Source organism: Xenopus laevis, chromosome 7S, assembly GCF_017654675.1.
Source record: "Xenopus laevis strain J_2021 chromosome 7S, Xenopus_laevis_v10.1, whole genome shotgun sequence".
In the NCBI taxonomy this organism is placed as follows: Eukaryota; Metazoa; Chordata; class Amphibia; order Anura; family Pipidae; genus Xenopus; species Xenopus laevis.
The window spans coordinates 13,917,766-13,989,854 of record NC_054384.1 but is presented as its reverse complement, the minus strand read 5'-3'; positions in this window follow the sequence as shown (position 1 = coordinate 13,989,854).

Here is a 72,089-nt window from a genome sequence, read left to right as displayed (position 1 = left end):
AAGTCCCCAGACCACCCAGCACAGGCCATGCTTAAAACCAACCGCAAACCACTGTTCAGTCTTGTATTTGCTTTACAGAGTGGAAATGTGTGAATTTGAGTCACGTTGAAGGGTCAGTGACAGCTGATTGCTGGGAGCTCGCTGTTGCCTTTGTTAAAGTTAACATTAATACAAAAGTCTTCTAGATTTATCCAAGGTCTCATTGCTCATCCCCAAAGATCCTACAGTTAATTGATGGATTAAACACTGCTTTAGAAAATTGAGCAGCCAATTTAAAATTTCAGTTCCCAAGTTTTTTTTTTATAATGAATTGCATCCTAATGCAGACTGGTTGCGTCACCTAAGGAACACTATGTACAAAATGGATTTGCTTGACAGGCTAGGAAAGTGGAAGGCACGTTTGAGTGTGTTGTTTATATTGTCTGCCCTTTTACCTCTCTCTATCATTTTTCTGATTCTCTAAGCTATCAGTGGCATCAGACCATACCCACACCCTAAACCCAACATTCTCTCAATGCAATATAATTATAGATGCAACAAAACTCACCAATGAGAATTTAACTGACCAGAAATGTCATTATAAATGAATTTACCAATATAAATGTTCATTCCCAGCAAAAAACACTGGAACCGTGGATAAAAGGCATGCTTGTTCAGTACTGGGAAACACGGAGCCAGATGGGCTTCTCATTGGAGGATTTTTTTTTGCATTTTAAAGGGATACTGACATTGGGAAAAAACATTTTTTCAAAATGAATCAGTTAATAGTGCTGCTCCAGCAGAATTCTGCACTGAAATCCATTTCTCAAAAGAGCTAACAGATTTTTTTATATTCAATTTTGAAATCTGACATGGGGCTAGACATATTGTCAATTTCCTAGCTGCCCCAAGTCATGTGACTTGTGCTCTGATAAACTTCAATCACTCTTTACTGCTGTACTGCAAGTTGGAGTGATATCACCCCCCTCCCTTTCCCCCCCCCCTCCAAAATTTGTTGTTAGTTCTTAATGGTCTAACAACTAAAGAACAGTGAGGTTGTGGAATGCACTGCCGGGTGATGTTGTGATGGCTGATTCAGTTAAGGCTTTTATGAGTGGCTTGGATGATTTTTTGGATAGACATAATATCAAAGGCTATTGTGATACTAAATTCTATAGTTAGTATAGATATGGGTATATATAATTTATGTGGAAGTAGGGAGGAGTGTGTGTATGGATGCTGGGTTTTGATTTGGAGGGGTTAAACTTTGTCTTTTTTCAACCCAATTTAACTATGTAACTATGTAACTATAAGACTCTCAAGGTCTACACAAGTCTCACAAGTCCAAAATTAAATTATTCACAGTTCAGAGAAAATTCGCGGCAAAAATTCGCTGGCGTCAAAAAATGTTTTTTCGAAAAAACGGACGCCGGCGCCAAAAACGGGCGCCGGCGTCGAAAAAACGGGTGCCGGCGTCGAAAACGGGCGCCGCCGTCAAAAACTAGACGCCGGCGCCGTTTCGCAAATTTTTCGCCGTTTCGCGAAATTCGCAAATTTTTTGGCGAAGCGAAACGGCGCAAATTCGCCCATCACTATTACACAGTATTACCCCCCCAATTGCTTTCCTGTGTATGTGTTGCATGTATTGTGTATGTTCAGCAATGACGTGGGTAATAATTTGGCAAACATTTTTATCTTCTGTGCGAAATGTAAGTTGTCAGATGTGTTTTTTATTTCCCTTCAGCCTGTACAAAAATGTTTCAATATATCAAGTCCACTATTATTATTTTTGCACATTTTTATGCCTAAGTAAAAACAGCTATTTTGACATTAATAAATCATGGCAGAAGTTTGTTGAGCGGTGATCCTGTGGTTGTTAATATTTGCATTAACATTGAAGGATAATCATCTATACAAAACTTAACTGGAAAAACATATTAAAACAAACAATGAAACACATTTTTTTTGTGAAGATCTAGAGTGAGAAAAATAAATGCAGACAAAGATTGGTGGCATAGGTCTGGAAGTAATTAGGGTCAAGTGAAGACAACTGAATTTCTTAATAGCCTGTTAGATGTCTACAGACTGTTTCTGAAGGTTTCCCCCCATATTTTCTCTATGAACATTTGCTTTTTGGAGCTTAGCAACACATATTTGTTTTCAGTGAACTTTTAAATAAAATAGACATATGTTGGCAAAGAGTGTAGAAGAGAGGGATGGAACTCATTAGCAGACAGCCTATGAAATAATGGCTTAAGTAGGCTCACTGCAGGATTTTAATGTCCCAAGACAACACTCAATTGTTAAATTCAGCTGGAGCGTCCTGGATGCTACTTAAGTAAAGCCAGAAATTCCCGAATTTTATTTTATTTATTTCATTTTATTTTACAATGTTGAACAGGAAATACCAGTAATCTAGCAGAGCTGATGCAAAAAAAAAAAGTATGAAGTAAGGAATAGTCTAAATTTTATAGCAATTTTGCTATTAAATGTACAACAAATGTATTTCACCTACACGTGATAAAGAGGCAATGTGGGATTTTAATTGGAGATTTGGCTTCCCCTCATTTGATTTTAAACTAGGTAGAATTTCAAACAATAACACTGAAACACCTGGCTAACTCGTTAGATGATACGTATAGTTGTACATTGTGAATTTAATAAGTGCCCACAAGGGTATTTAAAAAGGTACCATTGTTCAGGAAAAAAAGCACATGGATTGCTAGGGAATAAAAGTAGCTCACATCATTGTAATGTAAAATAAAAAAATAATCTGTTCATTTTACACAACCTTTAAACGAGCAATGTTGCATGGTTTAAGTGTTAAGGTACAATGAAATCTTTACTGTAGTAACGGGTTTAAGCATTTAGTATTTTAGTAATAATTTAGTGTTTTAATATTAATTACCAAATGATAGAACTGTAAAATTAAAAAAAAAAAAAAAAATTTATCTTACACTTGGGGGAAGCTGGGGGTTTTCTGTAGACACATTATAAATCAGGTAGGGTACATATAAACTGCTTATAATTAATATCAGGTTTACACATTCTTGATTGTATTACATTGACACAGTATCAAAAAAAAAAGTTTTTGCCTTTTGTAAATCACAAATTTTCCTCCTTCATATTTTACACCTTAATTTTAAAATAACATTTATATTAGATCGGCAAATACATTTTTAGAATTTACTAGCTAGAATTTTAATGAAATCATTTCTTGATTATATTACATTGACACAGTACCATTAAAATTATATTTTACACATTCAATTTAAGATAATATTTTTATATCCGCAAGTACATTTTTAGAATTTATTAGAATTGCTAGAATTTTAATGCAGGGATTTAAATTGTGGGTTTGTATTTGAGTATGGGGGCTCTACAAATATTACTAGGGAACTCTAAACGAATGCTTTCTCCATTGCTGTCTTTTTCAACTTACAAAACTTGCCTGGAATTCTAGCAGCCATGATGTGATTGAAATACTGTATAGCTCCAGAGGATTTCATTCAAAATTTAGTGTTAAATTTTCAATGACAATGTCTATTTAGAATTAAATTATTAAGCCTTCTATCAAAATCCTTTTTATGTATATCAGTTCATACTGTATACAATTAATCTGCTCTCTGGTGGAAAAAACACTTGAGGTGGATGAAAAGTGTCAAATTATAATAATTATAAGCAGCTGTTCAGTTGCAATCACCTCTGGCCTACATGGAAAATGCTGTGCGTTACCTCTTCTCTGTGTAGCCCACCTCATTAGACTTGACCTTCCCAGCTGGGGATTTTATTTGTTTCTTTTTTTCCTCAATAATAGTTTGGTTTACTGCAAGCTACAACACCTTATGAATGCTTGGTCTTTCTTGGAGGAATACGAAATAGTGCAACATTGATTTTATAGACTTTTAATGGATTATGGCCAGTGTTGGACTGGCCTACCGGGATGCCAGGAAAACTCCCGGTGGGCCCAAGTGTCAGTGGGCCCTCATGCTGCTAAACATTTGGCCTATTTCATGGTCATTCCCTATTTCTATGAGAGGCTAAATAGATGGAATAATAGATTATAGTATGTAAAGAAAAAAAACTAGGAGAATAGAGGTTGAGTGAGGAGAATAAGAATAATAATACTGAGAGTGGGCCCCTGGTCTAAAGTTTTTTGGGTGGGCCCCTGGTCTAAGGTTTTTGGGTGGGCCCCTGGTGTCCCAGTCTGACACTGATTATGGCCGTGGCATGTGCTAGTTTCTAGCTTTGTCAAACATAGCCATATAAAAGTTCAAAAATGTTATCTTGCTTGAGTTTTAAACACTTTAAAAAAAAGCAAACATGCAAATATTCTGTTGAAGCCTGTATATTTATTAAAATATATTTTTATAAAATGTATTTTATATGGCATATATAAAATATATATTAAAAATTAAGTTGTTTTTCTCTTTATGAAATTAATTTGTAATTTTGTATGGTTACAATTAAGGTAAAATGCTTATCAAGTTTAGTCTTGGTACCTCGATTTACTAAAATATTACCCAGCTGTTTATTTAATTATATCATTCCAAACTGGTGGAAAAAACTGTCCCATTAAATCTGACATAAGTTAAATGAGGGGCTTGTGATTTTCTCTTTATTTTTCCTCATCTGATGCGCTACAACTCACATGACACTTCCTTGTCTTTAAAGAAGGAGGAAAACTGCAAATTATTGATTTGCTTCTGAATGGTAGATCAAGCTAAAAGCCCCAATGAATTGTCACTCATTATTGAAATTACTGAACACTAATTAAACTGGCAGCTGAAGTCCCAGAAGACTATGCTCATCTGAAGCTGTAATACTGTGCAGACAATTGGACAGTAAAATATTTGAAACTTACACTATACCGTTTGCATAAAAGTAGACAAAACTAGTGTTATTGTTTTTGATAGTTATGGACGAATCTGACCTATTCCACTTTTCCGAAAATTCACAAAATGGCTAAGAATCTGACAAATGTATTGAAGTCTATGGTCGAAATTTTTTTTTGACGTGAGACAATTTTTTTCACCAATTGGAGTCTATGAGGGTCTTTCTTGCGACAAACCTTGGCAAAAATTTCAAAGATCTACAAAGAATAAGCAGTGCATACATATACAGTATTAATAGTTATTACTACTACAACTAACTTCATATGAATTATTATGAGTGTAGTTAGTTGTAGTAGTAGTAATAAATAGTAAAATGAGTGACAAAGAAAATATGCATTTCTTTGCTAAATCTTCTTTAACAACACCGTTTCATATTCTGATTAGTCTACAAATTCTTGCAGGAACCCAATTCTGAAAGGCATATGTCATACAATTATGAAACCTGTTATCCAGAATGCTCAGGACCTGGAAAAGGAAATCACTTTTAAAAAATTGGATTATTTGATTATAACGGAGTGTATGGGAGACAGCCTTCTTCAACTTTTTACATGGGGCAATTTTGTCCCAAAAAATAAAAATGAAGAAGAGTTGGCTTCTGAATATGTGAGTTCAGAGCCAACTCACCAGAATGCAAAAAACAGAATAGAGATATTCCCTTAAGGTTTGGGATTGCCTCTCTTGTCGAAAATTTACTATTCATCCATTTCTTTCACCAATGGTATGCCTTAAAGGAGAAGTAAACCCAACCCCCTACCATAAGCCCTTCCCTAATCTTGCAGGCATTACCGTACTCCCCTTGCCCTCCCCAAGATGTGCTTTAGTGTTAAAAACAACCCTTTTAAAAATTCTGTCCCTTAAATACAGAGAAGCACAGAGGAGCTCCTGGTTACCACCTTCTAGATCTTCATGTAGTTTTCTGGTCTCTTCACCATCACGAAGCCTGCTGGTGCATATGCAGTTGGGCCAAGTCAGGAATCGGCTTCAACTGAGCATGCACACATTAGCATTGAGACCAAAAGACTATACGAAGATCCAGAAGAGGGCAACTGGGAGCAAATTGTGGACAGTGTCATTCTGTGGACACTAAAGCAAATAAAGTTCTGTCTTGCATAAAAAGGACATAAACTAAAAGGATGAAAACACAATGTTGCCTCTTTATAGGTCTCTGGTAATGCCTTATCTGGAGTATGCAGTGCAGTTTTGGGCTCCAGTCATTAAGAGGGATATAAATGAGCTGGAGAGAGTGCAGAGATGTGCAACTAAACTGGTTAGAGGGATGGAAGACTTAAATTATGAGGGTAGACTGTCAAGGTTGTGGTTGTTTTCTCTGGAAAAATGATACTCGAAAGGGAATATGATTACACAAAAATATTAGAGGACATTATAGACAAATAGCAGGGTACCTTTTTACCCATAAAGAGGATCACGGCACCAGAGGCCTCCCCTTCAGACAGGAGGAAAAGAACTTTCATTTGAAGCAACGTAGAGGTTTCTTCACAGTCAGGACAGTGAGGTTGTGGAATGCACTGCCGGGTGATGTTGTGATGGCCGATTCTGTTAATGCCTTTAAGAGTGGCTTGGATGTTTTCTTGGACAAGCGTAATATCAAAGGCTATTGTGATACAGCAATCTATAGTTAGTATATGAGTATATTTAGTTTATGTGAGTGAATGGAGGGGTCAATGTATGTATGTATGGGTCCTGGGTTTCATTTGGAGGGGTTGAACTTGATGGACTTTGGTCTTTTTTCAACATGATCTAACTATGTAACTATGACAGGGAAACTTCTGCTTAGTAATGCTCACTTGAGTATTTCTGAGCAGATGTCCATTCATCATGACTGCTTGCACTTAGGGTGACAATGTGTCACAATATGGCATGCTATGACTGACGTCTATGTTGTCACTTATTCTGCCAATATAAAATACAGGTGGAGTATATCACACCACACTCATTGAGTTGGGGGCTGGGGTTAAGGTAATACTTTTTTTTGTATAAATGCATATTATGTTACAAGTACCATATGGTAAAGTCACAACACTTTCGTAGCGTAAATGGGGGTAAGTCAGCACTGTAATACCAAAATGACATTATGGGCTTTGTGGTGGATGGCCACTAATGAGATGTCAGTGAAATGTGCTTGAGGTCACTTCTGTGGTGCCAATTAAATATGGCTATGTGTTTGATGACAATATAATTACTACTGCGTTTTTAAATAGAAAGCATTGCTGTCACTATTAGAATGACATTAATGTGTTGCTGTTACTGCTCAAGTGCTACTATGATGGTCTGTTGAGCCAATAAAAAAGGCTAGAAACGATAGGTCTTAAGGTGGCCATACACGGATAGATCCGCTCGTTTGGCGATGTCGCCAAACGAGCGGATCTCCCTCCGATATGCCCACCTTGAGGTGGGCAATATCGGGCTGATCCGATCGTGGGCCCTAGGGCCCAACGATCGGATCCTTCACGTTCGCAAACGGGCGGTCGGATCGCGGGACCGCATCAACGAACAGATGCGGCCGCGATCCGACGGGATTTTTAACCCCATCCGATCGAGATCTGGCCGACTTTCGGCCAGATCTCGATCGGGGAAGCCCGTCGGGGGCCCCCATACACAGGCCAATAAGCTGCCGACTCGGTCTGTCGGCAGCTTTTATCGGCCCGTGTATGGCCACCTTTAGGAAATACTAGGTTCTTCCAACAGCTCCATATTTGAATGCTGATTGATAATGCCTTGTACAATTGCTGTTTCCATTTTCAACTTTATTTAATGTAAGCATTTAATGCACATCACTTCAACCTTTTGGGTAATCCTTAACATAGCACAACAGTTGTCCTATTATTTTTTTCTCTGCCATTACATAATAAAGATTAAAGGAAAACTATACCCCCAAAATGAACACTTAAGCAACAGATAGTTCATATCATATTAAGTGGCATATTAAAGAATCTTACCAAACTGGAATATATATTTAAGTAAATCTTGCCCTTTTACATCTCTTGCCTTGAGCCACGATTTCATGATGGTCTGTGTGCTGCCTCAGAGATCACCTGACCAGGAATACTACAACTCTAACTGTAACAGGAAGAAGTGTGGAAGCAAAAGACAAAACTCTGTCTGTTAATTGGCTCATGTGACCTAACATGTATGGTTTGTTGGTATGTTTGTGAGTAAAGTGAATCCTACGATCCCAGGGGGCGGCCCTTATTTTTTAAAATGGCAATTTTCTATTTATGATTACCCAATGGCACATACTACTAGAAAAGTATATTATTATGAAAATGGTTTATTTACATGAAGCAGGGTTTTACATATGAGCTGTTTTATGCAATATCTTTTTATAGAGACCTACATTGTTTGGGGGGGTATAGTTTTCCTTTAATGCATTTTTAAATTTACAGAATAGATGTTAGTTCATTAGTGCAAAAATAGCAAAAAATATAATTTTGAAGTATTTTTCTTTTTCACCTTGTCTTTTTCCTTGCACAGATGTGCCCCATACAGATGTGTCTTGCATTATTAAGACTACTGTTGAGCATCAAAGAGTCCCTTAGCTGTTGCAATAATGCAAGACTTCATCCTGGCTACTAACCATAGGTTTCTGACAAGCTTTCCTTTCATTAATAGGGGAGCAAAAGAATTATTATTTTATATGGTATTATGTTAATGCTTATAATATGGAATATACAGTATTTGCGCTTATAAGAAAAAAATCACGTAATTAAATATGTACATTGAATAAACAAAATATTTAATTATTTCTTTATTTATTACCTTAACTGACTTACAAGGCAAGTTAAGTACATGGTTTGAATCCCATACAGAGGGGAAACCTTATAGACTATTAACATTGAAGTGTTGTGAGCACCATGGAATAAAGTTTGGGATTCACCCGTTTGTAGCAGACAAGGTATTGGCTTTCCATTTATTTTAAACCTTATAGACTATCCCATTGCAAATGGTAAAGACAGACACATTATATGGAGGGGTCTAATCTCCTAGAAATCATTCTTTGTATGCCTATGATAGAAAAACACATGCCAGATGGACAAAGGTATATTTTATCAAGCAACCTACTTTCCTGCATGAAATGGTGAATATTTTTTACAATTCGGGGCTGATTATTTGTTGCCCATTTTATAATCCAATAAAAGTGTGTGCTTCTCTTAATATATACAGTAAACATGTATTAATACTAACTCCGGATTTTAATGGAAGTGACACAGAACTTAACTATAAATTATCCACCACAGGTCATAGGGTCAGATTAATCACATATCGTTCTTTTTGTATTATCAATAACAAAAACGAAGGGGTTTATAACAGAAGGAACCCAACTTTTGTTATTCTAGGATGGGGGTCCCAAGTCTTTTATACATGTGAGCCAAATTCAAATGTTGAGGAGCAAAATAAGCATGAAAAAAAGTTGCAGATGGTGACAAATAAGGGCTATGATTGGCTATTTGGTATGTGGAATGGTAGCCTACAGGAGGCTCTGTTTGGCAGCACATCTGTTTTTTGCAATCAAAACTTGCCTCCAAGCCAGGAATTAAAAAAAATAAGCTGCTTTAAACACATTTAGAGCAACATTCAAGGGGTTGGGGAGCAACACGTTGAGCCACTGGTTCGGGACCACTATTTTAGGGTTTCTAATTCTGAGCCCTGCTTTTCTGGCTAAGGACTAGGATCAAGAATTACTAATCACCATAGAAAATGCATTACTTTCAAAGTGTAGGTGGGAGTGGGGCTATGTGCTACTTTGGTTACTTGTGCCCTGTCCTGATGCAATGGCGTTGGATCCTTATGCACCATTTAAAATATTTTCTCCACTATTAACTTACATAGGGGAGGAATGTAATTAAAATTGCAAGCATTATTCAAAATGGCATTTTTGTGAATTTTTAGCAGTGCTCACAATGAAAAAACATTAGCTGGCGAATATTACATTACACATTATCACTAAGCAAAATTTAGCGTTAACACCTGCTCTGGAGCTTCTTTATATATTTTGTGCTTTCTACACTTTTCTGTTTGCAACAGTGTTTCAAATGGTGTGTACAGATACAGTAATGGACCATTGCATTGGGGACAGTAGCATGGCCTTTCTTTATCAGATCACTAGCCATCTACCATGTACAAGGCTATTATATTCACCAGTTTTTCAATATGGATCTTTCTTTTGAAAGCTTCATCCAACTAGAACACCCTGATTGACAGCTAAAAAACTAAAGTTTGGGTGGCAGTATCATGACCTTAAAGTGACCTTCAAAAACGTTGCCATTTACACTGCGTATCTCGTCGGGCTATATAAATAAATTATGATTTACAATGTACACGTTGAGACTCACTCTTTTTCATTTAGCACTGAGCAATCTTCTTTAGATCAGCATGGCATGGGGTTATTGCTAAACCCTCCAACTTAATTAATCTACAGTCCACCTAGAGGAATAAAAGTTGCCCTCAGGGGCGATCCTGCCAAATTTGCTGTCCAAGGCGGCCTTTGTTTTTGCCGCCCCCTCCTCCCCACGGCACTCACCTTCAGCGCCGGACAGGGGTCCGGGGGGTCCATGTCGCTAGTGCAGAGAGCACAAAAGCTTTCTTATTCACAAAGTCTGAGCACAATCCTGTAAGGTTGGTGACTTAAATGCTGTTAGGGGTAAATTTTCACAATAAGATAATGCATTGCCATATAGAGGTTTGTAGTTAAACAAGAACTGTCATAAAGCTCACATATAGTATCTAATGTGTTGTAATAAAGGGTTAATATAGCAGAAAAAAAAACCTTTTAGTAAGAAAGAATTAGCCATACCTTGCCCTTACTAATGTATTCCATCAAACAGTTAGGCGAATCTGTAAAGGAATAAGGAAACAGATTAGATACAAAATAGATACAAGTTGTTATAAGTAACAAGTCAGGCTAAACTCCTCATTTAACCCTCTAGGGGACTGAGTTTGCAACAGCCAGCTCCAATAACTTTCACGCTGGGTTAATTTTAACCTCAAGTCATATTCAGCACTTATTACTTTTTCCAAAACCTGCCATCTTAGCTGGGAAGTTCTGTGGCCCTCATCAAAAAAAATGCTTGTATAAAAGGGTTTCCTGTTTCTTCCCTTTATTCTCGGTTTCCTTATTTGTTTCTTTTTGGGATGGTTTGTAATTTCTGATGGCTGATTTGAGTTCTTTTTGTCGTATTCTCACCGGTCTGCTTGTTTGGCCAACATAAGCCAGGCCGCAAGGGCACTTAAGACAGTAAATTACACCATTTGAATTGCAGGTATGAAAGCACTTTATAAAATATTTTGTACCTTTCTGTGGATGAGTCACATAATCGCCTTTGATAATGCCTGTACAGTGACCACAATTAAGGCAAGGAAAAGTGCCTACCCTGTTGGTATTTTTATTACTCATATTTGATATATTTCTCTTTTTAACCAAGTCTCCAACATTCCTTCACCGTTTGTATGAAAAAATCAGGGGTAGGGTAAACAGATTACCAAACTTGGTGTCAGATTTGAAAACTTTTCAATGTTTAAGAATTGTTTCAGAACTCAGCTGTGTACCTACATCTAAAAGAAAAAGGACACACGTTTGAAGACTGCCAAATCCAGATTATAGACCGGGAGAGTGACTGGTTCAAGACTGTGTTAAAGAAGCCATATATGTAAAAACTGAAAAACCAAGTTTGAATAGAGATGGGGGAGGTGCCACATATATTTTCTGCCACATACAATGCTGTTTTGGCACCTCTCCCTGCAAGGTTTGATAACACAGCAAAGCTCCAATCTTGCTAATACAATCAACACCTAACTTAATGACATCATTGTGGATTATGATAAACAGATTATGCTGATTGGAGCAACATTCCAAAGGATATATAGCGAAGCAAGATCCAATGTACCAATTATTCTGAATTGAGAAAGCCAGTTGGATGACTGGTGAAACGTCTTCAAGAAAAACACAGCAAGTCCAGTTGATTTGACTAATTTCTATAGATATACCATGACCTGGATGAATGAGAATCTTCACAAACATATTTATTTTCTTACCTTATGGTGAAAGCTAAGTAAGCCTTTTATTTTGAAATCTCCTAAAAGACTCCAACCAGCCTCCAGAATAACATACCTTTCTCAGTGAATTCAGTCTTTTTTTGTTTCTAAATCTCAAGCAGCTCAACTGCAGCTCCTTCAGCCACTTCCTAGGCTAGCATGAAGCTCTACCCCTTTCCTTTTCTGACCCTGTTCTTCTCTCTTTCTGACTGTGAAGATGGTCAAAGACGTGTCGACTGTGCATGATTGTTGTCTCTAATCAAAATCAACCAGTCATGAGCTGTAGGCTCCTCTTACAGATTGTAAACTTTATTTAAACTACACATATGCCAGTGCTTGCTAAGTGGACACGAGTATTGTAAATGCTACTGTGACTACAGATGAACAGTTGTTTTGGCATCCCCACTGCTATAAATAAAGTACATCAGTTCAGCCATACTTACACATGATATAATAATATTCAGCTGTACACAAATCCCAATTACTGTGCTAATTTTTATACAAGGATAACTATTTACTTTATATAATGATATTGGTTAAATATATTTTCTATAGATTTAAATGTAAGGTCATAGCCTTGATAGTTAATTGTAATAAAATAAATTTGTGTTCTCTTCGCCTCCTGTACTTTCTGACACCTCTGATCACCCCACTTTGCTCTGAATTTTCTTCCTATAATCTAATTCTTCCTCATTTATTCTTTCTTCAAAAAAAAAATCTTCAACACTACACCTGCTATGAAAAATACAGCAAGGAAACATCTTGCAGGTGTGAGGCTTATAAAATTTATATTGAATTAGAAATAAATTATGGAGGTGTTGTCAGCACCTACCACTTTATTAGTAGGACGTTTATCTCTTCTGGGAGCTCATTAAGATTTGTTTTAATGGGCACCACATTTATTGGGTGCTGTTAAATTAAGAATGTCTTAATGGGTACATACCATGTTTAAGAAAAGATGTAATACATTTCAGCCATTTCTCTTGACAAAAAGAGAAGCAAATGGGTTATGTGCTGCAGAGTTCTTATTTTGCCTTTTTTCTAAGACTGGCTTGTAATAAACAGCAAATTTTGATAACTACAATGGAGCAGGGCTCAGATAATAGATCTGGTCCATGGTTATGCCTTTCTCCATAGGAAAATAGACTTATTTTACATTATATTTACTTTTTATAATAAATTATATAAAATATATGTACTATTGAGATTATACCGTATATACTCGAGTATAAGCTGAGTTTTTCAGCCCCCAAAATATTCTGAAAAACTCTACCTCGGCTTATACTCGGGTCAAGCGCAAAAACGGTCACCGGCATCTAAGAATAGTCGCCGGCATCCAAGAATAGTCTCCAAGAATATTCGCCGGCATCCAAGAATGGTCGCCGGCATCCAAAAACGAGACGCCAGCACCTCCAATGGGAGCAGAAACCCTAAATTTTTTGATTGAAACTTACCAGAAGCTGCTGCATTTCTCACCCTAGGCTTATACTCGAGTCAATAAGCTTTCCCAGTTTTTGGAGGTAAAATTAGGTACCTCGGCTTATACTCGGGACGGCTTATACTTGAGTATATACGGTACTTGTATTTTATTTTTAAGTTGATGTTTTTATGTAATTCAAAAGTTAAACATTGGTGTTGTTATTGGCTTTCAGTTTGGAATGAGTTCCCTTATTCCTAAATTGGGATATTGAGGTGAGTGAAATGTTAAAATATTTGCAAATAAAGAACTACACCAATGAATCTGGTAACTTTATTCTTTCATTTTACCATTCCTTGAAAAAAACAAATATTGCTTTAAAATGTTATTGCTTTTATCATTACCAACAACATATGAAAATATAAAAAACAAAAGTCAGCTGTTATAGGTACCCTTATAAATAAATGGGTAATGGCAAAGAGACATATCTGTTACCAAGATACCCTGGCACAAGAATAGGTTAGCTATATTATTAGGCAACCGTAAGTCCCAAAATCATGTTCTCCGCATAAAACCTCAACCATATTTTTTCTAACTAGTTGAGAAATTAGTTGAGAAATTGTGATGACTCATGTAAAAGTCTTAAAAACTCATGAATCAAAGTCCTTGAATACTGAAGATATACTTTTCATTGACTTCTACTGCGTTTTAGGTTTCATAATTTAATTTTTACCTTTTGAGGATTTTTAGATAAATCTTGACAAATTAGGGCAAAAATTAACAATCATTGAAATAGTCACAATCGTTGTTGTTTGCCAACATTTTTCACATAACAAAGCAAAAACCTGTTTGTGAACTTTAATAAATCTACCCAATACAGTATCTTATATGGATTCATATACTCATTACTGACCCCTACTACTTTAGCCTGGCTGTACAGTAGGTACCAGTAGTTTGGGGGGGGGGGTTCTAACTCTTTTTCTTATACTTTTGTAGCAGATATTTAAGATGGAAACTTTGTAACCATAATTTGTAAATTATAAATAATACAATTACATAAAATGAAACCATTGAGTTAGGAATTAATCATTCTTCTATGTGCATGGCTGAGTTTAGGATAACTAAGGATGCACACAAATGCTGGGGAGGGGGAACAGGTTTGAAAAAAGGCTCCAATGGCCATTAGGCCATTTAGCAGAGCTAAAATTTATTAATCTTGTTCCTTTTTCTCTTTTTTTTGTTTTGGTTTTTTTCTCTCTCTTTTTTATTCTTTGCTGATGGTGTAAAATGATATAATATTTTTTATTTTATTATTGCTTTGGCTGCTATGAAAAAGTGATGAAATAAAGAATAAAAAAAAAAGAAGAGCTAAAATTGTAACTTTTTGGGATCTAGCAACAAGCAGGCTTTCAGACCTCAACTATAATTTAAATTGATTAATGTACACCGAAGACATCCTGCATAACTTTTTAATTTTAAAATCTTAAGTTACAGTGTCATCCCAGCTCCTTATTAACTGTTGAGTTTGGAAGCCGCCTGCCCACATAACAATGATGATGAATGGAGAAGTAGCATAAGAAGTGGAAAGATACTGAGATGGCATTTTTAAGCAAACCAATCCTTTCCCATAATGTAGGTCAGAAATGTGATCCTCATTTAGTGAACTATTTAAGGGTTTTTAAACGGTTCTCAGCATATAACCTGTATTAAAAATGAACGACCTTCCACATATATGAAAAATGTTCATGAAATATCAGAATAATGGTCTGTATTGGCTTTAATTTATATTAAGAAGCTGTCCTACTTTAGAAAGAAAATAGACACTTCCTTCACTAACTTATATGCTGTATCCAAAGGAAGAAATAAATTCCAGGCTTTATCATAGGGTTCTATTATCACACAGTCCTTACTAAAGGCACAGTTTAATTCTATAGGACACCTTCATTGTTTAACCTTTGAACCATTTCTAATTAATTTGCATCAAACTCTTGTAAAAACCCAATTTAGAAATAAAGCAAAAAAAAAAATAATAATAATAAAAAAAAACAGCCAAGGATAAGCTGGCTGTTTTTCTTAGTGCAGTATACATTTTCTTGTTTTGTTTCATTATATTGGGCTTTGATAACATACAGAAACCACAGCATGCCTCAAGAAAATGTAGAATCTAACTTTCATCTTAAATTTGACAAAATGCTGATGTCCTAAATGCCCTCAAAAATCAAAAAAATCTGAATCAAGGTCTATTGAGAGTAGGCAGATTGTATGAAATGCAAAAGACACATTCTTAAAAGTCTTTCTTCTAGCAAAATGGAACAACCAATGTAGCCTTTTACCCCCACCAAGGAGTCTTCCCTTTGCCTCACTTTGGCAAAAGTCCACTTTTATTAGAGTTTGTTGACTTTCAGGCTTTTTTTTTTTTTTTTGTAAATCAACAAACACAGCACCGGGCTGCATGTGCCTTATTTTATCAAATGGTACACAGCTTGGTAATGGCCTCCCAAGATAATTTGAACTAATCTATGGTGATGACCAGAGGGACAGCAATGATTGTCATGTTAGTAAAAAAAATCAAAACAATCATGTTACGTCAGTTCCACCATTAAAAGACTTGCTTTTCTGCAAATTTTTACACTCAGTAATTAATACTCTGGGGCTTGCAGTTTTCAAGCTGGTACTCCAGGCACAGAGATGCCACTCACCTGATAATTATTTCAGGAAACCATGCACGAATGAATGTGATTGACAAATGCAGCATTGCTGTAATTGCCTCAAGCAGAGTCAGAGAGAAAAAGGGAGAAAGAAAAAGGAAAAGTTAACTAGTTATGTGCTTTCGTAGTGAGTCAAGAGTAAAGAGGTAAGGGGAGAACCTATGTTAGATATATATTATATATACAGTGACTCTCTGCATTGTTATCAGGCTTGTTCTCTGCGGATGTGCCTGTTTGTTTCCATAGCTATAATTGTCTGGGTGTCAGTATTACAGAGATACACTTACATTTAAGAGTTTGCTCCCAATCCCATGAGATTAACTGTTGTACTTGAATCTAAAGCAGCGAGGAAGTCTACCTGTCTGGTTACTAAACCTGAAACAGACAGTGATTGTTATCTTAAGCAGTACAATGCCGTCAACAGACATATATTAGAGAACACTATATGCAAATGCTGCTGTATTGTACAGGTGTCTGATCCGCCTGTGATGTTTCCTAATAAATTCTAACCAAGGGAAATACTGTATATCACAACAACTGCTAGTTGGCATCACCCGAAGCTATCTTTTATGAAGACAAAAAGCAAAATCTGTATGGATTTCTAAAAAAATGCCAAAAAAAATTGTTCAACCAAAAATATGATATATATATATATATATATACACTATTGCAATATCATATCGTAATCTTGTAGGGATATTGTTTCCAGGCCATATTTGGAAAACAGAATAAACAGATGATTCATTTATATTTTTTAAAATATGTTATCTTTATACATGTGCATTTGTACCTGTTGAATTTTCGACCCCTTTATCTTGACCCCTTTATCTAGAAAGATAGGTAAAGGAAATACTGAGAATAGGAAGAAGGAGGAGTAATTTAATTGTCTAACTCCTTCTGTGCCTTAGAATATCAGACAGATGGGAGGATAAAACAAGAAGCTCAATAATTAATTTTCATGTTCCCCGACTAGAGGGACCACTTTTAATCCCTGCTCCTAGGATTATAAAGAAAGTCTGAAATCAGAAGTTTCACTCATTAGCAATGAATTCTGCAAAAAAACTAAAATTTTCAATAAATGTCAAAGAAATGTAAAAATTACTAAAAACATATGTAAACTATATATGGGGATTCATGCAGTTTATTAGAAACCTATAAACCTTTTTCTTTAGACCCCCAAAAGATTAAAGGTCAAGCTATTTCTGCTCACTTATACATAAAAACAGCCTAAAAGATTTTTTCTTAGAAACTACTGACATCAGCTCATTAGCCTGAGCTCTCTAATTTGTGCTTGAAATGTGTAATCGGCAAAAGGTGTTTAATATGCAAATTATATTTAAATTATCCAACACTTGATCTACATTCTGCTAAGTGTGCATGTATATTATAATAATTTAAATTATGCACAGACTTAAAAAATCAACAATATTAGACTGTTGTATAGATAAGGATATTTGTTGCAAAGTAAAACACATTATAGATAAAATTAATTATGTGATGTGCCATCCCACCTTTTGTAAATATTGTAATTCTCCTTTCATTCTACTTTCTCCTTTCTATAAAAATAGAATAATTTATACAATAAGCAATTTTGAGGATAATATAGAGGGGAAAAACATGAATATCAGAATTCCATGATTAATACTGTTGCTAAGCATTATTATTTAGGCAGAGGGCACAATCTCAGCAAAACACAAACTCAAGGTAATTTTCATAAATCCCTATTGTGATCTAATTTCCTATTAGGTAGAACAAAGCAGGTCTGCATTGCAATTAATCAGTCTTTTGCTCTATGGAGCAATATTGCCGTTTATTGTATATTCATTTTATTGGGATGTTACAATTTTTCTATTTTAACTCTCTGTTAAATATATTGCCTTTTGCATTCAAATCTACAAAAGCCAGCAAAGCTAAACAATTCAGTATTTGTCCCTTCAGAACAGTTCTTTCAACTTTCATTTTCATTAAGCTGTCAATTGAGAGAATAAAGCAACACTCCTTTTTTTCCTATGATGCATTGGAGTTATTTCATTTCTACTCAATGAAATGTATGAAAGACAATCTGTTAGTAGAGTTCACTGCTAACTTTATGCCAACTGTATGAGGCGGATATAGCAACGTTCAAATTAAAATTTGCGCTAGTTTTGTGCTAAAACTTGTGACTTTGAATTAGAGTTTACAAAACTTGAATTTTAGAGCTAAAAGCTGCTGAGTTCATATATAAGTCAATGTAAGTTGTCCTCGTCAAAGTATACGAGATTTATTTGAATTTGAGTTTTTAGAAATTGTTTAGAAATTTTTTTGAGAGTTAGTAGAACCATTGAAAATGATGAGTAGAATAAACATTTTCATTGCACATTGAGTAAAAATGTCTAAAAATTCACATTACTTAACTCATTTTTAATGAGGCTTTTTAATAAACTGGGAAACAAATACATAATTTTTTTATGGTCAAAACTTTCAAATTTTTTTAAAATAAATATGAATTCGATTTTCTAGATTTATCATACTCTGGCTGTTTAAGAACTCAAGTTCAACTATTCACCACCTAAAACCTGCTGAATTGCTGTTTAAATAAATGAGAGAGGCCCAGGGATCAATTTTGAGTTGTTTGCAGCTTTCCTGACATTTAATTTTTTTCAGAGAAAAACTCGAATCGAGTTTTTAAAATCCGAATCGGATTTGATTTGAGTTTTTGGGTTGATGTCATTCATTCGAGTTTTAAAAATTCGATTTTTTTAATAAATTTCAATTGGTCGAATATTGAATTCATGGGAGTTTAGGGGAGTTTTTAAAAATTCACATGAATTCGAAATTCTACCTAAATGTGCCTCTCACTGTAACACAATAAAAAGTTATGTTAGTACTTCTTTTACACTAAGGGGCAGATTTATCAAAGGTCCAATTTCAAAGTAATGGGAGTTTTTTGAACTCCCATAACTTTGAAATTCGAATTAAAAAAGACCAATTGAATTTTTTTTTGGTCAAATAGGAAGTCCCCCGTAGGCTAAAACACCAATTCAACAGGTTTTAGATGGCGAATGGTCATGGTTGAATTTTTAAAGAGACAGTACATGATAAATTTTGATATTTACATTTTTTCAAATTCAAATCTAATTTGGACTATTCCCTAGTTGAAATACACAAAAATTATCTCAAATTTCAAATGTTTTTATGAGATTTTCACTTTGACCTTTGATAAATCTGCCCCTAAATTGACTAGTAATATATGGACAGCTTTCTTAAAACATGATCATATGACTCATTAAGGTCACCTTTAAAGGAGGGGCATTTTTAGTGTTTAGCACCAACTTATTACATTGGCCTTTTATTGACAATGTCCTCTGTTTTTTCTATTAACAGCAGAAGAAACAAAATCTATATCTGTAATTATATTTTCAATACAAGGACAATCGACAAATTTAAATTTCCTTCTCCCCTCCTAGAATCTTCAGAGTAATGATGGATGGAGAGATAATAGTGAAGCGACCTCCCATTATAATTAGATAGTCCCAAACCTACTTGCTGTCTGTCTCAAGCATTATAAGTTGGAGTTAATTAACGAGAAGTGAATAAGTAGTATGTACAGTTTGGCTTAAAAGTCCAGTCCTCCTCCCACTTAGGGTTGAACCACCAATATAGGGTTCAAAAGCTAAAGTTAAAAGTAAAAAGCAATAAAAAGTTTTCTGGCTATATTTACTGTATATATAGGAACTTGCAAGCCTTATTATTTGGGCTTATGCTAAGCGTTCTCTCCTTTTAATACAGAATTGTAAACGTGGCTTTTATTGAAATGCAAAATAGTTCAGTAATAATTTATTCTGATTAAGGAAGAATTAAAAACTGTTGAATCAAACTAGAAAAACTAGAAAACATCCACCATTATGCTCTATGCTATTTTAGTGATAAAATACAAATTGTAAAAAATGGGGAATTTCTATTTAAGTGCACAGGGTTAGAGCCAAATGTAATCCTAGTACAACCTGTCAGGAAGCTGAGTTATCCAATTAAATTCTATATTTAACCTACTTTCAACAAATCAATTTAGCTAGTATGTATAAGATGCCTGCTATGGCTACTGTATGTCATATGATTAGAGAGGCCATTAAATTTACATGAAGACAAATGTATTCTATTGTTGTTTAGTTTAAATCTACAGCTATACCTCGAAAATAGCAGAAATATATATAGTTCCTCATTTTAATAAAATGTAAAAAGGCTAACATGAAAGTAGATCTTCAGTAGTCTTAGGATAAAAGGCATGATTTTTTTAATTTCCTCAGTTTTTCTTTTGCTACTAGATTCCTCTTTAAAGTAGGATATAACTCTTCCATAAAAGTGTTGCTCTGCCCAAATGTTACTGGACTAAACCTTCTAGCATTCTCCGGTATATTATCAAGGTGGGAGCTGTAGTCCTGTAAGCTTTATTCTACACCAAAAACAGAGTAAAACTTGGTTAAAAGTAAATGGGGCATTTATTGAATTAAACTTGTTGCGTACTAATGCTGAAAATAAAGGTGTTGTTTAATATTGCATGAACCTGTTGTGATCCATTGAAATCAAAGGAATAAAATTAGGCAGAAATTTTTGTTTGGCATAAAATATATGTAACAGCTTGAATTTGCATGAAAATGGCTCCAACGTTTGCATGTATTGACACCATTTCTTAAAGGAGAAAGAAAGCTACGGAGGGATTTTATTGCCAATAGATTAGCTGAATAGTGCAAGCTAGAATGCTATATTTATTCTGTAGAATGTTTTACCATACCTGAGTAAAAAGCTCTAGAAACTCTCTGTTTGTTTAGGATAGGAGCTGCAGTATTAACATGGTGTGACATCACTTCCTGGCTGAGCCTCTCCCTGCTCTGGGCTCAGATTACAGTAGAGAAGGGGGAGGGGAAGAGGAGCAAACTGAGCATGCTCTTGCCCAGGGCAATGAGGTTTAAGCTGAAGGCAGGAAGTCTGATACAGAAGCCCATGTGTACACAATAGAAGGAAAGAAATGCAGTGTTTTTTTGACAGGGGACTCAGAGCAGCACTACTTTGGAGGTTTACTGGTATATTTAGATGGACCTTTCTGATAAGGCTTTCTTAGTTTTAACCTTTCCTTCTCCTTTAAGGGTAATTGTGTCAAAACACACTCCTTGCACTTCAATGACTACAGACACATGGGAACCTAGGAACTACCATTATCCTGAATGTGGCTATAATTCTAGGGTTTCCACTGAGGACTGCAACTACAGCTCTTTCCCAAAAATGCACCAGTGCAAATGCACATGTTTTAATGCATTAGACACAGCTACAATAGGTGCATATTCATGGTCGGTCACTATTTTGGTATACTGTAGTTGTTGGACAAATACTGCATGTTGGGGAAAAACATAGCAAATTACATAAAAAATTGCACTTTGCACCACACAGCTTTGTTGGTAAATGAATGCTCATGTCTTTCGATCGATATTGGTCAGTGCAGAGGATCTCTTTTTCTGTCTCCCCCCCTAAATTTAAACATGTTTAGTCATGAACAAAATGTTCCCTTTTATTTAATACATGGGGGCACATTTCCTAAGGGTCGAAGTGAATTCGAAGTGAATTTTCGAATTCAAAAACTTCGAAATTCGAAGTAATTTTTGGGTATTTCGACCATTGAATAGGCCAAAATTTGATTTGAATTGAAAAAACTTTGAATATTCGAACATTCGAAAATCAAAGTAGTGTCTCTTTAAAAAACTTTGACTTCGACACTTTGCCACCTTAAACCTTTCCGAATTGCTATGTTAGCCTACGGGGACCTCCTAGAACCTATAGCCAGTATTTGGCTAAGTTTTTAGAAGTCAAAGTTTAAAAATCGTTTGATCGATCGATAAAGTTGTTCGTTTCGAACGATTTCTATGGTCGATGGAACGATTTTAATTCGATCGAAAACAGTGACTATCGAATTTCTACAATTTGATGGTCGAATTTTGAAATTTTACCAATTCGAAATTCGACCCTTATTCTACTTATACTACACTTTCAGTAGAACCTTTATTCCTTAGTTTTTCAGCCTTTTCTTATACCCACATTTCTCTTAGAATCTTCCTCTACTTGATTCAACATTCTTCAATATCCAGTTCATCGATCCATACAAAATGGAAGACTATGAAATGTTAATATGGTGACTCAATAAGGTAAGGGTAAAAGTATGGGAAATAAGTACAGTATACACTTGACCATTATTTCTGCCAATCTGTGTGTGCTGCTTCCTGTGGGACAATATACTGAAAATAGTATTTTGTGTAGAATGTGTAAGGAAAAATAAAAAAAAATGTATAAACAGACAAATGACCCAAATAGAGGAATCTAAAATTCACATACAAGCCATTACCACTGCCTAATGAATATAACACATTACAGTACTTCATGTACTTCTCACAATGTTTTGTTATATTACCAACCTATAAAGAAGAGATTTCCAACCCACGCCCTCCTGTTCCACTGGAAATTATAATAATGCCAATATTTCTCAGCCATCAACTGTCTGATTTCCTAGATTATGGCATGCTGCATATAAACTGTTGGATTAAAATGTAATTTCCTATTAGTAGCACCTCATGTACTGGATCTGAGGAAGACTTTGTTCATATACAAATAAATTAAATGTCTTCATCTATAATTAAGACCCAAACTAACAGTAAGGTATGATTCTATAATTAGCTTCAAGAAACATTTTATTTGCGAGGCTATGTTGCCAAGCACTTTATAGGCTCACATACGTGAAAGTAAAAAAGTATACTTAAAACAATTTCTAAACTATATTGGTTTGAATGAAGTGATGTTATCTGGCAAGGATCTTGCATGGTGATGGGACATCTTCACAATGAGGAGAGGTGCAGGGCAGGAGCTATGAGTTAGGGAAGGGCAACCATGTTATGGGACAGAGAAAGAGTTAGTCAGTAGTGATGGACGAATTTGGGACATTTCATATTGACGAAAAACGTGCGAATTTCCCGCAAAATTTGCGAAACGGCTAAAAATTTGCGTCTTTTTTTTTTTATACCGTCGTGGGAATTCGCCGCAAATTCGCGCCTGGCGAATAAAGTCGCCCATCACTATTAGTCAGGCCAGATTAATATTCTGCTGATCGTATTTGTCAGTGATAGCTATATTTATACATAGAAGGATGTAGTGGAAGCAACTGAAGCAGAAGAAGTGAGCAGCACATCTACAGATTTGTAATTTAATGGTCATACATCTGTGACAAAAACAATCATTCTGAAAATATATGCACTTAATTAATGATACAACATGGGGCCAAGGAATGTGCGTTGATCACTACCCCTTTTTCATGAGTGAGTAAGAAAAATGTGAGTCTTCAGAGAAGGGAAACAGACTATTTAAAATTCAAGATAGCAAAATTATACTGCATCCCATTGCTTTTGATTGGCTGCTGTACTACAATGCCATAAAGTAGTCAATTTCTCAGAAAGTCTTCAGAGATGAGGAGCAGCAGAGTTTTCTTGTATCGTACATTTTTGAGCTACACTGAACTGAAATATACAATAGAAAGTTGCATTATGATAATACTCTTCTTTAAAGAAATATTGCATGAAAACATGTTTTTTTTTAAAAAAAAAAAATGCATCCGTAATGGTGCTGCTCTAGTAGAATTTTGCACTGAAATCTGTTTTTGAAAAGAGCAAACAGTTTTTTTTATATTTAATTTTAAAATCTGGCATGGGGCTAGACATAGGGGCAGATTTATCAAGGGTCGAATGGAAAATTCAAAATTTTGAATTCAAATATTCAAGTTTTTTTATGGCCAAAACTGTCAAATTCGACTAGGGAACTGTGAAAATTTGATTCGAGTTTATTTTAAAATTCGAATTGATTCGAATGTATCATACACTGGCCCTTTCAGAACTCAAATTTTACTATTCGCTACATTAAACCTGCCGAATTACTGTTTTAACCTATGGAGGACATCCTGGGATCAATTAAGAGTTGTTTGCAGCCTTCTTGACGTTCAAGTTTTTTTCCAGAAAAAAAACTTAAATCGAATTTGATTCAAGTTTGCAGGTCGATCCTATTCACCCGAGTGCCAAAAATTAGATTTTTTAAATAAATTGCAGTTGGTTGAATTCCAAGTTTGTGGGACTTTGTAGAAGTTTAAAATAACTCCCATGAACTCGAAATTCAACCCTTGATAAATCTGCCCCATATAGTCAGTAGTTTAAGTTCAGGTTATATATTTCTTAACATAATTTTCCATCTAATAAAAAACTTGGATTTTAGATACATTTTTAGAATGAAATGGAAAAAGAACAAAATAGGCTCTGTTATGTTAGACGGGCATGAGGTCACATGGTGAGTTTGTCTTAGTAAATCATTAGACATCAGTAAAGGATAAATTTAATTTTAGGTTTTAGCTCTGTAATATTGTAGCAGCAAATTTTATATAATCTACATACTGATAGCTTTGGGTTTCCATCAGTCTTTTTATGCTGCTCTTCAACAGAACTGCATATTTGAATTATCATATACTGATTAGATCATACACCATGTCTCCTAATCTTATCCTTGAATGGGCTCACATACATGCATAAGAAAAAGAGATGTAATAGCAAAGATCCCATTGGCAACAATGGGCAAATTTAGTCAGCCATAAATACTCAATATAATGAATTTACATATTTTTCCCACAAGATTATCATGGAAATAGGATATTTTCTAGGGAAAATATAATTGATACCTTTCTGTAGAAATGCTGTAAATCAAATCAACTGGACTTGCTTTGTTTTTTCCTTGAAGACGTATCACCAGTCATCCAACTGGCTTTCTCAATTCAGAATCACTTGTAAATAAGATCTTTTTTCGAGGATATATCCTCTGGAATGTTGCTCCAATCAGCATAAACTGTTTATCATAATCTGCAAGGATATCATGAAGTTAGGTGTTCATTGTATTAGCAGGATTGTTAAACCTTCCAGGGAGAATAGATGTCACCCCCCCGCCGCTATTCAAAATAGTTTTTTCAGTTTTTACATATATGGCTTCTTTAACACTTTTTTTGTACCAGTCACTCTCCCGGTCTAGAATCTGAGGTTGAAGCGCATGTGGTTTCTATAGTCTGCCAGTTTTCTTGCTGTTTTCTCATATTCCTGTACAAGTTTAAGGGGCAGATTTACCAAATAGCAAAGTGGCTAACGCTAGTATCAATTCGCTAGCGTTACTGCCCACAGGGACATCACCAATTCGCGGGTGCCAATTCGCTAGCAAAATAGACAGATGAGAGTGGTCATTCGCACTCTATCGCCAGGCAACAATGGACGTTACTCCGCAAATTCACTAAAGTGTGAATTTTACTGAACGTTACCTCTTTCGCCAGAGTTGGCAAGTGCATTAAAATCCTGTAGCTAGATCTTCCTCAATCTTCTGTCACTTACATTATATTCTGTGAACTGAAAATGCATCAAAGTCCAAAAAATGCTGGGGACTTTTCCTTTTTTCAGTCTGAAGGACCTAACTTAAACTTATTTTGGGTAACCGGTTTTTCCCATACATTTGCATGCATATGGAACATTAATTTTACAGTGGGCACATGTGTAGGGCATTAGAATAACTCTATTGTCTTTATTTAGGTTCCCTGGACATGTGTTTTAAAAAGTGTCATTTGTAATAAAGTATAGGCACCAACATTTAACAGAATGACGTCCATACAACTTTAAATTATCCACCATCTATGCGCTTATGACGAAACTCCGCATTTTAGTGACTTATCGTAGTCTGAATGAATTTTCGGCTGTCGAAGTGTTGCGCTGGGTGTGAAGTGGACGCTGGCGAATTTTCGCAGGTTATTAAATCTGCCCCTAAGGGGTTTCTCCCCAAAATGAGTTGCAATATGTTTGTGAAGATTCTCATTCATCCAGGTCATGGTATATCTGTAGAAATAAATCAAATCAACTGAACTTGCTGCTTGCTAGAAAGATTACCTTGAACTCAATGGGGTATATTTATTAAAGAGATCGCCACAGTCCTCTAGAGTGAAATTCCACCACTCTCCATTCTATGGGATTTTTAAAAGAGTATTTATCAATGGGTGAAAGTTCATCCTTTGATTAATACGGCTTTCAGTATTCGAGTCAGGGGGTGCATTGATGGAACCAAAGAAATCACAGGTATAAGGGGCCGATTCACCAAGGGTCGAATATCGAGGGTTAATTAACCCTCGATATTCGACTGGAAATTAAAATCCTTCGACTTCGAATATCGAAGTCGTAGGATTTTAGCGCAAACGAAGGATTTTAATCCAACGATCGAAGGATTATCCTTCGACCAAAAAAACTTCCCCATAGGCTAACATTGAGTTCGGTAGCTTTTAGGTGGCGAACTAGGGGATCGAAGTTTTTTCTTAAAGAGACAGTACTTCGACTATCGAATAGTCGAATAGTTAAACGATTTTTAGTTCGAATCCTTCAATTCGAAGTTGAAGGTCGAAGTAGCCCATTCGATGGTCGAAGTAGCCCCAAAAACACTTCGAAATTCGAAGTTTTTTTACTTCGATCTTTCACTCGAGCTTGGTGAATTGGCCCCTAATTGTTTCTTTATGGTTTTCTTTCATGCTCAATTACATGTTCATTTTTGCACCTTGTGCTACTTACCTACTAAAAGTAAATAGGCTCCAATTCTCAGATCCACGTTAATAATGCTTCTGTTTATCAATCCCCTAACTATGCCACGCAACTCTAATTCTGAGCTTTTCTAAATCTGTCAACCAATTTATCTACATTGAATAGTGATGGACGAATTCACGAAACGGCGCCGGCGTCTCGTTTTTGATGCAGGCGTCCGTTTTCGACGCCAGCGGTCCGTCTTTCCCGAATTTTTTTTTGACGGAACAACAATTTGTTTCAAATTGTTGTTCCTCAGATCAACTGATTTATTTCTCATTCATTTGCACCTATTTCTTCTATAGTGGAAGTGTCCGTCAAGAGAAAAAAAAAGGCATTTGAAAGCGATATTATCTTAAGGAAGAAAAAAAAAATACAAAATAAATAAATGAGGTTTTTAATTATGGATGTGATGGCACAGGGGTTAAGGCAGTGCGTATGAAATTAAATTAGCACCAGGCTTTCTTAAGAAATGCATCTCAAGTTCATACATGAATTTTTAATTTTAGATGACACCTTTTACTGGAAATGGCAGAGCAGCAGATCATTTGTGTAATTGCAGCAGCTATCGTTGTGGAAGGATAGACCACTTCAAAAGCAGATACCACATGAAATAGATTGGTAAGTGTGAGATGCGTGCGATGTTCACCTGACTAACGAGCGGCTTGTGTATTAACAGTGCATATAGAAATACATTGAACTTGCAGAAGGAGACACATTTTACTGGTTTGTGGCTAGCTTCACAGTGTGTGTGCTTGTATGCAGTGTTAATGAATAGCACAAAATACTCTTTAAGAAAGGGACACAATATATTATACCCATACTTGGTTTTATAATTCTTAAATAACAAGTAATAAAAGCGTCAAGTTAGGTCAGGCCCATATTTTTAATGAAGACATCAATCAATGAATTTATTTAATTCATGTCTGAAGTATAATATAAAGAGAAACACTGGATGACTAATAGGTAAATATACTGTGCGTGGATGTAGACAAGCAAGAACAATATAACTCACATATTTATCCTTGTATTGTGTGAAGGTTCTCAATACAGGTACAGGTATGGGATCTATTATCGAGAAACCTGTTATCCAGAAAGCTCAGATTTAGAGGAAGGCCATACTCCATAGACTCTATTTTAATCAAATTATTCAAATTGTATTATTATTAGTTCTCTGCAACAATAGAGCAGTACTTTGTGCTTGATGTTTAGATATAATAAAACCTTACTGGAGGCAAAACAATCCTTGAGTTGTATTATATTTTAAATGATTTGTTAGAAGACTTAAGGTATGGAAATTCAAATTATGGGACCTCCCCCCCCCGTATCCTTCACTTATTTGACAGGTACAGTAACTGGGCCATATTTTAATTGGGGAAGAATCTTCCCAATGCTCAACATCTCATTCTTTTTCAAGTTCATTTAGGTTTCAGAAATATGTCACAATGGGGGTGAAAGGAAAATAATTCAAAATCCACATAAAATTTGAGAGGTATGATAGGTTTATATGATAGGTTTATAGCATACCTCTCAAATTTATGTGGATTTTGAATTTTGTTCCTTTCACCCCCATTGTGACATATTTCTCAAATTTTAGCTAAATTAAAAATAAAATTGTTAAAATAGAATGCAGAGGCAAGAAACATCTGAGTATAAGTACAGTATCTGGCCTGTAAAAGATATGATCAAAGTATAGTTGCACTCTCAAGTGATGGAGGTGCTGAGCTTGAAGGGAACCTTGAAGCAAGCACCTGGTAAGGAGTTGGACTGGTGGTTAGTGATGGGCGAATAAATTTGGCAGGCACAAATTCATGGCAAATTTACGCGTTTCTCCGTCAGCTAATAAATTTGCGAAACTACAGGGAAAAACTGCCGGTGCCAAAAAATGTTGGACGTGGGTTGGAAAAGTCGCTTGCGTCAAAACCATTGCACATCAACATTATTCAGATGTCCATTGACTTTAAAGCCAACGTCAAAATTGATGCGATTGTCAGAGTTGACGCAGGCGTCAAAATTCACGAAGGCATCAAATTTTGCATTTCGTTAATTTTTCCCCGTTTTGCGGATTTTTCTGGAAATTCACAATATTTCCTGCAAAAAATGAAATGGGACAAATTCACCCATCACTACTGATGGTAGCTCCAGGGTTCCATTCAAGCCCAGCACCTAAAGAATCGGGCACATGTGCCACTTGCATGCTGAATACCGGAAATGATGGGTTCCGCACAATTTTGTCTGATTTGTTACAAAATCCATGTGCACTTGGGCTAATTTTAGTGAATCAGATGCAACTGCACCAGGTACAGTGCAACTGTGTCTAGTGATTCATCATCTTGCAACTGCAATGATGTTGGAATGCTGTGAAGAAACTGCATAGTGGGAAAACACAACAAAAACGTATGGCAATTGTACTCGAAATTGCACTTTGCTAACTGCACTTGCACACTTGTGTACTAACCTTTCAGGATGTATATCATAACAGTTTTTATATAGTTTATACTTTGACACACAAACAGGTGGCACATATTATACATCTCCCAGCTGCCATTTCTGTATTAAAAAACTTTGGTACTGAAATGAGCTTAACATTTTCTATTAGAAAAAAAAACTCTATCCCAACCATAGGCTCTACTCATTAATCTTGTGTGACAGGTTGAAAAACATTAGCATAAGAAAACTTTCACATATGGGTCATAGGGGGTCTCATGAATAACATGGTAAAATCTGCTAGAAAAACAAAGAGGGAATGTGCAGAGTTTAACATCTGTGTATTATTAGCCATTATATAATATTGGGGTAACTCAACTAACTTTTAAACCAAATCTTACTTTTCCACTTCTAACATGACAAGTGTAGCATAGAGCATCTTAAGGATTTTAACTTGTATTTTTCAATCTGTTTTAAGGGCTATTCAACTAAGACTTTTACTTTCTATATGGAGGGAGATATTTTACTGCATATAATTACAGGTTCAAGGTAAATTACTTTTAGGGGGCATAAATCTTCCATAGCTATATTGTTACACCTGCAACTAGGTAGGAGTGAACTTAGTTACAATTTTCTGGCGAATTTTACATCTTACACAGCATAATAAACAAGCCACAACGTGTTTAGCAAAACTTTCCCCCATCTCTAAAAGCTCCATGACCCACCTAATGCAAAACGGTCCTCCAATAAGAATCTTGAAAGCACTAAACATATTTCTTCTAGAATGGAACACCTAATTAGCTCTATATCTGGCCCGTTGATGCTTAGTTACAGCATAATAACTCCAAGCCAAAATGTATATATACAGGGATAATAATCTCCCTATCTTTGATGTTTAACCTTCTTATAGTGTTGTCACCTTTTCATTTTCATTGGCTGGGGATGGGGTCGGTGACATTGAGGGGTGGGCATGTGACACCAGGTTTGTTGACATCAGGGGACAGGGCCATGACAAGGGGATATCTGATTGGCTGATCACTATGTCACTCAAGGTAAGTTCTGTCTTTATTTCCTCAATAGACTGTTATGACAGCCCGACTATCCAGTTCAAAACCAGACATGCGTCAATCCTAGTTCCTGATGATTGTAGGTAGGATTTACATAAGAGAATCCTTTTTTATCTGTAATTAATGGGCATACTTATTAATAATCTAATTTGTTATTTGCGTGAGGGTTTTTCTCTCTTGGATAAACTTGATTTTCAAATGTTTGCGTATTTATGGCAAAACCTGAATGTCAAAAACTCGAATGAAAAACAACGGGCAAAAAAACTTTAATGGTGAAGTTCATGTCTAGAATCAATCAAATTCATGTCCCGAAAACTCAAATTGATTGCGTTTTTGGATTAAAACCCTCAAATCAACCACAAAAACTTGAGCTTTGCCTAGGATAATTACCCTTTGACTTCTACATGACCTCCAGCTTTTAGAAATTTTACATTTGAATTTTCGAGTTTTTTGTTTATTAACTCACAGACATTCGAGTTTTCGAAAATATAACTCGAATGTGTGAGTTTGGGTGCAAAAAAAATTAAAATCGTGGAAAAAAATCACATTCGAATTTTGATAAATCTACCCCTAAGAGGTAAACAATCTGACCCATTTGGTTTGCCAACAATAAACAAAACGGCAAAAAAAAATTTACAAAAGCATCAAAGTCAATGTGCGTTTTGGTGCAACAATTTTTCAAACCGCACAACATTTTTTTTTTACTATACTAAGATATTTCGCTCAAGGCAGGTGATGTAAAGAGGTACAAATGCCACCATTTTTGTTTGCTTCCAACAACTCTTTTACAGCAAGTCCTCATGTAGAGGAGATGTACTGTATGTACTGTAAATGAGTATAAGTGAAGCTGTGGTGAAAATTCACCCTTTAAATTATCGATGCTAATGAAAAATACCTAATGCTAGATGGACAGGGTTCCCTACTTTTCCCCACTTGGCTATAATTAATGTAAAGCGAAGTAAATGCGGGTTGTGATTAATTATGCATCTATTGATACTGTTTTCAGGGGTGTTTCGGATAATCATCAAATAAAGAATTAATATGCTCTTTGTGGGATTTTCTGCAGAAGGTGCTAAATCATTTGAGTAGTTGGAGGCAACAAACCACGACAACTGAAAGAAGAAATATGAAAACTGTTGGTCAAACATTCATTCATTTGGGGCTTGTTAGATATGGCCATGAAAATACAGCATGTTTTATTATTCCACTCTAGTTCACCTTTAACAAAAAGGATATTTTTTTTGGGGGGGGTATTGCCTTGCATAAGCAACTGATTCAGTATAAATAAATGATTGTAAAGTAGGCGTCGCAGGTTAAGAAAACAAATGATGCCGTTTAGCCAGGAAAACACTATTTACATATATGATGTCAAATGTTTTTCTTGCTATTAACAAATTTCTCTCCTTTCATCTACGCTGTAAGATCCAATAATCTTGGGTATAATTTGTCCGTATTGCAAATCTTGGTAGTGTGCCTAAAATTGTCTTTGCAAAACAGAGTTCTGTATTTATAAGCTGTTATTAACATTTTTTCAAGCAAATGCGATTTTTTTTTCCAATTCCTTATGTGAAAATCACAGCTAATTAGTTTTGATTAACTAAAGCATATCCTTTGAAAATGAAAGACAAGTTCCCTTTGCCCTCTAATGAATTGGCTGTTATTTACATTGTTAATATTAATATCCTGCAGCCTCTTAACTATGATCCAATGTCAGGAGAGATACCATGATGCAAACAAATCTTATTATTTGGTTAGAATCTTTGCGAGTCCATCTGGTAACATGGGGGGGGGGGGTTATTGCATTAGGAATGAGGCAGGATTAACAGAATTATATAGACTGGGTCTCTGGTAATTCAAACTCATAAAAGTATTCAAGAATTTGTCATAAACGCTCTGCGTAGATGTTATTGTATTAGCCACGAAGTTACAGTAGGTGCTTGTAGTGCAAAAGAAAAATATTACATTGAAGACTAATGTGAAGTACAGCATGCAATACGCTATGTTTGTTAGCCAAAATGCAGAATTATTTCCCAGAATTCCAAAGCAAGTCTGATGCACCACTGCTTGCAGACAATGTAACAATTGACCATTTGCTGCAAAGCTTTCATCAGGATTGTTAAATTGTGGAAATTAGATATTTCAGCAATGTATGCAATCCAGAAACAGAATTAGAATGTGATTCCTTTGGTGCATAGATACAACATGCAAAAGGAGCCCTGGAAATTGCTCTGCCTTAAAGTGGACCTGTCACCCACACACAAAAAGCCTTCCCCTTCTCTATGCCTTAGGCACTTTAAAAATTTCCCATATTACACTCCCAAGGATTGGGAAATGTTATATGTTTGTTAGAGACAAAAATGTTTGCACAGACCATTACAAACATGAGTGATCAATAGTGATGGGCAAATCTGTCCCGTTTCACTTTGCCAAGAAATTCGTGATAAAACAAAAAAAATTAGCAAATTGCAAAAAATTCGAGAAACACATTGAAGTCAATAGACGTCAAAATTTAGACATGCACAACTCTTTTGCCCAAATGCATTAAAGTCAATGGGCATACAAATAATTTTGACGCGTGACAATTTTGACTAACAACTTTTTTTGTCAAAGCGAATTTTCCCCGGTCTAATTTTCACTGCAGTTTTGCAAAACATTCGCCAGCGAAATCCGTAAATTAGCCACAAATACATGCCTAGCAAATAAATGACCCATCACTAGTGATGAAGACTCTCATTGTTTGCATACTTCAGACCTCAGCGACTTCCTCCAATGCGTGTACTGAAGTGTCGCAAATTGCAAAGTATTCAAGGAAACTCCAGAGCAGGTGTTAACACTAACCTTTGCTTAGCAATAATGAGCAATGTAGTATTTCTCAGTGAATGATTTTACATTGCAAGCAGCGCTAAACATTTGCAAAAAATGTAGCAAGTGCGCATAGAACCAATGTGCAGCCACAGCCTGCTCCAATAAGCACCGTTGCATGAGAGGTCAAAATAAATGGCACACGGACACAAGGGGGCCCCGAAATTTACATCTTTCAGGAGTTGTTGCATCTAACACATGCAGACACAAGTAATTCCTTTCAAAAACACTCTCCTATTTCTACATGGTAGCCAAAATGTTTCAATCCCATCTAATCTAATGATGGGTGAGCAACAGGACCTATTAACACTGGGGAACAATGGAGATACTTCCACCCTGGACAATTGTTCCTATGGTGGTTTCCATCAGTAGGCTCTCAAGACTTGAATCTAGCGAATCAAATGCTACAAAAGTAATGCAACCCACATTCTGAGAATGCTTGATGCAATTTGCACCAGTTGAATCAAAATGCAAGCACACTTGCGCGTCAATTTTGACGCCCACGACAATTTTTATGTGCGCATAAATTTTTTTGTGCCAAAATTGTTTTTTTTATGAGACAGATTTTTTGCCGGCAAATATTCAGCTCAGTTTCGCGAATTTATTTGCTGGTGGTGGAATGTGGAAATTCGCTGCAAATTTGTGCCTGGTTAATTGATTCAGCCATCACCGGAGACGGTCTTCCCATCATTTGGAGCTATCTGGACAATGGGTTTCCAGATAATGCATCCCAAACTTCAATTACCTGTAATTTCCTATGAACTATGATGATTATATTCACTCTTGTCCCTATGCATATTAAATAGAATAATCATGGGCAAACTCTAAAAAATCTTCAATCTGATCCCCCACCCCCAATTTTTGGCTGAATGTAAGAATATCTGGAGAGAAAATGAACCCAAATATATTTCACATAGGTCATATTTAGATAAACTATTATATTTTATCCAGTTTTATTGTGAGGCAGTAAAGACAGAGATAAAAAAGTAAAATCATCAGAAGCCTGACAGATTTAGAGGAAGAGCTAACCTTTTGCTCACCACTGTGCAGTAATGGAGAAGCTATTTCACTGCCTTTAATGCACATCACTAAAAGTGCTAAAAACTATACACTCAACAAGGGCATATTGTAACTCAATATACTGCTAAGAATATACTAAGAATCGCAGGCTGTAAAAGTGTTAAATTTCATTATTTATATTATTGATGAAATCCTCATTTTAAGATCTTTAATATAATCTCTATACAGTGCTTCCTTCTTATAAGTCAAAGTGTATGGATAGAAAAGAAAGTGAAACAATGTGCCAATTATTGTCAGTTATTAAAATTTACAATTTTCAAGGACAAATAATTGGCTCTTTTGTGTGGAGTTATCAGAAGGGCTTCAATTCACCTGCTCCCCCACTTGTCATAAGGGCTCATTTACAACAAACACAAGTACAATGTGCAAAGTGCAAAATGGATGCAGTTTGCTATGTTGTTTTTACCCAGAATGCAGCATTTACCCCACAATTCCAGAGTAATTGTGGTCTTGAAGGGAAGTTGCAGCTACAGCAATTGCATTTAAAGGCATTAACATGCAGGGGTTATTTATCAGAAAGTGCTCACAATTTTCTGAAAACTACTCTGACCAAATTAGCACTATTTATCAATTGTTCCAAAAATATCTTGATCGGGAAAATACTTGATAAATCCGTGAAAAAAATCTGAATTGTATGATTTTTTGGGATCCGAAAACTGCGACTTTTTCAGATTTGACGCCCTAAAATCACCTCAATCTCCGGATTATTGAACGAAATCCAGTGCAGATCAGGATATCGATGGAACATCTGCCATTGACTTCTACATGAACTCGGCAGGTCTGAGTTGGAGTTCTTTTTTATTCTGACTTTTAACAACATTGGGGTTTAATACAGCGCGAAAAGTTTTTTTTCCCTACAAAAAAATTATGTTTTTCCAACCTGAAAACAGTCAAACTTTAGATGCATCGGATGCAATTGCTGTTACAGAATTGCTAGTTGCTTGCCATATATTTGACTTTGAGCAATGGGATGCTGCAATGTTTGTAGAGGTATTATGGGTCATTTATAGTGATGGTCGAATTTATTCACCAGGCGCAAATTTGCGGCGAATTAATTTGCGAAACGACCGCGAAAATTTGCCAGAAATAATTTTCCAGCGTCAAAAAAAAAATTTGCCGGCGTCGAAAAAACGGGCGCCGGTGTCAAAAACGAGACACCAGCGCCGTTTCGCAAATTTTTTGCCGTTTCGCGGATTTTGCGGGAAATTCACAAATTTTCCGGCAAAGCAAAACGGCGCAAATTTGCCCATCGCTAGTCATTTATTTGTGGATTTGCAGTGTGTGCAAAGTAAAATTACACATAAAATCCCCATGTTTTTTATCCATAGTTTACTTTTTTTCACCATAGTTGCAGAGCCATTGTGGGCTCCAGGGGGCACAATTGCAATGCAATGAATCCCGATTACGTCACTGCTGACGTTCATCATCAAAATAACGTACACTTAACACTTTTGTTTCAAGACTGCTGTAGGAAACCTGGTGCTACCACAGTCTTCAGAAGAGGTCATAGGGCCAGGGTTTCCCAGACCTCTGACATACATGCTCAAAATTCAGAACAGGAGGTGTTACAAAGGCAGTGGAGCACAGCACTTTTTGTTCGAACTTTGCACAACTGCAACTGAAATTGTTAGTTGTAAATGACCCCTATGGTATCAATAGGTTATCTCAAAGTGATGCTACTAAAGTGCAATTTTTTTTACCCATAACAAATTAATTTTTCCCTTAATTCCACCATCATTTTGGACATTCTCTGAGTTGTGTCCACCTCAGTAGTGCCCACTGCATCAACACTGATGCAATTACACTTTAGCTTTGATGGAAATCGGGTGCAAGTTCTGTGTAGCATTTTCATAATGAGGGTTGCATCTCTTTGGGAGTTATCAAATGTATTGACATAACAAACTACAGGAACCCTAGAGCTACTGCCAGGTCCATGGTGGTGGTAACTCCATGGACCTCCAGCCTCAATAGGAGCAGATGCGCACCAGTCATCAGACACAATGGACACACTAATAAACATTTTAAAGTGCAGATCTGCTACTGAATGCAAGTAGTAATGGAATGCACCAATATTCTCACTCCATTGCATTCCATTCCATTTTAGAAGACTGCATTTGTGGGTGCTTTTGTAAATGACCCCTGATGTCAATGACCTTTGTAATAAAAAAAAAATTCACAAAAGATATTTTTTTTCTTTTTGTCTTCTTTCCTTTCTTCGGAGCAGAGAGTTCTTCTGAATATGATGTTATAAAATCGATATAAGATATTGCATGTTAAGTCTTTGCGTACAGCCCAAACTGCTCCTTCTATCGATTTCTAGCAAAATAACTTTATGAGCCTTAAGTTCAAATTCTTTGTAGAACATGCGATTATAGTCAATTAATCTGATATTTTATTTCTCTCATTAAAGTACAGACTTTAGTCACCATCTTGGATCGATAAGTATGAGTGTGCACATCCAATGCTCAATCTTTCCTTCAGGCAGAACATTTGTCATTTTATAATAAACCTTTCCCTCCTCTTATTAATATTAAAGATAAATAGCATGCCCTGACGCACATAAAACATACCTTTAACCTAAGAAAATATTGGATTCCATGCAGTTGCTGAGACTCATACAGCAGTGTTTTTAAAAGAACAAACATCTACATCTATATTGTTACCAATATTATAATCCATTGGTACAATGTAGCTGTGAGCCATGCCACAATGAATGGCCTACAGAGAGACAAGCAAATGGGCAGTGTTAAAGGGCTGGTAACATCAATGAATGGGAGAACCTTTTTATATAAAGAACATTAAGCAGTAAGCACTGGAATTAAAGCACTGAACCCTCTGGCTCCACTCGTTTTCTCTTTATATTTGGGCATATGTATCACCTCAAGCATTCAAATTGGTTTAATTGGTTCACAACTAAACTAATTTAAAGGGGACCTGTTACCCAGACATAAAAAGCTATATAATAAAAGTAATTTTAGAAATAAACATGAAACCGAAATTCCTTTTTTTAATTAAAACATCCATACCTGTTATAAACTTGTTTAAAAGGCTCAGCTGTCAATCATATATTGGATGCCCCTCCTCTATGCCTGGCATAGAGGCGGGGCAGACAATTACTTGCACTTTTCATTCTGCATTTCCCAGATGTCACTGCACTCCCCACACTCTCCATCTTCACCATCTAATTGTGTAGCCAAAGTATAGGCATGGATATCAGGTGTCCCATTCTTGTTCTAATAATAACGTCCACAAAATGGCTCCTGCCTGCTTGATGTGGTTGTGAATTTCAAGACTAAAAGAACCAAGATTGAAATAATTTATATTGTGTAAGTGAAGTTAATTTTGCTGAACTAACACCATAAAATAGGATTTGGAAATATTTCATAGGGTGACAGGTCCCCTTTAAATATAGTATCATCATCATCATTTATTTATATAGCGCTGTCAAGATACGCAGTGCTTTATCTGTACAAAATACGCTAGCTGCTGATTGGTTGCTATTAGCAAATTTTTCATAGTTTCTTTATAACCATAGATTGGACAGAACACATAACTGGGGGGTTGCTTTTTCACGTGGGCCTGAAAAGCTATTTTATGGGGGGGCTACCCTGGAATTTACATGCGTGCTGTTGACTTTAAGGATAATGTAATGTTTCAACAGGAATTAAAAGCTAAGTAATGCATTTTTATTGCTTGAGAATCCAACATTCTGCACCATAGTCACAGGGTTACCGCTTACCCCGTGATGGTGTTCCCTTTCTTCTTCAGAAATCCCGTGTTGCCCTAGGGGAGTCCAGAACTTTTTCTCTGATTTCTCTTACTTTTTTAATAGCTTTCATTAAAGTTCCCTGTACCCTTTTAATCTTAAGTAGCATTGTCACCCAGAAGGGATGAAGGTGGCATCTCTTGGGTCAGTTTTTATTTTAACATGGGGCCATATCATAAATCATTAGAATAGTAATTCACCTGTAAACATAAATATACATAATATATAATAATATATATATATATATATAATCAAAGGGTCCCTTCCACGGCTGTTGCTTCTTCCAAATGTTGCTGAACTGCAATTCTCACTCACTCCAAATATTCTAAAGCGTTAATGCATGCTAGACATTGTAGTCTAGCTATAGCAGGTTCTTAATGGAACACTGATTGATAAAACTTCTTTCCCAGCTCACTGGGGTCAGTAAACTACTTATTGTTGGAAGATCCACAATTGGGCTGTTCCCAAAATTGCACCTGACACACAACCAGGCTAAAACAATAGTTTGACTATGTTTCCAGAGACATTTCCAATGGGAACATTTTGAAGGTATGGTCTAAAGAGAGTCAAATAAATTCATTTGTCAGTGCAGCAGTTTAGCATTGTTTTAATAGGTGAGAAACGTTAGCTGGTTTCAGGTATAGTTATTCTTCAGCTTATTATGTGGCGATTGTGGTACAGGTATGGGATCCATTATCTGGAAACCCATTATGCAGAAAGCTCAGAATTACAGAAATGTTGTCTCCCATAGTCTTCATTTTTTTCCAAATTATCCACATTTTTAAAAATTATTTTCCTTTTCTCTGCAATAATAAAACTGTACCTTGTACTTGATCCAAACTAACATCTAATTAATCCTCATTGGAAGCAAAATCAGCATGTTGGACTTCTTCAATATTTACATGATTTTCTAGTAGACTTCACGTATGCAGACCCAAATTATGGAAAGATCAGTTATCCATAAAACCCCAGGTCCCGAGCATTCTCATACCTGTACAGCATAGGATCTTTCTATGACAAGAGATCTATATATTCTAACAGTAGATAACTGGAGTCAATAAAACAAGATATATTAGTATCACTATGGATTGGTAGAAAATTTGGAAAAAATAATAATTTATTAACAGCTTAATATCTTTTTTTTTTTAATGAGGTTTGAAATAGAAAACATTAATGCCACTTTTTACCATCACCTTGTTTCATTATGTTTAAAAATTAGCTTTCTATTGGGTAAATAGTTTATTACACAATATAAAAATGTTCCACTGACCTATTAACTAGGCCAGTATATTATGAAGTTATTGACAAGGGCCGTAAAATTTACTAACGGCCATTAAGCCGTTAAACGTCATTGACGTGCCGTTTTTGCCGCTGTAACAAAGCTAGACTTAATTTTAAGTGCACTGCGCATCAGATATTAAAATTGTTCCGGGATCCTAATATATAGTCAGCGTTTATGGGTCATAAAATAAGCCAGAGCTTTGTAAAAATATATAAAGGAATATTGTTTGAAAAAAAAAAAACCCACATGCAGATTTTAATGGCAATGTGGAAGGCTGATGCCACTTACTGCTTTGCATATAAAGAGCAAATCATTTGCAGAAAGCCACATCTCCCTTTTCCATTTCTACAAGCAAGCAATGTAACCGCTCCTGATATTCAACTTTCTTGCTTCCCTTTGAAATCTTGTAAACTCACCAAAGCTCCTGTATAGTTGAGAACAAACAGAGAGGATATGTATACTTGTTTGTTTTTGTAGTAAAAATAAAATATGTATTATACACAGCCACCTACTGTGAACAGAGGGTAAGTCCACCGTGTTTCATCTCCAGGGTACCCTGTTTGACTTCCATTAGGGATGTATTATAGACCTATGGGTTTTTATGAATTCAGAAAGTCCACTTTGAACCCTGATTTCAAAGCCTACAGGGGGTGTGAGAGATGTTGCCGTGTTTTTTTTCTCTCGTTTGAAGGAACCTGTTGAATTGAAAGAAGAACACACTTTACTTGAAAGTGAGAATGAAAACAGATTTTCTTTTTTCTTTCCTTTTTTTGTGAATGCAAATCTAGATTACACAGTGCACTTCTATGTCTGGAACATGACAATGGCTTCATTTTCCAGATCAAAGCAACAAAAACAACTCCTAGAAATATTCTCACTGAGACACACACACATATAGATACAGTAGACAATAGTAAAGCAAGGCATTTCTGGAGAGGCGTTTTACATATTTACTTTAAAGTTGAAATAGGTATTTTCTATTTGGGAACCTTTAAAAACATGAACGCAATTGATAATATTTTTTACAGTGTACACTATAGAGTAATCATTGTAAAGTAAAGAACCAGAAGCCTTCTTTTCTTTTCCAATTATGTTTATTGGGATTTTATATAGACAGTAAGAGCAAAAACAGCAAAGCAATAGCTCACAACAATAACGTTTGTCAATTTTCATAATAAAAGAAAATAATTATTACATTACAATCCAATACAAATAAAACATCAAATATCGACAAAAATTCATAGAGAAAAAATTATATAAAATTATATAAAATAAAATCTTCCTCTCTACTGACCAAACAAATAAAACATTTACCAAGTTGATGGAATTATCACATCATCAATAGGGATGTCGCGGACTGTTCGCCCGCGAACTAATTCGCGCGAACATCGACTATTCGCGTTCGGCGAATGTTCGCGAACGTCGCGCGACGTTCGCCAATTTGGGTTCGCCTTAGCTGGCGCTTATTTTTGCCCTCTCACCCCAGACCAGCAGATACATGGCAGCCAATCAGGAAGCTCTCCCTCCTGGACCACCCCCACACCCCCTGGACCACTCCCCTTCCATATATAAACTGAAGCCCTGCAGCGTTTTTTCATTCTGCCTGTGTGTGCTTGGAAGAGCTAGTGTAGGGAGAGAGCTGTTAGTGATTTGAGGGACAGTTGATAGTAACTTTGCTGGCTAGTAATCTACTTGATACTGCTCTGTATTGTAGGGACAGAACTCTGCAGGGATTTGAGGGACATTTTAGGTTAGGTATCTTTGCTGGCTAGTAATCTACCTTCTACTGCAGTGCTCTGTATGTAGCTGCTGTGGGCAGCTGTCTGTCCTGCTGCTGATCTCTCATCTGCATCTGTTCTTCAAACAACTGCCACCTAGCTGTCTAAATATCAATAATAATACCGTCTCCAGAAACACCACCCGAGTGACGTTTTTCAAGCAGCAATAATATATTCCGTATCCAACGGCTGTAGTGTATACGTTGCCCTTGCAGGCATTATTTGCCCAGTCTTTAACCAAGTGCCACCTAGCTGTGTGAGCTTTTTCACATTCCGTGTCCAGAAACATCACCTGAGTGACGTAGTGTGATTTCTGCCCTTTACAGCACAAAACGCAGCGCTGTGTCAACAATGGATTTTTCAGATACATTTTTGCCCTTGATCCCCCTCTGGCATGCCACTGTCCAGGTCGTTGCACCCTTTAAACAACTTTAAAATCATTTTTCTGGCCAGAAATGTCTTTTCTAGCTTTTAAAATTCGCCTTCCCATTGAAGTCTATGGGGTTCGCGACGTTCGCGAACTATTCGCATGTTTTGTCGCAAGTTCGCGAATATGTTCGCGAACATTTTTTCCGCCGTTCGCTACATCCCTAATCATCAATTAATCTTGGAACAACAATGAGTCTTTGTCAGAATTATACATACATTTTTCCATAAAAACTCTATCCTCAAACTCCAGAATTTTAAAGTAGGGAGACCAAAGCTTTAGAAAATTTTCTCTAAAGCCCATGTTACCATCTCAAAAACCTATTGCTTCATTCATGCAGAGAAACCTAAGATTGGATAAAATAAACTTTAAATCTGGGGAAGTTTCCTGAATCCAATGCAAGAAAATAGATTTACGGGTAGCTGCAATGACCAGATGTACGAAATATTTATACTTGTTCTTCAGAATACAAATAGCAGAAGAAGTTACTTGATAATCTACCATAAGCATTCATCTTTATTAGAATAGACTTTATACGAGGATACACCTTTACTGGAGGACATACCTTTATTAGAGAACCCACCTTTAATAAAGAAAATACTTTTACTAGAGAAAACACCTTTACTAAAGAAGGCAACTTCATGAGAAGATGCACCTTTGACTTTGAGAAGATACACCCATTGACTTTAACGCCAGTGTCTAAATTGATGAGGGCAACTTTTTGGACTCGAATCCAAAATTGGATGCAGACGTCAATTTTGATTTTCACGATTTTTCCAGCAAATTTTTTATTGTTTCGCGAATTGAAAACACCTTTACTAAAGAAGGCAACTTCACTAGAAGACACAGTTTTACTGGAGGACATACATTTATTAGAGGATACACCTTTACTGGAGGGCATACCTTTATTACAGAACACACCTTTACTAGAAAAAATACTTTTACTAGAAAAAAACACTTTTACTAAAGAAGGCAACTTCACTAGAAGACATGCCTTTACTAGAGGACATACCTTTATTAGAGCACACACCTTTACTAGAGAAGACACCTTTGCTAAATAAGGCTACTTCACTACCACACTGCTCTCGATGAGTCATCAGCCCATCCATCGACATCACCAGCCTGTTCCCTGCCCAGAGTTTAGTGCAGCGAAAGGTGGCAACCCTATTCCAGAATGTGTTCTCTTACAAATCCACTAGTGTGAAATCTAATTTGGTTACTAGTTTTAGGCAAATTATACTTAATTGCTACAAACATTAAGGGGGTTATTTACCAGAATCTGAAAATTTCTCACTATTTTCTTGAAACCAGTTACAACCAAACTCCCATCCACATTTTTACCATATTTATCAAAAAATCTGGTGCGGAAAAAGACTCAATAAAACGTGTGATCCACATGCAGAAATCCTCCCAAGCTTCCCAGGAAATCTCATATATTTATTTTTAGAATTTTTTTTGGGGGGGGTGAAAAACATGCATAATTGTGACAAAATGATGTGTTTTGTTATAGAGAAAAAATGAGACCTAATTTTTTTCAGGATAAGAAATAAACTATTACATTTTGATAAAGCACAGATAAAAGATGCAATCTGTATTTCCCATAATATTGCAGGAATAAAATCAATCTCAGATTTTAATAAATCAGCCCCTAAGCAATTGTAACTTGAAGATCAGAAATCAACAGCTCTATCAACCACCAAAAGAGTAGAACTGACCTACTCTGATCTTAGTCAGATCTTACTATAGTGCATGAAATCTGTAGCATAAATGAGGCACAGGAAAAGGAAAATTAATAGGGTCAATTAGGTTCATTTAACACAAAATTTGCTCCAGTTTATTAGTCCATTGCAACTCATTATTTTGCCTGAAACAGACAGATCAAAGCTAATTGCTGAGTTCTTGCTGTAAGTCACTGCACTGGAGCACTGCACCTGGTTGTGAGAAAGAGTTATTATTTAATTACAATGTCATTTAATATGGAAGTGTCATTTTATATCTATACAGTATGTATCTTGCAGCTGTTGGTTAGGTCAGTAGATTTCTGGCAATATTTAAATAAGGTCTAGATGTGCTTACCATATACCTTCTTGTATCTGCTCATATGTACATAGGTATGGCTGACATATTGAACTGTGCATTTTGGCCACTACAGAGCACAAAATAGATTTTTTTACAGAAGCTCAGAGCATTCTTCAGTTCACCCAGTGCAAAAAATGTGCAAACACAAACAGTGCAACGAGTGAAGGGCAAAGTTCGTTAAAACCATCATCTGGCCAAAAGACACAAAAATAACAGAGACGTCTTCAAGCTCCCATTCGTCAAGGCTAGAGGGAGGCCCTTTGTCACCAACCTTCCCTGGCCAAAAGGCCTTCAGGAGGCAAGGGTCTTCAGACCCCCTTCGCATCAAGGCTAGGGGGGCCCTGTATGCCTTCCCCCTTAAGCCAAAAGGCAAATTAGATGTTGGGAAAATCTCTGGTCCTCTGAAAAGAACCCAGCAACTTTGCGCCCACTTCTGGGTCAGGGAATTCAGGGGGGAAGAAGCCTAATGGCCGCACAGCCCCCTATCAGCTTCGAAGTCTAGTGTACTAGATCTAAGAGTGCAAATTGTAAAGTGCCAAGGTGCTAATAAATAGATAAATTCATAGAGTAACCACAAGGTGGTGGCAAAATTCTGGGATAAAGAGCAATGTGTTTGCAATGAAAGCACCAGAATAAAGTGCGCCGTGTCATGCTCGCAGATAAAGGTGCAAGACCTGTGAGGTAAGGCAAGGGTGCAAATCCTGTGTCGCAAAAAAAAGCTCTTGCTTCAAAGAAAAGCCTCCCAAACCTGTGGCCATGATAAAGTGGTTCTCTGATTGGGGTTCAAGAATGGACTGGGGGACCACTAGGTCTGCTGTCTCAGGGGCCCCCACCTCTGCCACAAAGCCCCCTCTGCAACTCACCTTCAATCCCCCTTCCCCCCACTTGTTTGTAACTTTTTTCCCCACAACAGGGGGGAGAGGGATGTTGGGGCAGCAACACCGGATTCTGCAGAGAGCAGGTCTGGGCTGGCGGGGCCTGCCAGCCCAGTCCGACCCTAGTGAGGTGCATGCTCCCCGATGATAAACTGATAAGAACAGAAACTACACTTGATCTTAGTCAAAAGGATGGGATATTCTTCACTTCATTTATACTATAAATATGGGGACAACTAATTTGCCATTCTCCTGGGCTTACTGAGCTACAATTCAAACTCCCAGAATCCTCAGCCACTAATATTCATAAGCATGTGAATATATATCACTGACAAAACTACTGCCTCTCTTCCTGCTGCTAAAGCCGCTCAGACAGGGGAATTTACAGTTAATCAAAGGCTAAATCCTTTATAGCAAAGGGGATTTAGACCTTTGATTAACTGTGTAAATTCCCCTGTCTGCACAGGTTTAGCTGCAGGGATATAGATGATAGTCATGGTTGTTGTTTGTAGATGCTAGTGTATGGATATCACTGAGAATGTCAGGAGTGTAAGAGGTAGTTCAGAGCACATGGGTCAATCACGTACAGTATTAGTTAACTCAGTTTATTGGTTTTCCATGTGAATTTAAAATAATGAATCAATGTTCCCTCCATGCCCCACAGTGTTTGTCCATCCTTCTTCAAAGTGGAAAATTAACATGTAGAGAATTTATGAGTTTTTATTTTTTTTACGGATGCAGCCGCAAGCAGGGCCACCCTAGGTACCTGACCTTACAGCACCCCCAATGTATGGAAGTGACATCATGCAAGTGGGTGCATGTGTTGTTACCCCTGATCCAAGTCACTTCTGGCTTGTAACGCACCAACGCTGAACCCCCCCTTTTCCACCAGCGTATAAATGCAGTAAGTGTTCCATGGGGGATGGGGGGTATTTTACTTTTAAAAATATGTCCATTTATATAGGCACCTGAGGACCACCCCCCAATCGCTGCTGCCTTAGGCACAGGCCCTCGAGTGCCTATATATAAATGCGACTCTGGCTGCATGTGGGCTCACAAAAAAAAAAAAGGGAATGCAAATGTTTGTGTACCACACCATTGAGTATATTATAGTGTGTGACCAGGAATAGATCTGCTTGGATTGTGCCACTGACCCACGTGTACCTGAGCAACTCCCAGTATCTTGTGTTCTTCAGTGAAGCAAAGGATCCAGTCACAGAGAGGTTTTCTTGGAGCAAAATAACAGGTTTATTAACAGTGAGCAGTTGAAATGAAATAATTTACAGGCACCTTGATATAATTCAGCGCGTTTTGACGTCGGGTACCTTCCGTTCCGAAGTGACGCGAGGAAGCGCAGGCGTCACGTCGGAACAGAAGGTATCCAACGTCAAAACGCCTGTGTAGTTTTACCGTTAAAGATATCCAAGTGTCTGCTTTCATTTCAGCGATTAGGAATTTCCCAGTATTTTAACCCTATTGCCACCAACATCTAATTACAATCAAGCTTATTCATTGGAATTCAATTTTGGTGACTTTATCAGCCTTACCCATCAAGACCAGTTGTTTTCACTACTAGCTACAATTTCTCATGGCCCAGATGAATGAAAACCTTTATACAACATAATAAACAGTATGATTCCTGTTTCAGAACTTGATTGGACCATTTCACTACACTGCCCATATTTTCCAATAAGTTGTATCATAAAAGTGTCAGTAGCCTACAATCATGGCCACCATTAGAAATTACTACTACCATCAGAAATACTACTAATGAAGCAGGGCTCTTCCTGTATGAAAAACAAAAAACCCACATCTACATGGCTATGCCCCAGATCCTCCTCCATCATGCCTTTTATACCAAAACTCCACCCACAATCCACACAAACCATCTCTTGCAAACCATTAGTAGCCCACAAATTGCACTTAATTCACCTGGGGCCCCTGACTGCAGTACCCACTGTACCCCACCCCTTGATGTCAGCCCTGCCTACAATAGAGTGATCACTGGTGTGGATATTACAAATAAATATACTCAGCACCAGACATCACCATAACACCATATTTATTCATACATTCCAGGTCTAATTCTACAAAATGGGGAAGAGGAATTACAGAACTTCTGTGCAGAACTGTTGTTGTTGTTCTGAATGGAGGATTCTTCAGTGGCCCTGGAGAGCTGATGAAAAGGTTTATTGAGCAGTGTTACCTTCTTTAAGGTTGCTTCATTAGTGATGGGCGAATTTATTTGCCAGGCGCGAATTCGCAGCCAGCGAATAACTTCGCGAAACGCCTGCGAAAATTCGCCTGAAAAAACAGGTGCCGGCGACAAAAACGAGATGCCGGTGCCGTTTCGCGAATTCGCCCATCACTATGCGTCATTCCTCAGCATGCTTTGGCCATTGAATAAATGTGGAAGTATACTGGGATCTGTAGTCCAGTTGAGCAGAACTGCCATGGAAGGTTAATGTCACATTTAACTATGTTTTAGGTTAGTCTGTCCATTATTTTCCATGTAGTGAAACAAATATTTCATGGGTTGCTATATAACTATGTTGTAAAGCTTTACCCGCCTCTTGGACCTTTGTCCAGGCAGAATTGGCAACCATATTATTTAATAATGTCACATATAAAATATCTGTTATTCTGTAAGGTATGCAAAACTCGGATGAATTTTAACGACTCAAAAACTCCAATCGAAATCAAATTCGACCAAACTTGATTCGAGTTTTTTCTCAGAAAAAAACTTGAACGTCAGGAAGGCTACAAACAACTCCAAATTGGCCAATGCACCTCTCCCATTGACGTATACATGAATTCACCAGGTTTTAGGTGGAGAATAGTCAAATTCGAATTCTTAAAGGGCCAGATTATGATAAATCTTGAAAAACTAATTTGAAATTTAAAAAAAAAACTTGAATACAGTTTGGATAATTCACTTGTTGAATTTGACAGTTTTGGCCATAAAAAAAAAATCAAAAATTAGAATTTTGAATTCGACCATTGATAAATCTGCCCCTTAGTTTTAGGAACGAATTTCCCCTGAGGTTGCCTGCAGGCCAGCATCCTTCATCGTTCCCACGGGATCGTCTGCATGTACATTCGTTCTTAGCACTTAGCGCCTAGTCTGTAATACTCTGCAATCAAGTGAATTACTTGTACACCCCATTAATTTATACTACCTTTGTCCTGGGCCTTTGTGGTCTTGCTGCAAATCTGCAAATGTGGGCTTGGCCATTAAAATGTCCATTTATCCGCAGATCCAGAATTATACTGCACCTAATATTTATCAACTGTTTGTCATAGTTTCCTATTTCTGCTTTGCAAAAAATCACCACACATGGGTGTCCCAATTTTCAAAATGATGGGAACCCTATGTATGAATAACTCTTAAAAATCTGTAGAAGGTTGTATATATAAATGAAAGGATATTATTTATGCACTGTGATATTTTACCATAAAACACTTTACTTTATAGGCCGTGGCTTCTGAATGTAATCTATACACCAGCACCCCATTCCAACATGCCCCTGAAAAATCCGTAAACACAGACTGTTATCTCTTGTAAAAGAAAAAAGCCTCTTAAATAATATTTTCCAATTTTGAAATGGTTTGTGCTTCGGTGTTTGTGTTTCTGAAAAAGAAAAAAAAAATGTGTTTGGAATCCCCAAACGTGCAGTGCATGAGGGGTTAATACTCTCAAGATGTATGACCATCTTAGAACAATTACAGTGATTCATTGTCTATGTCTAATGGCATAATCTGATTGTAAAGACAGAAGAGTGGGCGTTGGGAAATACTCACCAGCACACCAAAGTCAGTATGAGGCATAACAGGAAATGACTGTGGGTGTTAACCTTGTCACAAATGGTTGGATTAAATACCGATTCCACAGCTGAAAAGATAGATATTGCAGGAAGGCTCTTAAATATTATTTACTTTTATTATAGGCTCGTCCAATGATGCTTCCGTGAAAGCGCCAGCCAAGCACAGGAGTCTCTTGTTTGTTGGTATTTGAAGGCAACATTATATATTCACCATTTCCAATTCAAATAACAATTACATAATCTAATAATATTGTCAGTAAGACACTTATTTTCAATTAACCATCCAGTGCAAATAAAATGATAATCATACACTAAAATGTACTTCCTGCTGCCTTTGCATGAAACTGTCAGAAAATGATGGGTTTCTCTTTGTTATTCATGGCTCATTATAACTATTTTCCTGCGCCGTTTTCTAATTTAATTAGTCTTCTGCTTTTCCATGCTTTACAGCTTGCTATACGGCTCTTGCAGAGTCAACACTCAGTTGATGTGTTTAAAGGTGGAAATTAATGTTTTGTGTGCAGTTCTGCACTTTTTTTTAACATTAATTTATTCGCTTATCTGCTCAGGTATGTCAATTAAAAGAGAAATAATGTAATAAAAAAAGGATTTGGCTACTTTTACTCTACTTTTTATGCTGAACTTAGTAGACTGGCATAGAGGTTCATTAACCCTACAGCAGTAATGACCCATGCCTTCAAAATTGTCTACAGGAGCTTCCCATTTGGGGTTTGTTAAGCCATACTTGGAGTGTCAGTGGCACGGCACATGCTCAGTGCGCCTGGACTGCTGTTCAGAAGCTAAGCTTAAGATTGGAGTCAGGATAAAATATTAACAAGCAGAAAAAGAGGTTAATCTATCATCTATCATAGTAGTAGATGCTATAGGGCAGAAAGGAAGACCAGGAGCTATGAGATGCACACATTTCCATTACTGTGGATGCCTTGGGCTGGTACAGAATCCCAAAATGTAAGATGGGTCATTTATGAAGTACAGGTGCTCCAAAATGGACAAAATGGAGAGGGTAATTTATTGAAGTACTTGCTCCCAAGCACCCTCCGGCACTTTCACGTGGTTACTGAATAGTTATGGGCAAATTTGGGCTGTTTCGGTTTGCCGGAAAATTTGTGAATTTCGAGGAAAACTTGTGAATTTCCAGCAAAATTTGCGGAATGGCGAAAAATTTGCGAAACATCGACGGCATCTCGTTTTTGACGCCGGCGCCCGACACACATTCGTCAAATTCCTGCGATTTGCTGCACCGGCGCGAAAATTAGCCTGCGGCAAAAAAAATTTCGTCCATCACTATTACTGAATAGTCCATCCTTCCCTTTCTGATGTATGGTGTTAAGGGATACCTGGATTTACCACTACCCTGGATTTAATGGTAGCTCCAGAGGGTTGAGTCAATATGCCATCCCCCATTAGATGTAATTTACACCAAATTCACATTAAAATCCAAGTGCAATTGCCTTCATACTGACCAGGTGTGCCAGGAATTATGGGTGAAACACTGCATTATAAATACAGCATATAATTTAGCAAATTGCCCCTTAAAATTGCACTATGCACACTGTTAGAAAAGGTGTAACATTTCTAACATGCTTTTTTGTTAATCTTTAGTCCTCCTTTAACAAGGCTATATAGTTAGCTAAGGTCCATTATGTATATTTATCATGCATCTTGTGTGCTTTTAAAATAATACATAGCAGAAAACATCTATAATAAGACAATGCTTAATATGTTTGGCCTCATGGAATTATGTGATTTGGGTGGAAAGATGTATGGTTAAAGGAAATGTCATCTTGTATTTGGACCAAGTTCTGGTGAATTCAGATATTTTTCTGTAGCCTAGTCCAATGCTTCGGAGAATAAAATGTTTACTTTCAGTTATAACCAACAATGACATACACACTGATCTTCCAAAAACATGAACCTGCAGTAGAACTTCAGGGAAGGTGAATGACTAATTAAATCCAGATGAAAACACTTTCTGATACTGACTTTTCATTCACCTTCTGGATTGTTTCTTTGGACTTTCCTGCTGGTTTGATCCAATGCAAGAAGTTGATATCATAAATATCATATTGCCACAAGGTGTAGTCTTTTTCTTTTAGCATTTTGAAAACGTAGGGTATTGTGAGCTCTCAAATTGGAAGTGGAACCAGATAGTACTGTATTCCTATGTAGTCCAATAACTTTTATTTAATCCTTTGCAAGTAAAATGGTTTACTTTAGTTTCTGCCAGTGTTATTACTACTGGTGCCACTGCAAGGCACATCTGGAACAGTTGGGCTTTATTCCTAATATGACTAGATGTTCTGGTACCATCAAAGGGAACATAAAGCTTACATTAATATCTTAATGAATCTCAAAATGTTTAATGAATAATATTGATAATAATGGTGATGGGCGAATCTCTCCCGTTTTGCTTCGCCAAAAAAATTGCGTATTTCCTGCAAAATTCACGAAATGACGAAAAATTGGCGAAAAATCTTGAAAACGAAAAATTCACAAAAAAAATTCATGAAATTAGGCCTTTTCACGAAAAAATGTGTGAAATTCTGACATTTTCACAAAAAATGTGTGAAATTCGGACATTTTCATGAAAAATTTGTGAAATTCAGATGTTTTCATGCAAAATCGAACAATTCTAACCTTTTCACGAAAAAATCTAGCATTTCTAACGTTTTCATGAAAAAATTGTGAAAATCGGAAATTGCGGAAGGCAAATTTTCACCAGCGAATTTTCGCAAGAGATTTGCGAATTTATTCTCCGGCGGTGAAACACTGGATTTGCCGCAATTTCATGCCTGGCAAATTTATTCGCCAATCACTAATTAAAATGTGTCCTAACTTGGAATTAAATGTGGTTGGTCCTAACAATTGCATCCCTTTTGTGGTGGGGTTCCTTAATGGACAGTACTGTTTTTGGAGAGTATAGTTCTGCCCCTGAAGCATAACCTCTAACATTTTATAGTGTAGATGATCAGTTCTGCAGTCAATCCTCACAGCAGTTTAAGTCTTATATTTGGAATGGGATTATAGTAGCAGCTGTTTTACAAGGATTGACATGATTCCAAGCTCTAGGGTCTCTGTGGAGAGGTAACAAAATAAAATCATATGCCAGACTGCCTTTATGGCATGCATTTACTAAAGAAGGTTCTGGCAAATATGCATGACACTATTTTTCTGTACGATTTGTCCTTTTTGACTGCAAAGTTCCCACGGAAAGCAATGAGCACTTGCAACACAAATCGTAAACCTCTTTTTTTGGTGCACGTGTACATGTTTCTCTTGGTTGCAATATCTGGGGCCGCCAATATGATGGAATGAAATAAATTAAGGTTAGGGACTAGAATAAAAAGACAGATGACAGGAGATATTATAATGTAGCAGTTAAATCAGTGTCCATGGATAGAAGACAGACATTGTTTTCTTTAGAACTTCATATAATCTTACAGTATATCATGCCTGGGTATTTGGAGCCAAAAAAAATCATTCTAAGGCCTACAGTGAAACACATTTATATTGCTTTTGTGAAAAAGCATTATAATAATAAAAATGGGTCAACCAAGTGGCCACTAAGCAATTCATCATCTATTCAATGTCTCAAATGTTATTGCTTAGATTTGTGGCAACCTGATCCAAGATCTTCAGTATTTTATCTTTAAGGAGGGAAGAGGGTTGGCAGGGTTTTTTTTAGTATCCCTCGGTACAAGGTACACATCCAGTAGATTTCCCTGATGGTTTTGGCACACAACCATTTTCCTTATTAAGTCTATTAATATATTATGTTTTGAGTGGTTATTTACAACCACCAAGTGCAGTTGTGGTCACCCAAGTTTGCTGTGGACAGATGCGTCAAAAGGTGCTCCTTGCACTTTCACGTAGATGTGGTTTATGCTGTCTGGTTTATCTCACCCCCTTCTGTAGGTCTTTTGATGCAGGGGAACCCTGGAACTATCATCACCCCTGCAATGTTTGTAAAATAGTTTCAATATATCTAGAGAATGATACCATTTTGATGTTAAAAGTCTTAACAATGAAGATTCTTCACACAATTGGGGTCATACAATCCAGTTCATACTTTAGGTAAAAAAAACCCCCTCTGTCTAAAATTAGATCGACATCCCCAGCCCTTGGTGGAAACGAGGAAGCAGGATACCTAGCCCATTATATGCCTATTGACTGTATTCCAAAACCTTAGGGATGGATGAGAACTTCAATCAAATTTTAAAGGCTTTTTGAGCATACAAACTTAATTGTGTGGCCCCTAGGGGTCTAGTCTCAAGATTACCATTTTAGCAATATAATATGCAAGTTGTGGCTATGTTAGAGACAATGAAAAGAAATATAAGCTATAATATTTGCACTTTTGAATGCTTTACACATTTAGCCCAGTGACTGCCATCTTAGGGGCAGATTTGCTAAAGGGCGAAGTGAATAACGTTGGTGAAAATTCACCAGCGTGATGTCTTTTAGGCACTTGATTTACTAACGGGCGCCGGAGTAACTTCGCTAGCAAAAGAGACACGTGCTCCTCTCTAGGCCGACACTAGGATCATGCTAGGATCATGCGGGGAGGGGACATGTGCATGCAGGAGTGGCCAGCTTTAGGACCATGCGGCCTTGGGGCACCGCTTCGCTAAATCTGGCCCGGCACTTCCCATAGCCAGCTTTATAAATATAACCATGCGCAGGGCAAATATATTCACAATGGCAAAACTACCAGTGGTGCAGGGGGTGCACTCCCTCAGGCCCACTGGTGGATCATGCCTGCGCAAATCCACCGTGATCATTGTTTCTGGAGGGGGGCCGGATAGTTGCGTTACTGTGCAAACCAATCTACCCTGCGAAGTTCATAAATATGCCCCAACAACTTTTTATTACATACACGGCACAATAAAATTTGCAAACCTTCCTCCACTGTCGGAAGATGTCATAAAAGAGTTTCAGTGTTCTCAAAAGCTACATTCAATTCACGCAAAGGCATAACTTTTCGCATTGCAAATATTATTTCCTTAACCGACTTTTATTACATTACAACATTATAATAGTATGCATGAATGGGAAAAAGTAAAAATGTTGAAATTATTTTTGGAAATATTATATTTTGTGAAATTACTTTAAGATCTGAGACAAGCAAGCCGTGACGTTATGGAGTGTTCTCTCATTATGCCAAATCTGCTTCTGGAGAACATGCCAGAAAGACCTTTCCTTAGGGAACTTCCAGCATGCACAAAGAAGCTAACAAAATATTTACTAACTCAAACTATATTTACAGCAAACAATAAGACAGAAAGCTCAGAGCATAGATGTGTCAAGTTTAACATAAATCATTGTTGATGTAAACACAAAAATTACTATTACGCGTGGTTAACCACTTTAAATAAATACAACCAAACTGTGTAGAAGCTGCCAGACTACTGTACAGGACAGCTAATTGAAAGCACCTTGCAAGCCCATATTAATTAGCAATTTCACTGCACAGGCATGGGTTCTGTTATCTGGAAACCCTTTATCCAGAAAGCTCTGAATTACTGAAAGGTCATCTCTCATAGACTCTGTTTTATCCAAGTAATCCAAAATTTAAAAATGATTTTGTTTTTCTCTGTAATAATAAAACTGAACCTTGTACTTGATCCCAACTAAGATATAATTAATTCTTATTGGAAGCAAAACCAGTCTATTGGGTTTATTTAGGGGCAGATTTATCAAGGGTCGACTTTCGAAGTTAAAAATACTTCGAAATTCGACCATTGAATTGGAATACTTTGACTTCGAATATCGAAGTCAAAGTTTATTTCATCGAATTTGGGTATCCTGCGGTCGAAGTAAAATCATTTGATCGAATGATTAAATCCTTCGAATCAAACGATTCGAAGGGTTTCAGCGATCGATCAAATGATTTTACTTCGACATCCAAAAACTTAGAAAAATGCTCTAGAAGGTCCCCATAGGCTAACATAGCACTTCGGCATGGCGAAGTATTGAAATCAAGGTTTTTTTTTGAAGAGACAGTACTTTGATTATCGAATGGTCGAATATTCTAACGATTTTACTTTGAATCGAAGTCGAAGTGGTAGTATCCTATTCGATGGTCGAAGTATCCAAAAAATTACTTCGAATTTTGAATTTTTTTACTTTAAATTCCCTCTAATTCACTTCGACCCTTGATAAATCTGCCCCTTAATGGTTACATGATTTTATAGTAGACTTACTTTATGAAGAAAATACTCAATAATTTCTCCAAGGCATGCTAATAAGTAAAAAAATATACTTTGTTTACATCAATAGTTAAAAAACATGAGAAATATCCCCTCTAACGCCTGACGCGTTTCATGCTTACCCAGCACTTAGTCATAGGCAGAATTCATTAGCATGCCTTGGAGAAATTATTGAGTATTTGGTTATACCTCTGTTTGGTCACTAGAGGTCTCCGGCATGCATACCAGTAATGTTTACTGATTCTACTCCCAATTTGACTCTAATAGTTTACTTTATGAAGATCCAAATTATGGAAAGATCCCTTATCCAAAAAAAAACAGGTTCTGAGCAGTCTGGATAACAGATCACATGCCTGTATTTTTGCAAGCCTTTATCCCTTATTGCCCAATAGGATTGTTATGTGTAAGACAGGCCCTCAATTGGCCCTTGTTTGCACTTTGCACTGCATATTGATATTCTTGCATTGCACCAGACCTCTGAGCTCGGTTTTGGAGTACAGAGACATGTGCATTAGTTAGTGCAGAATGCACCCTCTAACTTGCACATCATTCAAACGCACAGATTAAGGTGTGACAGGGGACACAGGGCAATAGGGTCTGTGTCTCCTGCTGTATTTTATGGCAACATACAATCAAAATTTTAGGAACTATCAATTATCATATCATTTAGATGCCTATACTGTAGGTTAATAAAGAGTATAACGGGCAGTAACCCTGATTGGTCTACCATTAAATGCCTATTATTAGTGATGGGCGAATTTATTCGTCAGGCGCAAATTCACACTGAATTTGCGTGATTCGCCGCCAGCAAATAAATTCCCGAAACGGCAGCGAAAATTCGCCGGCGTAAAAAAAAAATGGACACCGGCTTCAAAAACGAGACACTGACAAAGTTTTGCGATTTTTTTGCTGTTTCGCGAATTTTGCACATTTTTCGCAAACCGAAATGGCGCAAATTTGCCCATCACTACCTATTATATAACTGCCCCAAGAAGACAATGAGCAATGAGTAATAATGTGAGTAAATAAGCGTCATACTTTTACACCCAAAGTGGCATAAAACTAATTTCAATTATTTTCCAAGTTTCAATACTTTATTAATATTGAATATACTTTAGAATATGCATGTTCTACACTTAGGGAGTTATGTAATAAAACACACAAAGTTCGCCCAGGAGCAGTAACCCATACCAACCAATTAGCAGGTAGAATTTACTGGTCACCTGTTTAAAAGCAAACATCTTATTGGTTGCTATGGGTTACTGCTCTTGGTCAAACTTAATGCCTTTTATTACATATGGGGGGGTAAAGGGGTAATTCACCTTAACATAAATATTTAGTATTATGTAGACAGTTGTTTTCTATGGAAATCTTCTTTTCATAATTAAAAACCCATGAGAATTGTTTAAAATGATGATCATGTGAAAACTTAAGGCCAGTCTATAAAAACTAATAATATAAAGGTGAAAATCACTTTTATGTTTCTACGATTTACCATAATTTAGAATAGCAATGGAGATTACATGCGCTAAAGTGCTGGACTATTTGCTAAACATTTTTGTAAAATTTTCTCAGCTTTGTTCCTATTCATATCTCTGGACATTGCAACCTCCAGAGTGGTGTTAAACAACTGCATAAATCCTAGCGTAGCTCTAGCGTATACATTTTTTAAAATTAATAGGCGCTTGGGACCTTTGACTTATGGAATTTACTAGGAGTACTTTTATAAATGTGTGGTTTATTTTCCAACACTTTTTGCACTTTGTAGATTTATGTGTTTTAATATGTGTCTCAGCATCTGTTTTAGGAAAAAAAATTGAACCAGTGTCTACTATTGTCAGAATGGCTAATACTATTTATGATTTTATAAATGATAGCACATTAGATATTTTTCAAGTTTTAAGCAAAGATTATTAATAGTGATGGGCACATCTGTACCTTTCGCTTCACTGAAAAATTTGCGGACCGGAAAAAAAATTTCCAAAACGGCAAAAAAATTTACGAAACACATTGAAGTCATTTTGACGAGCGACAATTTTTACAAGGGTGACAATTTTTATACACGCGACTATTTTGTCCAAATGCATTAAAGTCAATTTTGACGCGCTCCAATGTAATGCATGCTCCAATTTTGATGAGAGACAATTTCTTTATTGTTGAGGCAAATTTTTAGTTAATTTTGGCTGCAGTTTCACGGAAAAATTGTCAAAAAAATGTGCGAAACAGCAAAAAATTTGCGAAATACATGGAAGTCAATGGACTTCAAAATTATTTTGATACAGGACAATTTTTACACGAGCGACAATTTTTATATGTCCGACTATTTTGTCAATGCATTAAAGTCAATGGGCATCCAAACAATTTTTATGTGCAGCAAATTTTTTGTCCATATTGAATACAGATTAGTGGTGAAATGTGTGTTTTTGTGAATCCATTTTGCCAGAAAAAACTACTGTTTCTTTAAATGGTGAAAAAAGCACAATAAAAAACACCCATTGACCCCAATTCATTCAATATGTGAAAAAAATATCGATTGACTTTGGACGTCTATTTTGCTATTCAATATGTGAAAAAATGTTGATTTTCTTTGGACATGAAAAAATCATGGCAAAAAAAATTTGCTACATTTTTGCTAAATACTGGCGGTTTTCAGTGAAACAGGGCCTTTTCGCTCAAGAATGGAGGTCTATTTATCAACAGTCTAATTATAGTGGGTTTTGAGGTTTTTGAAACCAAAACTAAGCTCACATTCTCTAAAACCATGAATGTCATTACATTTATTTCAAAATCCAAACTGAAAAAGCACGAACCAGAAAAGCCTGCAGAAATGTGGAGAAAACCACAACTTTTTCAAATTGTTGCACATTAACTACAACTTTTTTTATCGTTGCACAAAAGCCAGCGCCAAAAACACCCAAAAACCTTTAACATTATGAATTATAAAAAGATCTTACAGTTGTAAAAGGGACATCTGCTAATGACTTCTACATGATTTCACAGGTTTTAACTGGAGTATTTTCAGTTTTGGAATTCTCACAGTTTTGTTGCATCATAAGTCCTGAAAAAGTTGTGCTTTTTTCCCTAGATTTTTGACATCAAAAATCTCGACCTGAAAAAAAAATAGTCTCTGCTCTTAGATCTTTATCATGCAATTATTTTAGCAGATTACACTTTATATACAGTTATCAAAAATACAATAATTTCTATTTGTCTCAACATCGACAGTGGTCTTCCAAAACATTTACATGGTAGCATAAGACCAGTGCTGGACTTAATGACTTCTTTCTCTTCCGGAGACATGCATGAGGTTTTAATGCAAAGTCAAAGTCCACTTGAAAGGGCCATTTCTAAATGTTTCATTAAAACCCAGATTTGGACTTCCCAGTGTGCTCTCCTTATAAGTCTGAAATGGAAATGCATTCAAGATTTACTTTTGACACTACAGGGGCAGATTTACATAGGGTTGAATATCGAGGGTTAATTAACCCTCGGTATTCGACTCGAATATCAAAATCGAAGTCGAAGTATTTAGCTCTATTCGTTCGATCGAATGAAAAATCGTTCGAAGGATTTTAATCCATCGATCGAACGATTTTTCTTCGACCAAAAAAAGATTGCAAAGCCTATGGAGACCTTCCCCATAGGCTAATATTGACTTCGATAGGTTTTAGGTGGCGAACTAGGGGGTCGAAGTTTTTTTTAAAGAGAGCATATCTTAAGAGGCACATGTCTGCTTACTTTCTACTGAAGCAAAACACAATAAAATCTGATAGACAAGTCTTTTGAGAAAAAATGTCATAATGTTTATTTATAACTGTGAAGGAGCCATGAAGGCAAATAGTATCATCACACATGGTGTCATAATTTCTCTAGACTTGTGACACATGGTGGAAATGATCACTGTTACAATCTCTCATTTTATTGAGAGCCTTGTTTCTGCAAAGGTGGGTGTGGTTTTGCATGGTGAATTTTACTATCCAGGGGAAATGGAAACAAAACCTTCTTACAGATGCTGGATATTTTACTTTGAAAAACAAATACCACTATAAATTATCTTCAAGTCAATGTCCCTTTACAGAAATGATCAAAAAAGTAGAAGATGATCTATGGTTCCCAGAAACTTTCCCCAACTGGTGAATAGTCTGCGACTTGTCATTCTGTAACAGCTGAAGAGCCTCTATTAAACCTCATAGTGGAAATGAGGCCTGGGTGAAGGGGTAATAAAATTAGATATAAAAACAAAGACATGTGTTTTAGTGTTTATAGTTACACGGCTACTTGAATTCTTCTTGAATTGAGCCTTCTGGTTGTTGTAATGGACCATCCTTCCTCGTAAAAGTCATATAGATTGTAGAATGCTTCCACATGTTAAACAGTATCAATAATGCTTCTACTGCTAAAAGTTCACTGTACAATGGGAAAAAATCGCTCTTTTCCACATGCTTTTATTTCTTCAGCAGCTGAGGCCAAAAACAGTTACTGTATATGTGTAAGGCCTCGACATGTATCTTAATGCTGTCAGATCATGAAAAAAAAATGCAGAAATAGCACCAGACATTTCCAGGCTTGGTGAACTTTACAGCATAAATCTTAGCCAGAGATTAAGCTCAAGCTTCATAAAGCTCTCCCACTTCTCTCAATAACGATATGAAACAGTATTGTGCCATCAAACTGCTTTCAATGGTATAAGCCGTGGTGATCTGGCATGAAATTATAGCTAAGGACTTTGAGAGGAATGTTACAGCATGTTTCTAAGAAATGTCTCAATAAACAAACTGTCTCTGACTCTTAGAAGACAATCATGACTATTATATAATATCCTTCCTTTTACACGGTTGTTTGAAACCTAATCAAGAAAGAAATATTTCTTCCTCAATTTACTTCCTCAATGGTAAAAGAAAATCTACAACCAAACCAAATGCCATGTATAAGGATGTAACTGAAAGTTATTGAGTCTTTGGAAAGAGTCAAGGGCAATGTTTATAAAGGATTTAAACTTTTGTTGTTTTCGAACTTTAAATGAGCAGAAAACCAAGGATGAACGATTACATTTTCCGATAACATTATTAATTTTTGCAAAAAACAGTGTAAATGCGTTCGAAACAGCAATAGAAAAATTAGGGATGCACCAAATCCACTATTTTGGATTCGGCTGAATCCCCGAATCATTCTGGAAAGATTAGGCTGAATACCGAACCGAACCCTAATTTGCATATGCAAATTAGAGGTGATAAGGGGAAAACATTTTTTTCTTTCCTAGTTTTGTGACTAGAAGTCACACAATTTTCCTCATCGTCCCTAATTTGCATATGCAAATTAGGATTCGGATTCGGTTCGGCCGGGCAGATGGATTCGGCCGAATCCGAATCCTGCTGAAAAAGGCCGAATCCTGAACCAAATCCTGGATTCAGTGCATCCCTAAAAAAATATGTTTCATAAAAATATAGTGTAACTATTTTTTCAATGGAAAATCAAAGGCATGTCTTATTTATCCGTATGTCAGATTGCTTAACATGTAACGTGTGAAAGTAAAGAGAAAATGCACTTCAAAATTTAAAAAAAATAATAATCTTGGCTCAAAAGCAATGCATAAGGGTATAATATATTTTTGAATACGCAGCAGCAGAAAACTGGAAAACCAGATTTGCATTGCTATTTGTGGGTGGGCTTTGGGAAGCATTAAATCTTTAATTTTTTTTGTGCAAAAAATAAATACTTATATTTATATTATCTTATAATTTTATTTAAGGTGATTAACAAAATTCAGTGCTAGGGATAAGCACACTTTTTCACTTGGTACAATTTTCCTGCAAAGTTTTACTAGTGGTGCAAATCCATGGAAAAATTTGCACCAGGAATCTAATTCGCATCTCGCCATTCAATTTGTTTTTTCTGAATTCACCATGTTATTGGTGTTTTAGTGTACAAAATGTTGGTGCAGAATCTGCAAAATAAGAGAATCATGTGAAAATAAGTAAAAATGTATTCAATATATGTCATACTGGCTAATTTCCTGTCTGTGTCATCTTCATAAACAACCCCCATTAATATAATTTTATTTAATATCTTTTATGCATTTCTACAACATAGAAACATGTGCCAAACCTAGCAGTTTATGTTTATTTATATTTGTTAGTACAAATTATATCCTTTAGATAGTGAGTAACAAGGTTAATACCTTGTGGCAATTTCTCAAAACTGGACAGTCATTTTGGTAGACAGTATTATGGTTAAAAACTTTATACACCCTACAATTCAATATTCTCATGGAATATGTGTGGCTTCTATATAATGCAATATCTATAATAAAATTAAAATGATCTTAAAGCTTACAATCTAAGAATTATTTAACCTGTAACCTATGCTATCATCATGGAACAGTATAAATCATAATTAAATGCTATACTAAGCAAACTGGCCTGGGATTTTTTTCCAAGTATGAATTCCAAATGAACTGGCTGAAATCCTAAACTAATGTGGATGCTGGCATTTCAGAACCACAGCTCTAGTGACAAAAGGGAAGAAAATATGGCAGATAAGCATGTGAAATTAAGCCAAGTTTCTAGACAGAGCATTATTTCAGCATTTGAATGGGCAATATTCATGTTTGATGGCATAGGTCAAATTCATGAAATAAGACCAGCTTGCCATTTAGACACATTCATAAACATATTCTCAGTTTCTGCTGAGGACACTTTTATATACTGTATCTCTTCAGGTTTCATTTAACTTATGTATTCTGAAAATGGAATTTCCCAGTATAAATAGTATAAACTGATTCCTAAATGCTCTTGAAGGTTTGATGGAATGTAAAAATCTGTTTGTGTACTCAACCTGCGCCTCAAGAAATAAGTAATGTATTATTATGAAATATTTCAGCATTTAATGGTCTGTTTAATACCCCAAAGACAACATGGAAAGAAAAATTGTCTTTTTATAACAATGTCTTTTGTAAAAGGAGCAAAGTGTCCTTGTGTCCTCTCTACAGTGTAACACTGTTCTTGACATTCTTCAGATTCAACTAAATCTCATGCCTCCTTAGCTGAGAGGTTGTCAGCAACAGATGAGCAAAAACACTTTTCTTACTACATAATTTCCTTGCTGAGCTTTTGGCACTGTGTATTGATTAACTTGAATTCTGCCATAATGCCCAGAGTGCTCTGTGCAAGTGCACTCACACCATTATACCTCTGTTTGAAGCCTACTACTTTGAACCACTCATGCTGCTCATGTATTGCCCTATACAATTCTGGACTTTCTTTATTACCTTTATTGCCTTCAGTGTTACATGAAAAATGAGACCCCTGATAATCCATACATGCATGTTGAAAAATGAGACCCCTGATAATCCATACATGCATGTTCCAGATGGTAATGAGCTCCAAGTGCCTCAAAACCTGTGGCTGATTTGAATATATGGCAGCTCACATTTCAGTTAAGGAAGCATTGCTGATTGTAAAGACCTTCACACTTCTGATAATGTCCTGATTAATCATTGCTCTAACTGAACTATTTGCAGCACCAGCTCAGCTAGGTTGGCATGTTCCAACAGCTACACAGTCATCCTGCCCAACCTATGAAATGAAAATCATATAGTTTGGGATACTGGAAGTTTAGCTGAACAGCCAACGTGCTATGAGGCACGTGAAGTGGTAGATGAAGGTCATAGTTGTCATGCAAACTGGCAGATTTAGGATCAGGGTTGTGAACTCCTGCAAGTAAAAACAGTCAAGGTCCTATAGAAGTCAATGGGAGCCGTGCAAACATTATTGTACCTTTTTTAGTCATTCTAAACTTTTAGAGGGTTTTTGTAGTTTTTTTCACCAGTAATTGTCTGAAAGTTTTTGTATTTTGTTTGGATCATTCAGAGCTTTTTTTTGTTTGTGCTTTTTCTATTCAGATCTTTTAATAACTTTCATGGCAATTGGGGAAATTGAAAAAAAAAAGAACGTTTTATTTGTGGTCTGCAAACCTCTAAAACTACACATTGATAAATAAACCACCCCGTGCACAAACTAGCATTGTGTTGTCTGACTACTATAAGTCCTACCATAGTTCTAGTGACAAAAAATTACAACAAAGTATAACCAGTATAATAAAATCATTTTAATCTCTATCTTCTAATGTCAAAAAGATACCCTTGTGTCTACTAGAAATATCTGCTGGTGAATAAAACACAGATGGGTTTATTGTATAGAACCATTATATATTTATAAATAGTACCATATTTTACCTTAAGCTCCAACGAATAGTGATGGGTGAATTTATTCAGGAATTTGCGTGATTCGCTGCTGGCGAATAAATTCGCAAAATGGCGTCAAAAAATTTCATTAGAATATTTGACCATTCGATAATCAAAGTACTGTCTATGGGGACCTTCTACAACCATTTTCTAAGTCTTTGTACATCGAAGGAAAATCGTTCGATCGTACACTAAAATCGTTCTGATGATTTTCCTTCCATCGTTCGAACGCTAAATTCGGTGAAAAATCCTTCGACTTCGATATTCAAAGTCGAAGGATTTCAATTTGAGGATCGAATTTCAAAGTTTTTTTAACTTCGAAATTCGAACCTTATTAAATCTGCCCCTAAGTCTACTAGAGAATCATGTAAACATTAAGGGGCAAATTTTTCAAGGGTCAAAGCAAAAATTAAAATTTTGAATTTTAAAATTTGAATTTTTTATGTGAAATTCAACTTGGGAATAGTTAAAATTAGAGTTTTTAAAAAAAATTGAATTCGATTTTTTAAAATGAATCATACACTGGTCCTTTAAGAATTCAAATTCGACTATTCATCCCCTTAAACCTACCGAATTGTTGTTTAAGCCTATGGGGGACTTCCTGGGATCAATTTGGAGTTGTTTGCTGCCTTCCTGAAAATTTAGTTTTTTTTTGGAGAAAAAAACTCGAATCGAATTATATTTGAATTTGGTTTGCTTTCTATTCAAAGTCGATTTGCGTTTGTGGGTCGATTTCATTTGCCCGAGTTTTACAAATTCAAATTTTCAATAAATTGCAGTAGGTGGAATTTCGAGTTCATGGGAGTTTATGGGAGTTTAAATAACTCCCATGACCTTGAAATTCGACCCTTGATAAATCTGCCCCTAAATTAACCCAATAGACTGGTTCTGCTTCCAATAAGGATTAATTGTATCTTAGTTGGGATCAAGTACAAGGTACTGTTTTTTTATTATTATCCACATAAAATGTAAATATTTTTTTAAAATTTGGATTATTTGATTATAATTAGACAAATACAGACAAATACAAATAGACAAATACACAAAAACGAGACGCCGGTGCCGTTTTTCGCGTCTCGCGGATTACGCGGGAAATTCGCGAATTTTTCGGCGAAACGGGGCAAATTAGACCCATCACTACCAACGAAAAAGAATCCAGTCATGGTCATTCTTCCTTCAAATCTGAGATTCCTTCATTCCATTTATAACCTTGTTGAATATTTTTCTCCACTCTCTTTACTTTAATTATGCTTTTTTTGTACTCAAAGACCTAAACAATATTGCATAGATGATGCTTTACTTGAGCTTTGCAAAAGTCTACCCCTTCCACTGTAATGTAGACTTGGTGAATATTCATGTTAATTTACCAAACCTATCCTAGCCCTTCAAATTGCTCTGTAAACTAGTCAATGCTTTACATTTCTTATTTGTTAAATCACATTGTACTGGGAAACCTTAGGGATACTGTAATTATTAAATGGCAATTTTCCTAAACAAATATAAAATCTACTTACTTCAACCTAATTGTAAATTGGACAAATTAGACCCATGTGCAAATGTGGGAGTTAAATAAATAATCTAAAAAAATGTTTTCTCAATCAAACAGCTTGATGAATGCAACTTTGGGATATTACTGAAGTGTGTTAGCACACAACATATTTTATGATATAAATGTTGGTATTTTTTCCACTTTCTTTCAATATTGGTCTTATTTAATTATTTGATAGTGGCATAACAGGACAATGGAGTGTAATTGTTTAACCCATCCCAAACCATAATTAATATGAAACACAATACTGGATCCCAGTCTCAGTCTGATTTTTAATACAGTGATTACTTACTGTATGATCAACTGTCATTGTGGTACCCATAATATAACATTTAGGCAGAAGACCAGTAAAAATTACATTGTTTTATAATCCTCTCAGTTAATTGTAAGTCAATCTATTCTGGAAATTTCAGACCCATATGTTTTAATTGGGTTAACAAAATAAAGAGCCACTATGCCTTCAAATTTTCCAGCAGAATTGTTCTTAGTATAAGGGAATACTTCTGCTGGCATTGATTTATGGTATCTTTCATTACATGTTGTAAGAAAACCTTGGTAATTGTCCATGGTATAAAAATTGCCATTGATGTCCCCATTTTATTGACCACACCTCTAGTGATATCATAACATTCCATTTGGTTTACAAGGGTAAAGAACCTTCTGTTTTTTTGTAATGGAATTATAAACACAACAGGATAAACGAGCTTGTTACCTACCTGCCAGTTACTAAAGGGCTAGGCAAGGCTAAAACTGTACAGAGTCAATACCATTCAAGAAACATATGGAATCAGAGAATTTCGAAAATCAATATACTTTAGTGCAGCCATCTATTGAAAAATGCCCAAATATTTTTCCAAAATATCTTAACGTATATACTCGAGTATAAGCCGTCCCAAGTATAAGCCATTCCTAATTTTACCTCCAAAAACTGGGAAAGCTTATTGACTCGAGTATAAGCTGAGTATAAGCCTAAGGTGAGAAATGCAGCAGCTTCTGGTAAGTTTCAATCATTCTTGGATGCCGGCGACTATTCTTGGAGACTATTCTTGGGTGCCAGCGACTATTCTTGGATGCCAGCGACTATTCTTGGACGCCGGCAACTATTCTTGGATGCCGGCGACTATTCTTAGACACCTGCGACCATTTTTGCGCTTGACCCGAGTGTAAGCCGAGGTAGAGTTTTTCAGCATATTTTGGGGGCTAAAAAACTCAGCTTATACTCGAGTATGTACGGTACATTAATCCTCCAGACCAACATCACCTAGCAGGTGTAAAATATCTATCCCACTGGACAAAAACAAGTAAATAAAAATATTCTCCAATATCATTAGGAATATTCATGACAAGGGGTAAGTTCCACCAACATGAATCATCTTTGATTTTAAAGAGGGCATTGCATACTCTATACACCTTTGGTGAACAGTATATTTTAAATAAGTATATTTTAAATTCTTTATCTTAAAAAAAAAAAATAACAATTTGTAGATTAATGAGGCTTTATACTATATAGCGGTCAAACTGATTAGCTTTTGAAGTTTACGAACAATTTGGAATAATATACAGGGGATTATCTACTAAAATCAAAAAAATTCTCACTATTTTCTGAAAACCACTTCGACCAAACTCAGGTGTGCATTTTTGCCGTAATTTTTAAGAATCTGGTGCAGAAAAAGACTCGCTAAAATCATGAAAAAATCAGAATTGTACAATTTTTTGGATTTGATACCCGAAAACTCCGATTTTTTCGGATTATCTCCTGGAAAAAAAAAAATTTGGATTATTGTACAAAATTGAATGCAGATCATGATATCTTCAAATTGTAAACGGGACATCCACTATTGACTATGGCAGGTTTGAGTACTTTTTAATTCTGATTTATTAGCCTCAGGGTTTAATAAATCACAAAAAAAAAAAAAATTTTCCTTGGTGGTTTCCCCTTTAAAACTAAAACCAGATTTTGACCAGAAAAGTCTGAAATAGTCGGATTTTTGGACTAATTCCAGAGCAGACCACAGAAACTTTAAAATTGGATAGGGACCTCTCATTGACTTATATACAACCTCGGCAGGTCTGAGATGCCGGATTTTCAGATTCTGACCTTTTGCAACAGCTGGTTTAATAAATCCCGAAAAATTTGATTTTTTTTTTCCACTAAAAATTTGGATTTTATAGTAAAACAACTTGATCTTTTGATAAATAATCCCCTTTATGTAATTTAAAAAAACTTATATATGTACAGTATGTACTACATTCTAGACTCAAACACCAAACAATATTGCTAAAACAGTGATTTGAAAGATGAGAAAACATTAACCAGAAAAAATTGCCACCGTGTTATGATGGAATGTTTTCCTGCATTAAATAGGAAAAATCTGGTGCATGCAGATCCAAATCACTTGGCATTGGGAAGGTAATTTGTTACCCTGTATCCTCTTGGAAACAAAACAGAAATCCCACTAGATTGAAGCTTAATATGAGTTTCAGTGTCTAAAAGAAAGGAAAAACAGAACATTTGTGATTTTTTTTTTTTATACTGCAAAGTTTCTTACTCATTGCTCCAAACAAGAATTGTACCAGCCAAAAGGGAAATGATAGGTTACGTAGGACACAAGCCAGATCTGTAGACACCTTTTCTTTTTACCTTTCCAAATCTCTAGCCTGCTTAATTATGATTAATTGTCACGCAGATAATCAGATACAGCTTCAAAAGGTTGGAGATGACAGTCCAAGGACACAAGGGAAGAAGTAAGGTATGCCTTTGTTTCTAGAAAACAAAAACACAAGTCCCTTCCTTAGCTTATAACCTTTTCTCATTTTAACATTTCCAAACAGAATTAATACCATCAGGATATTGGTCCTGTTACTGGGGATTAAACTTCAACTCTAAAATTTGCAGCTGTCAGACCTCCTGTCAAGAAAGTGATGTTGGGGTACCCTCCCATTTCAATATAAACAGTCTCATATTCCTCGACAATATGTCAATAATTTCTGGGTGGTGAAGGGAAGGTAGGAAGAAGTAGAGAAAATAAAAACGGACGTTCATCACAGCTATTGCAATTGCAGTAGCCTTTTCCACTGATTTCCTTTTCTTGCTTAAAAAAATACCATGAAAGGCAATGGAGATTTCATTGTGCCAGCTCTTTCCTCCATCTACAGCCCCCTTGGCTGAGTTGCAGAACACAGTATGCCTTTTCCAGTCTAACAAAAGTGCTGGGGCTTGTTCGGCTCCAATTACGAGGAAGCAAATCCCCTGGTTCCAGGCGCCAGTGTTTTGGCTTTTGGCTTTTTTCCCAGTATTGTTTCCTTCATTACATTCCATAGTGCTTCTCAACCCGTTAATGTTTGCACTGGGAGGTCCAGATATTCAGCAGTCAGCTCTGATTTTTTTTTTTTGTTTAGAATTGCAGGTTTCAAATACACTAAATACAGAGCAAAAATGTACAGGTGAATAAGAAGTTCATCAATCTTTCCATGAGCATCCAGTCCTGTTTTCTTTGTGTTAAATACTAAGCCCACACTATATTTTCATTAATGGTTGGCTGAGGATTATAATACATTAACACATTAAAGCAAGTGCCCCTCTTTCACTGTTTAAATGACGTTCAATTGATACAGTTTAAGATACAAATGTTTTATTAATGTGGTGTGAATAGACACACAAAAATGGCCCTTTGTTATAAAGGGAAAACAAAGACAGCTCATTGGGAGCATTTAACTAATATTAACTTTCTGTTATTCAGATAGTAAAATATGGAATATGGACCAAACATATGATGGTCTCTCTTACTTCTTACTTGAAATTTGATATTCTTCATAGCCAATTATGACTATTTATGAATGCTAGGGGCTCTGTCTTATACGCTAATGTGGAGCTCCACCCAATAGTAGTAAAATAACGAAACATTGAAAGAAAAGCTATTCTACTCAACTTTAAAGTTGTATCTACAGTATATATAATCTGTTTTTCCACTGCCTGACCTGATTCCAGGTACCATAGATACAATGTAGAAGTTGTCAGACCTCATCCAGCCAAGACTCGATTTCCCACAATGCCCAGCACACTTCTGGGATTATTCTTCTTTACAGGTGTTTTAATCACTAAACATACAAAGCGTTGTGGGAAATCGGATCTTTGCTATACGCGAGCTGACTACTTTTTCATTGTTTCAATAGTTCTAAAAAAAATCCTATGTATTGCGATAGTTTGAATAAAATGACCGAGAATCTACGGTAAGTAAGTACAAAGGTGAACATATGGAATGTCAGATTGTGAATTTGATACCAGTTTTATCCATCTGAAGTATATTATAAATGTATCTCTTATAATATTTTCGTCTTTTTTTAATACTAATGTAGGGTATCAGACAAATCCTTTCCCCTGTTGTTCTGTCTGTGACATTATCCAGCCCAGTTACAGACTGGAGAGCCATCCAATTGTCTGGGTGCCCCAGTGCATCCTTGGGAGAGGGGGAGTGCCGGACTTTGGAGCCAAATGTGTAGGGATTTCCACAGAGCTAGGAAGGGGAATCCCTGATGCAGCAGCTAGAGAGAATCAGATCCGTGGAGAGTGACACGGCTGCTTAAAAGAAGTTTCCAGGAAAAAGGAGAAAGAAAGGCTGCATTTGGCTCTGCTGGAGAAAGTATTTGAGCATTAGGGAGAGCCAGTTTCTATCAAAGGGAAAGGGAGTTTGGGGCAGGTAACGCTACCTGGGGGCATAAGAGCTCTTGGGGAAGGGACATTGAACTGACCGGAGTGATTTTGCATTTATCCACCCAGTGTGGGACTGTGGCATTGAGAGACTGTGCCAGGGGTTGATAGTCCATCCAGGTTCCCCAGAGTAAAAGCTATATTGTGTGATTTGCATTTACAGTTTACATGCAGTTTATATTTGTTTTACTGCAAACTGTGTGTGTTTTATTTTTCCAAGTGGAAATCCCCTGAGGTGTGCTCCTCAGTGTTCCATATATGGAGGCACTGCGCTGTAAATCCCAGTTCCCAGTACTTTTCATACGCAAAAGGGACTCAGGGCCCTGGATTGCCAAGGGTTAATTGCTATTTAAAGAGACAGTAACCAATTTAGGGTTATATTAAGATAGCAATATTAATTTTACAGATATCAGTGTCTCTACTATATTTGATATGTTTTAAGTGGTCTGATATGCTTATAAACATCTATGTTGTATAGTGACGCAAGTACAGAATATTTTTCAGATTTGCTCTGTTTTTCTACCCAATTGTTTGATCATATTTAAGTTTCATGTGACAAATAGAAAAGCTAAAATATTAAGAAACTTTGAGTAGGTAATATTATGATAAACATGATTTTATTTTAGTCTGTACAAGGGGCTGGAAAGAAAGATTGCATTGTTCTTAAGGTAATGAATGCAATGCATTTACACACATAAAAATGTGTAATTTGAAATATGAGATTAAATGTTTTATGAAAATATTAGCCAGAAGAAATAAGCCCAAAAATAAATTGTCTGCATTTTAAATATGACTTTTTTAATGCCTCTGTTGCTACGTGGGAAATGCTCTTTGGGGATTAATTGGCAATAATTATTACTGATGTTATTTGGGAAGATACTTATGAGGAGCCATAAAAACAAATTTTCTTTCTTTTTTACACATTCCCAGATACACAATCAATGTATATTATTTTACGACTAGACTTTGCTCTTACAGGTAAGATATTTTTGTATGTATTATTAAAAAAAAAATCAAAATGAAAGGTTTACTTATACGTTGTCACTGTATTGTAATTCTGTTCTTCAGCTTATATGTATCAACATTAATATATTATTTACATGTTGTGGTTTTAATAGAGTATAATATTTCTTACTTTATAATCACTTGTATCAAAATGTTTCAACGTCAATAGGTAAAACAGCATTACTATTTTATGCAGTGAAATAATGCAAATCTCTGCAAAAGCCAAATATAATCATGTGTGTAGAATTAATATTGAAAACTAATTTAACATGCCTTAAAAATTAAAAATGGCATTAATTTCCATAGATGTATCCTTTGTGTATTTGATAGTATCCCGTACAACCATACAGTATAACATCCAACATGGAAGGAAATTATATAGTAATGTACAATACATATAAATGTAAATTAACAAGCAATATTGCTGAATATATAAGAAATAATGTTAAAATGTAAGTGTTCCTGCCATTAGTTTTCCTATTAAAATGACATGTGTCTTAAATGGCAAGTTCTTAACCTGCAGCTGAAGTTCCAGTATCTTTAAACATTAGAACTATTTGGCACACCAATTATAAATTATGACCAAATTCTGAAATTAAACACGTCAGTAAATTCAGGCCTGTTCAGTAAATGATTCTTTTACATTTGACAAAAAACTAACCAGCTACAGTATCTACTTACATTGGATTATAAATTATGGACAGATAAATATTGACTTTTTCAAATTTCAACGGGAAGAAACGCTCCCAGAAGACGTCATTATTTTGCTCCTTGCCTTCTACATTTGCTGCTTTTTTGCACTTTGGAGAGATACTGTAGGCGCATTCACCACAGTGGACAATTAAAAGGGGTTTATCTCAGCAAAAGGCTTTCTAGATGATATGATATTGATGAAGCTGCTGCCACCATGTTTGGAAAAACATGGAAGCTTTTTTTTTTTTCTATAAAGAACAGTTGTACCATAGTGAAAAGCAGATTTTCTAACAATATAGAGCAGTGTATATGCTATTGTAGAGCTTAAATTGCCTTCTGCAATGCCATTTCATCTTCACGTTGCTTTCAATAAAATTTTGTGGTTTGGGGAAACATTTTTTATGTGAAGCTCTGCCTATATTTTCAGCTTTCGGCAAGTGAGTTCAGGAGGCACATAGACATGCGTGCATAGACCCCAGAGTGCCCAAATCCTGGGTGCAAAAAGGTGCTACCCATTATGTATTACCCCCCCCCCCCTCTTTTACTGAATTATTTTCCACTCTGGTGTCTGTGTGCTGAGCCTATAGATGCAAATATGCAAAGAGTCATGACTGTAGCATCTACTGGTGCTTCATACAACATGGATGGCACTTAAGTGGGGCTTGGGCTTTCCTCAGGTACAACCCTACTTTTTGTGTCATGAGTCTAGTAAGGAGCCTACTTGTATCTGTTGTGAGTTGTGCTCACCACCTTGTGCTAGATTTTTAACCTGGGACAAGGGGTTACATGCTACTAGAATCAGTACAGGCTCTTTGTATGGGCCCTAAGAGACACAATGTTCCTGCACCTTCATCTGTACCAGTAGTAAATTAACCTATATGTGTTCTCCTTTTCAATATTCTTTCTTTTCTAAGTACAAGATATCACTCATATATTATTCCCAATGTAATGGTAGTCTCTTTGTAAGGAAGATTAGGAAGGTTTGAGGCAAATATGCCCTTTATTCTTCATCTTGTACAAATTTCTGACACCTTTCATGGCAAATAAAGGGAAACACGAGACAGGTTGCAAAGAATGATTAAGCATTGGGTTTACGGTGCATTTAATAGTAAATAACCTTTTCCTTTAAGATAAAACTTTTTGATATTCAAAATGACCGACTTGAAAGAAAATAAAATTATCCTTAATTATACAAAAGGGAACCAAACTTTAGCTGTAAACAAGATAAGCACCTCAAACAACACTAATAATTTTAATTAACATTTCTCATTTCCTTTCACCTCTGCTCAAGGTCATAAAATAGCTTTTGTATATTAATATTTACCATACAGTTTTACTAAATGAATTTTGTTACGGCAAAAAAAAAAGGAAAAGGAAAATACCTATTTATGTGACTAATGGAAGTCTAATTTAATTGTGTGATAAAGCAAAAAGACTGCAATTCATAAACCAGCAAGCAGTCAGTGAATAACTGTATTGGAGTGAAACTGTGAAATG